This window comes from Gopherus flavomarginatus, chromosome 14 (assembly GCF_025201925.1).
Source record: "Gopherus flavomarginatus isolate rGopFla2 chromosome 14, rGopFla2.mat.asm, whole genome shotgun sequence".
Taxonomy (NCBI): domain Eukaryota; kingdom Metazoa; phylum Chordata; order Testudines; family Testudinidae; genus Gopherus; species Gopherus flavomarginatus.
In genome coordinates, this window is record NC_066630.1 from 8,321,486 (window position 1) to 8,390,597 (window position 69,112).

General features: G+C 43.1%; 1 protein-coding gene across 1 annotated transcript; it reads right to left on the reverse strand.

Annotated features, from left to right (window-relative positions):
* Positions 1–6,858: 6,858 nt before the first annotated feature.
* Positions 6,859–48,537, reverse strand: LOC127034425 (hepatocyte nuclear factor 4-beta-like). The gene is given in 10 exon segments (XM_050923270.1): positions 6,859–7,169; positions 10,420–10,533; positions 11,198–11,434; positions 14,922–15,074; positions 18,944–19,031; positions 19,666–19,797; positions 21,463–21,593; positions 36,546–36,640; positions 39,807–39,978; positions 48,423–48,537. Coding segments are annotated over 10 exon segments (1,374 nt in total). The 3' UTR covers positions 6,859–7,032.
* Between the last annotated feature and the right edge of the window lie 20,575 nt (positions 48,538–69,112).

The following is a 69,112-nucleotide window of genomic DNA, read 5'->3' on the forward strand; positions in this document are numbered from 1 at the left end:
CACAAAGTCAGATGATCCTCACTGAATTCTTCCATTCAAGAGATTTCATTTCCGTAAAACACTGCATCTGTTTGTATAGATGGTGTTTAGTCTGGAAAAAAGACTGAGAAGGGACGTAACAGTTTTCAAGTACATAAAAGGTTGTTAAAGGAGGAGGGAGAAAAAATATTGCTCTTAACTGCTGAGGATAGGACGAGAAGCAATGGGGTTAAATTGCAGCAAGGGAGGGTTAGGATGGACATTAGGAAAAACTCCCCAAGTGTCAGAATGGTTAAGCACTGGGATAAATTGTCTAGGGAGATTGTGGAATCCTCATCATTGGGGATTTTTAAGAGCAGGTTGGACAAACACCTGTTAGAGATGGTCTAGATCAGGGGTGGGAAAACTTTTTAGCCCAAGGGCCACATCTGGGTAGGGAAATTATATGGGGGTCCGTGAATGCTCTTGAAACAGGGGATTGGGATGCAGGAGGGGGTGAGGGCTCTGGGGTTGGGCCAGAAATAAGTTCAGGGTATGGGAAGGGGTTCCGGGATGGGGATTGGAGTGTGTGTATTGTCATCGGCTGAGGGTGCAGACTCTGGGGTGCGGAAGAGGGATTGGGGGTGCAGGAGGTTGCTCCAGGCTGGGACCGAGGGGTTTGGAGAGGGATCAGCTGGGACAGTGAGTTGAGGTGCGGGAGGGGGTCGGGGTGCAGTCTCTGGATGGCTCTTACCTCAAGCAGGTCCCGGAAACAGTGGCTTGTCTCCCATCCATTTCCTATGTGGAGGCGCAGCAGGCGGCTCTATGCACTGATCTGTCTGCAGCCCCCTCACCCCCGCAGCTCCCTTTGGCTGTGGTTCCCAGCCAATGGGAGCTGCAGGGGTGGTGCCTGTGGGCGGGGCTGTTTGCAGAGCCACCTGGTTGTGCCTCCACGTAGGAGATGGAGAGGGCACATGCCAGTGCTTTTGGGAGCTGCGCAGAACAGGACAAGCCCCCAACCCCGCTCCTTGGCTGGAGCACTGGAGCAGGGCAAGCCCCGGATTCCACTTCCTGGTGGGAGCTCGAGGGCCAGATTAAAACATCTGAAGGCCCCTGGGCTATAATTTGCCCACTCCTGGTCTAAATAATACTTAGTTCTGCCTTGAGTGCTAGGGAACTGGACTAGATGATGACCTCTCGAGGTCCCTTCCAGTTCTATGATCATATAGTTGTGGTAATCCGTATTTCTTGATAAAATGTATCCTTACCTCTTCCTAGCCATGCAATTCATACAATTAAAAATGTAAGGTAAGTGACAGGTGGAGGTGGGGGGGTGCAGGGTGCCTGGATAGCTTTAAATAGTGTGGGATACTTAGGGAATAATATTTTTCATTCTTGTAAATTGTAAATCTGAGTATAAATTGATGCATATTATCTCTTCTCACTTGAAAGTATACTGGGTTAGAAAAGGTGTGCACTAATGTCTGTTCACTAGTACTTTGTAACCTGTTTTAAAACCTCTTCTGGGATTAAAAAAATCCATTTTTGTTAATGACTTTGCACAAATTGGCATATTAAAATATTGCTCACCTTTGAGTACTTCCTTTCCACCAATCAGGATGGGAAAGTAAGGTACCAAACTGCAACTGACCCTCATACAGGCCAAAAATTAACTTGTCCTCTCAAGTGTTGCCAATTCATTTGACTTTTTTTCCCTAAATAGGGGGGTGTGGGGTAGATGTATTCTGGATCGGCAGCTGCCTTGGATTATCATTTCAGACAGTAGCTGTAATTCCACCATTCCCAAGAAGCTGTGTACAATGTGTTCCAGGTGACCGTCCCAAACACTAGCATCAGGAGTGGGAGGTTGACCAGCAAGAAGAAAAGTTTTCTCTCTTATAGAAGGAAAGGGTAGAAGAAGAGAGTGATGAGCCACTTGAAGAAGAGAAAGAGATGAGGGACCCATTTTGGTTGACAAGGGAGGAACCAAACCGTTCTCTACTGAGAGCACCAATACATCTGGGGTTGGCTCTTTCCATACATTAGAAGCATATTTCTACCTCTTTGAACTATTCTTTAAACTGCAAAGTACCTTTTCTGTTTATATTGAAGACCATATAAGATGGTCTTTAATATAGACTTAATGATAGGGGAGGAATAAAAGATGAGGCAGCAAAAGCTGTTGAGAGTGCAGAGGAGGGGAATCTTACCTTTGGGTAAGACAAACTACCATTTGATATTTTACCTGTGGCTTCCTGAAGAAGTCTTTAAAACTGGTACCACTTAATACTGTAACTGTCCCCTTGAAGCATCACAAAACAAGCTTTGAAGATCAAGTAGTGGCTTTTCTTTAACATGAATACTTCGATGATTGAGATATTTCAGTAAACTCTTGAAAACTGGGAGCTAAAGAAGACTCATTGCAAGACTCCTGCTTGGTGTATTTTTGTTCAGTTTTCAGATGTCTGCTAAAACGGCTTCTGAGCCTCAACTGAGGCAAAACCTACCCCCTGGTTTGCTAATCGATAATTAAAACCTTATCCAAACCAGTGCTGCCTCTTTCTGTACACTAGCTGACTCGAGTCTCTGGTTTATTTACAAAGCTGTCAAGGTTCCCATCATTCGATCCTTTCTTCATTCATGGCAGCTTGTATAGAAAACTACCTTAAATGCATTTATATAAACTTGTGCTAACAATTTTTAATTGTATTTTGTAGCATGTTTTAACAATTTCTGATTTTGAGAAGCTCATACATGAGTAGTTAAGCCGTACTGTAGTCACGTTTGTCTATAAAGGTATGCCTGTGTCTACAGTGCATCTGGGAACGAGTCTTCCAGCCCGTTTAGACAGGCTTGAGCTAGTACACACAAAATAGCAATGTGGATGTTCTAGCTGAGGCTTTCAAGCCTAGGAGGTTGGGTGGACTTCAGAGCCTGAACTTCTGGCTGAGCTGAAATGTCGACATTGCTATTTATAGTGCTCTACCTCAAGCCCTGTTAGCGTGTCTGTCGGGGTTAGAAGGCATGTTCCCAGCTGTTGTGTAGACATATCCTAAGAGGTCATGTGTCCTCCTTCAGCTGAAATAAAAACTCCAGAGCTGGAACTAGCCAATTTATCCTTTGCTTGTTTAATTTAGATCAGGGGTTCTCAAACGTCATTGTACTGCGACCCCCTTCTGACAACAAAAATTACTACATGACCCCAGCAGGGGGACTGAAGCCTAAGTGCACCCGCCCCGCCCCACCTGCAAGCTGCACTGCCCTGGGTGGGGTGGGGCCAAAGCCTGAGGCCCCTCCACCCTGGGTGGGGTGGGGGGACAAAGCCAAATCCCAAGTGGGGGCTGTAACCTGAAGCCCTCAGGTTTGTCCTGAGGCCCAGGCCCCACCAGCAAGGCTAGCGCCAGCCCTGGTAATCCCATTAAAACAGGGTTGTGACCCGCAGTTTGAGAACTGCTGATTTAGAAGTAATATGGTCTATTTCATACTCCTTTTCTGAAGTCTTGAACTGCAGCGGAGACTAGTGACAGTTTGTCCAAAAACATCTTTCCATATCCTAGAGGAAGCTGTCATGTATTCTTTTAAATATCTTCTCCATTAGGTTCTCGGTGCTGTCAAAATGCACAACTGTCTTCAAGGCTGATGCTTACTTCAGCAGAGCAAAACGTTCTAGAACTCTGCATTCTTAATATGTTACCTGACTGTGACTAATTAAGGTAGAAATTAAATACGGTAGATGGAGTCTCTTAAGAAGTGAGCACATGAACACACTGATGCTCACCTGTTCTGCAGTCACATTTTTTCATTCTGTATGTTGCCATGTGACTCAAGTTGCATTGCAAAGTAGTATAATTGCCAATAGAATATGATAGAAAAGGCTGGTGCTTTTTATTTTGAAATTCTCTTGGGCTGAAATGTCTATATTCAGGTATAGCTTTCTGCTTATGTTCTGAATTTCTTACAGAAATAGGTACTGCTAGTAGCAGTCCTTTCAGCATTTTCCAGCTGTCCCACAGTAGCAAATCAGAGTAACTTGTATTCCAACAGTATTTAGTACCAAAATAACAAAGTGGATGGTCACCACCACACATCACAGTTGCATAGTCTAGTAAGTGAAAACTTACTGTGTACTGAATATTTCAATAGTTTCCCTTGGGTCTATAATATAGGAAGAAGTTGAAGTATACATAAGACTGTACCTTAATATTTTCCACATGCTTTGATCTGTTATGTAAAACAGATATAAATAAAACATGAAAGAAAAGGTAACGCTGTGCTTTCTGGGATATCTGTTTGTTTCAGTAAAGCAATAGACATGCTGTGAAAGTATAGAAAGGTCTCAAAATTCATTCTTGCACCTTTATTTAAAAAAGAAAATCCAGAAATCTGGTACAGCACAAGCTATAACAACTTCCAAAGCATATTTGAATTACACCTTAATGAATACATTAGATTATTTTTTTTTAAAGGCCTGTGTTCTTGGGAGGTTGGGTGGGGGGTGTGGAAAGGCCAAAGAGGGTGGGTCCTTGTGAAAAATAATTCCAACCCTGAGCAGTTTTTTTTTTTAAACAGATAAGAGCACAGTGTTTTTAGTTATGAGATGCTAACAAAACCAATTTGCAAAGATTTAATGTGATACCTTCTTTAAATGTATTTACAAGATCAAATATCAGTATGTTGCCATAGCAAAATATTTCCCCCCATACCACTGAGCCATAAAGTGCTAACTACACAATGCTTACAAGTTATATCGTGGCTTTGTGGCTATGTCCAATTAAACAGGTTGGCCTATATTACTTGCATGCTTATCAATATCTGTTTGTTTTTCTAACCTTTATATGCTTTGGATGAAAATCTTTAGAGGAAGCATATGCCCAGGAAATTCAGTGCAGAAATTTGAGCAACTTGCTACTAAAATGATTTGCAAAAACAAAGTAAATCAGAATGTGGAGTCTTTCCATCTGAGCTTTGTTTATACCAGTAGTTTTCAAACTTTTGTACTGGTGACCCCTTTCACATAGCAAGCCTCTGTGTGCCCCTCCCCTTTAACAATTAAAAACACTTTTGTACATATTTAACACCATTATAAATGCTGGAGGCAAAGCAGGGTTTGGGGTGGAGGCTGACATCTCGCGATCCCTCCCCCCATGTAATAACCTCTTGACCCCCTGAGGGCTCCCGACGCCCCGTTTGAGAACCATTGGTTTATACATTACCATATCAACAATCTTCAAAGAATGGAATTTGCTCACTTGATAGATTTCTATTTAGCTACATTTCATTCATTACCAATACATGAGCTTTGTGTACATGGGGGAAGAAGGGGGGAATGGAAGTACATAGTTTGTACACAATGAATCTTTTATACTGAAAGGTTGGTTGTTGATGCACAACTAAAATCAAAATATTCTTTTAGCTTATTGGCATCGAAGGCAATTTCACAGAGTGCAAATTTGAGGAACAAAAAGTACATGTCCTGTTATATTACAAATTGGGTTCATAGCAGAAATTCAACCTTTGAGTATCTGTCTTTGTGTAGCACTGGAAAAGACTCACAAATCATTAAAGCGAGGGAACTAGCTGCTGTTGGAAGACAGCAGTATTAATAACAAGTTTTCATTCTTTCCAACTATGAGCCTATTCCTATTCCTCCAAAAGCATGTTAAAAGTTCAGTGAAGTCTTGGCTATGTAAAAAAACGGTTGTGGTTAGTTGTCTTTAATGTACTGTTGATCAATGTAGGCAGCCAACTAAGGTGGTGTTTGGCTGCTTTTTAAGAATACTTTTGTTGTATAAGTTTGTTATTTTGAAGTAGTTGGAGCCTGGCTAACTTAGGAATTACACATTAAGTACAGCAATACCCCATGATGTAAAAGCACAGAATAACATTTTTTCAAAATATATAGTTCAGTGACAGATCCTTGGGAGAGCTACTTTAAATAATAAGAAGTCTGCATAAAACAGGACTGTGAAGTTTTGTTGTGTTTTTTTTTTTTTTTTAAAAAGGATATTTGCACACTGTCTGCTCCATGAAGCTGCAGCAAAACTATATCTACATACTAGGGAAAGTATCTTCATGTTTTAAGACTGTCACTTTTTTTCAGTTATGGTATGAAGCCAAGATGTTTGTATGTGTATAGTACAAGCAAATATTTTGGCAAGCCTATTTTGTTGGTTCCTTACACTTAGTAGTGATTGCATTGTTCCCAAGTATTACCTACCGTGTTATCATCAGCTCTCCTATCAACACATTACATTTATAAAAGACCTAATGGAAGTATCGAAACGCAGTAGCTGGGTTCCAGATCTATAAACAAATACTGCCTCCTGCGTAGTACAGCAAGTTTGTTAGAATCAGAATAAAGAACACTCCTTCCTGGGATGTTTATCGCAGACCAAATATGGGCTTCAGCTATTAAAATATAACAGTTCTTGAGACCTGAACGGCCCTAAGAACACATTAATCTGAATTTAAGGTCCGTGACTCATAATCCACGGCACTATATGTTAGTAAATAACAGCATAAAAATCTTGTACAATACCAGGTCTGTGTGGAATAAGGAAGCCATAATCTCCTGTAGGTTATAAAGAGCATCTCTGATCTATGCTTCAGACAGGCTTTCTAGATTTAGCTTGAATGGCAGCAGGAGTGATAGGCATGTACTTCAACTTTTAATAGGCAGTGTGAGAAGGTCTGTTTCTATTTGAGGTATAGAATGCTCATTAGCAATCAACAATAGCTATATGAGATACTCAGTTATATTTCTGTAGTCGATCCCCCAGTGCTGTACAAACATGAAGTAAAAAGTCCCTGCTCCAACGAGCTTACAGTCTTGGTGGTTCTAAAATGAACAACGGCTTCAAGTCCAGGCTGTTCCAGTAAAGAGGGTGGTGACAGAGAACATTGGTGAGCCACAGTCTAATGACAGTGCCATTTTAATCACTGACAGGAAAGGGTGTCATCATCAGATCTCATTATAAGCAGGCAATTGCTGGGCATTGCCATGGCAGAAAGCAGGGATGGTTTAACTTTACAGAGGGACATTGGGAATTGCTGTTGGCTTCTTTTGCCTGTCCCTTATAAAATCTCTTGCTTGGGTACGATGGTCTGAGGCAGTATTTTCACAACTGCCTCTGGCCCTGGGGCTGGGCCTAGTTTGTAGTCTTCGCTTCCTGTGCTGGTAGACGGAGAAGGAAGGGATGTTTCTGGAGATGCTGCAAGGGAGAAGAATAAAAACGAAGAATTAAAACATATTGAGAGACAATGTTTTTAATAGCACGGTATCTGGTTCAAGACACCAAAGTAGAATCACAAGAATCAAGATGGGGAGGTAGATGCACATTCATGAATAGCACCAAATGTAGTACATGAGCATAGTTTCGTGGCTAGCTTGAGTTGTCTTTATGAAATAACTGAAGATGTGCTAAAGCAGCAAAGAATCCTGTGGCACCTTATAGACTAACAGACGTTTTGGAGCATGAGCTTTCGTGGGTGAATACCCACTTCTTCAGATGCATGTGGTGGAAATATCCAGGGGCAGGTATATATATGCTAGCAAGCAAGCTAGAGATAACGAGGTCAGTTCAATCAGGGAGGATGAGGCCCTGTTCTAGCAGTTGAGGTGTGAAAACCAAGAGAGGAGAAACTGGTTCTGTAGTTGGCAAGCCATTCACAGTCTTTGTTCAATCCTGAGCTGATGGTGTCAAATTTGCAGATGAACTGAAGCTCAGCAGTTTCTCTTTGAAGTCTGGTCCTGAAGTTTTTTTGCTGCAGGATGGCCACCTTAAGGTCTGCTATAGTGTGGCCAGGGAGGTTGAAGTGCTCTCCTACAGGTTTTTGTATATTGCCATTCCTAATGTCTGATTTGTGTCCATTTATCCTTTTCCTTAGAGACTGTCCAGTTTGGCCGATGTACATAGCAGAGGGGCATTGCTGGCATATGATGGCGTATATTACATTGATGGATGTGCAGGTGAATGAACCAGTGATGGTATGGCTGATCTGGTTAGGTCCTGTGATGGTGTCGCTGGTGTAGATATGTGGGCAGAGTTGGCATCGAGGTTTGTTGCATGGATTGGTTCCTGAGCTAGAGTTATTATGGTGCGGTGTGCAGTTACTAGTGAGAATATGTTTCAGGTTGGCACGTTGTCCGTGGGCAAGGACTGGCCTGCCACCCAAGGCCTGTGAAAGTGTGGGATCATTGTCCAGGATGGGTTGTAGATCCTTGATGATGCGTTGGAGGGGTTTTAGCTGGGGGCTGTATGTGATGGCCAGTGGAGTCCTGTTGGTTTCTTTCTTGGGTTTGTCTTGCAGTAGGAGGCTTCTGGGAACACGTCTGGCTCTGTTGATCTGTTTCCTTATTTCCTCGTGCGGGTATTGTAGTTTTGAGAATGCTTGGTGGAGATTTTGTAGGTGTTGGTCTCTGTCTGAGGGGTTAGAGCAGATGCGGTTGTACCTCAGTGCTTGGCTGTAGACAATGGATCGTGTGATGTGTCCGGGATGGAAGCTGGAGGCATGAAGGTAGGCATCGCGATCGGTAGGTTTTCGATATAGGGTGGTGTTAATGTGACCATCGCTTATTTGCACCGTGGTGTCAAGAAAGTGGACCTCCTGTGTAGATTGGTCCAGGCTGAGGTTGATGGTGGGGTGGAAGCTGTTGAAATCATGGTGGAATTTTTCCAGAGTCTCCTTCCCATGGGTCCAGATGATGAAGATGTCATCAATGTAGCGTAGGTAGAGATGAAGATGTGCTAGCTTTCAAAACAATCCTCAAAAGTTGATATGGGTAATACCTTTTTTCATTAAAAAAATTAATTTTTTTTAATTAATCATTTTATTTAGGAAATGACTCTTCGGTAGTGGGGACCATGTAAGTTCATAAGTGTCTGAGCCCCTCCATCTTTTAACACATTTATTCTCACAATACCTCTGCAAGGTAGGGAAGTGCTGAGAGCCTCATTTTAATAACCTGTTCTTGGTGTTCTTCAGCAACCACTCTCAACACGCTGCATAAGGAGGTAAGTATCATCATCCCCATTTCACAGGCTGAGGCATGGAGAGACTAAATGACTTGTCCAGGGTGCCACATGCGATCTGAGGAACTGAACCCAGCTCTTGACTTGCAGCAAAACACTTGGAGGACAGGTGGTACCAAAATGGGGTTGTAGCCTGTTGTGAATGCAGGTAGCCTCTTCCCCCTTTCACTATATGATCAGGGACTTGGTGGAGGGTGGGTTATTAGGAGTTTCACCAAGCAACGTACTGCCCTGTCTTTATAAATAGTACTTGGGAAACTGTGTTCCCACTGATCTCTAATTAGAGCAATGGCTCTTATATTGTGCTCTGTGAACCAGTGGTAGGCTGCAGAGTGCTGACTGATCACATGATGCTGGCTCTCCGTGTGCCTAGCTGTTAAATAGCATCGAAAATTGAGCTAAATTATCTTCAAGACATTATTGCTAATTACTTTTCTTTGCACACATTTGCTGTCGTTGCTACGAGACAGGAAATGTGAGTCTGAGCAGAAGAGGTGGTTTGTGGGAATGGAGAGAGTCAGTTCTCCACAGCGTTTCTATTAAGTTGCAGTCTGTGCTATGGAAAAAAGGTAAGAGGAGTAGAATTAGGGCCATCTGCCAATTCAGTGAATACCTTAAGCTACCATGAAAGGAATAATAAAATCAGTTGCCTAATAATGGGCTCTCTTAAAAAACCTCAACAAAAGATTCTACACCTAGGAACTAGCCTTTCACGCACTTTGAATGGTATAATTTCTATTTTGCTGACAATTTACTTTGCATATAATAAAATAGATCACACTGGCTGCTGTGTACCCTACTTTCTGATTTTTTACACTTCTATTTTTGCGCATATAAAATAGTGTTGGCCATGCTCCTCCTATTGATTGAGAGTCTCATGCTATTTGGTGATCTTAACTGAATCCAGGAACAGGGATTTTTTCAGGTATAAAAAGTAAGTTTCTTGCCCTCGTGGTTATGGAAGAAACCTGGGAAGTGTGTAACCTAAAGGTGCAAAAACTAGAAGACAAATAAAAAGTACCTGGAATGTATTTTTAAAATCTCATGATTTGGAGGGATAGAGTAGGGGGGTGACTCATGATTTTTGAGTGCTTGGGGTGTTGATTGTGAATATTAAATTATAAGTGGAATGATGACACTGTCATAATAGGGCATAGTGATATGTACGGCCCAGTGCATCTTGGACCTATGTCTGAAGTTCTCCCATTGCCTTCAGTGGCAGTTTTGCCTGGCTAAAAACTAAGGAAGGATCCTGAGGTTTGGACCCCTGTTTTGTCCCCTGCTGCTGGATCTAACACGACAGGTCCCATTTAGCCCCACAAAGTTGAAGCGTGATGCTTTAAATAAATCAAACTAAGCTTATAGGCCCACCAGCTTCCTACCCAATCTCCACACTATGCCTGCCACTAGCATGAAGATGGACACCTACGGTCTGGAGCTGTGTGAATCACAGAACTCATGCTTGGCAAAGCTGCGTGTCCTGGCAGAGATTCCAGGTTGAGGTTGGAAGGTCCTGATTGGTACTGTACATCAAGAGTGGTTCCTGCACAGGAGCATGGAAAAGAAGTCATTCTCCCTATCATTATTAAAACCAGCAGAAGCATTCCTATGACCTGAGGCATGTCACATTTTTACAGGGAATGGAAGAATTGCTTGTAGCGGGATGACCAGGAGAACTATATCCCCACTTTGGTCAGTCCCCTGTGTCCCCTCCTGCTCTCCTCTCTACTGGGGCACCCCACCATTTCCAACTATGCCACTGTCATCTTAGTTACCTAAAAGAACTTGATTCCTGCTGCTCCCAGCTCCAGCATTTTGGATACTCATCCGTGGCCATGGCTGACTACATTGTTTGCAGATGCCCCCAGTTCAGCCCTGAATATGATGTTCTCACAAGGTTACAATTTACTTTTTGTATTAATACAAAATGTTGTACCCTTGAAGGAGTGTGGGGGGGGGGGGTCAGTTCCATCCATGCACTAATGAAAAAAGCTGACATGAATCACCATAGCTCCTTCACCTTCAATACAGCTATGCCAGTTGATATCAACTGCTGATCTGGCTCCAAAGTCTCTTTAATTTGATCAATCTGAAAAGTTTCTGGGGCCTACCTAAATATGGCATTGGTGCTGGGACTATTGTTAAGGCCTTTGAAATACGGTTTTCAAGGCATGCAGGTAAGAAAGAGGGTCTCAGTGGGGTCATACCTCCCAGAAGCATTTCTTGCAGCAAGCTGTCAATCCTCGCCACGCCAAAGAGTTTCATGAATTGGACCTGCTCTATCATTTGCCAGGTGATGCTCTGGAGTGGCGGTAGGAGGAGGAGAATGTCGCTGAACCGCCCTCGAGAGTCGTACTGCCGGTCGTTGATATAATCCTCCAGGTTGACCTGCACCTGGAATCGCATGTTCTTCACCTTCCCAGGCTCGCTCAGGCCTTTACAATCTGAGGGGAGGGGAAGTAGAAAGATACAGACAATTTACACCTATCCACACACACAAGCTGGAACAGCTCTGTCAGTCATCCAGACTCTAGAAGAAAAGATTAAATACACCTATATGGCAAGTGACCTTTTTTTTTTAAGTATTTCTCCTTTAGCCTAGAAGTTGGAATGTGTCCAGAGTAACGTCGCTGCTCCATGTTAATCTGTCAATAGTTCACATCCCACAGAGAGCAGAGCAATGGCTAAAGGGAATGATAGGAAAAAAGGAGTTTGATTCCTGTGGGTAGGATGATTAACAAACATGGAGGGGGGGTAATCAGAGGCCAGGGGATGCTAAGCCTCCCCTAACCCAGACCTCTGGCCCCTCCCACACACTGTCCTGCCATCCCTCTCCCTCTCCCCTGAAGCTGGCAGGGTGGCCTGGAGCTCAGGGCTTGGGCCCACCAGCAGCTGGGGTGGCCAGGGGCAGCTCAGGCCGGAGCTGGCCAGCCAGTGGCTTGGGGTGGCTGGGGCAGGCCAGCTGGGGGCAGGAGCAGGGGCTCTGGGCTCCTCCAGCCATAGGGGTCGTGGCCTCGGGTGGAAGGGATGGGGCCGGCGGGCTAGCCTCCCTGAAGTGGGGGGGGTTCACCTGCCACCCATGGTAACAAGCAAAGGCAAAGACAGGAAAAATAGGAGCTTAAAATTATTTATGCCCTAAAAGAAGTGGGCGAAGTGCTGAGGACCCAGCCACTGCCATTGAATTTAGTGCATGTTTGGCCCTTCTGAAAAACCAAGCCACTTCCTTTGGGGCATAAATACGAATTTAGGGGCCTGTCTTTTATTTTTCAATATCATAGCCAGGATTTTTAGGCCAGAATAAAGGGTATTCCTCGGGGTGTAGAGGCCTGTGGGGAAATAGATTGTGAAGGTGGAGCTGAGAAACAGCTGTTGCATGAATGCCTCGTGTAAATGTGCAGATTTTCAATAGAGTCCCCATGGATTTTCTAGTTAAGTTCATAGTCTTGCCCCCTGTCTTCAGAGCACTCCACAGCCTGGGCACAGGAAATCTGAAAGATTGTTTTAAAGCCTGCAGTTGACAACTCCCCTCCTTTGGCGCAATGGAACTCTCAACAATAAGAGTAAAGCTCATCTGTGTGGGAGGAGACACAACTTTCTTGGGGGGCTGGTCTGAGACTGTGGCATGAACTCCCCCAGTAACTAATGCCCTTTCCACACTGCCATTTTCCAGTTCAGCTGCAAGGCACATTTCTTTGACCTGCCTTCTTTAACATCAAAACAAAGCAACAACTATATTTATAGTTAAAAAAAAAAAAAGACACTACCAAACTAAGACACATCCACTGTACAAGCTTCTCACCTCGGGAGAGGCTGAGAGAATAAACATCGTGTGACAGTTGTGTAATCACATTTCTCAATGCAATACTGGCAGGTGCTCAGATACTATAGTGATGAGCTCAGTATAAAAACCTATGTAGAATAGCAAAGCGAAATTGTGATAAAGAACTATCTATCCAACGTACTGAAAATAATCCTGAATGGATTTTGGAACCATCCAGTGCATGCTTTGTGAGACACCATCCTATCGTCCTACAGGACTTCAACTGTGCAAATATCTTTGTGGGAACGGCACAGTAACCCGAAAGGGCGAACTGCAGGATCACACAAGAAGAGATGATGCTCAGGGCACCTCAAACCACAGGCTGGGTCTGAAATACACTGCCCTGCTGGACCAGGAAAGAGGCTTTGTATACTATAATTAATGGAGATAGTACTTATGGTATCTGCCTTCGCTTTTGCAGCGTATAAGTCTAGATGTGATATGCAGCTCACTTCTATTATTTTAATTGGATTTTTCTCTGTATGTTCCTAACAAATCTTTTCTTACTCCAGTCCAGGTGGTTTTAGGCTGTTTGGAAATTTCACACATACTGTCCCAAAGGATTGAAGCAACTTTCAGTGTTTAAGGAGAGCAGGTAGGGCTGGGCCTGCAGTTTAGTCTGTTCAGGACAGTCATGAAGAGTATGCACGAAGGAGTCATCTCCCATAACGTATGTTGCTTCAAAGCTGCATCCCTCCAGATACACAGGAAACGGCTCAGGGCCATGATGAGAAATGAGTTGAAGACACACACACTGACAGGTAAGTGCCAGTAGAAGAATGTCGCATTTGGCGTTGGCCTAGGTTCGGTTCTCCAGCTGTAAAATGGGGGTAAAAGCATGTCTGTGACTCAGAGGAGTGTTGTGAAGGGCTCAGATATTACAGTAATGGGGGCCATGTGAGTAAAAGAGAGGTGTGGAGGGAGGGACAGGAGGATGGATGGATAGCACTCAGCAAGGGGTTATAGTAAAAATACAGCTGTTCAAGACCATGTGAGCTAGGAAAGCAGCAGGTCTTGAAAGTTCTCCTGCAGGCCATGCCTTTGATGTGCACTCCTCTCTTCTTGTATGTGAGGTGGCCCCATCCAATCCCCTGGATTCATGGTTTGCTCTTTATATTACTCCCCCTGCTGAATCTAGCCCAGCATTCAGCAACTTTTGGTCAAATGACTCAACTCTAACAAGTGATACGACACCAAAAGTGTGTTATTTTTAGAGCCTCAACCATTTGTAATGCTCTCACAAACCCTGGAATGTGTCTTCATTTGTCTCACTTGGAGCCTAATCCAAAGCCACTGAAGTCAGCGGAAAGACTCTCATTTGTTCTGACGGGCTTCAGATCAGGCCCTAATTTCCCGTTCTCTTGTCCCCAAATCTTCTCTTTATTCTGTCATTTTGTACTCTGAGCATGAGACTTTGCAGCGTCCTTCCTGATGTTGATGGAAACTGCAGCCAATCAACACTTCTCATGGCCTAACCATTTGTGAATTTTATGCTCCCTCCTGGTCCCTAATTTAATCCTCTGTTGCTTGGTTAATTCACAGAAAAATTAAATATAGGCATGCATGTCCTCATTTTCTATTGATATACATCTCTGAGTGAGGCCAAACTCTGGAAGCAACTCAGTTCCTGCAGGTTCTGTAAGGTTTAGCATGTCTCTCGGGCTGGAGCTAATGCTGTGCAAATAATAGAGATGTCTGCAAGAAAAGACCAGTTTTAGCTTGCCTGCTAATGCACTGCTAAGCATTAATCCTTTACAGCTGGCAACCAACTGAAAAGCATAACTAATGCCTGGGAGCTGTCATTAGTAGCCAAGATAGCATACAGATTCTGGGATTCCTAATCCTTGACCTAATAACAAAACCCATCATTTCTGCTTTAATACTTACAAACCTTGCAATTAGGCAATGAGGGAGTGGAGCACCACAAAATGGAGGAGGAGCAACAATACTGGCATTTTCAAGAAATGCCATAAATGATCCATTTTTTTCTCCCCAGACCAGACCCCTCACTCCACCCATTTATGTCCTGTTTTATTTCTACCAAGATTCTTCTCTTGGAATCCCATGATCTGCCACTGATGATAGTGGTTTGATAAATCTGAGAGACTTACCTGGGTCAAAGAATATGATCGCTTTGAGGCATGCATACTCATTGTCATCAATCTGGATGACACGTAAGGGCTTTACCAACTCATCCAGGATTCGAATGGCTACGCGAGCAATTTCCAGTTCTGGGCAGTGCATTGGAATGATGAAATCATTTCCTGAGGAGATGAAAAAACATCAGTATCAGCCATTTACACCAGTTCTTTGGACATGGTGCGTTACCAAATCACCCATTTCTTCAGACACCGACAGCCATATTTTCAGAATGCAGCACATGATTGTGTGTATAATTTGCACATGCAATTTCATGTTCAAATTCAGACTTGACATGGGCAAATAACTACTTAGATGCATTTGTGTGTTTAATTACCCAATTTGTGCATGCAGTTGCCGTAACTATTCATGCAAATCCTGTTATACCTGTCTGTGCATCTGGCCACAAGAATATTGTAACTCATGTATAAGGCTAAGATTTTGTCACAGATATTTTTAGTAAAGGTCACGGACAAAAAAGAAAAATTCACAGCAGCCGTGACCTGTCCATGACTTTTACTAAAAATATGGTGACAAAATAGGGATCTGTGAGTCCTCACACTGTCTGAAGCAGGGCAGCTGCGGAGGGACTAGGAGCTGCCTGGAGCAGCTGGGGGCTAAGGGGTACCACTGCTGTCTGCAGCTCTGGGATCCCCTCTGTCTATGGGGGTCGGGAGCTGTGGGGTGCCCCTGCCTCCCTTGGCAGCTGGGAGCTGCAGGGTACCCCTGCCGCCCAGAGTTCCAGGGGGCCCCCGGCAGCTGAGAGCTAGGGGATTCCACCTCCACCCTGGGCAGCTGGGAGCTCAGTGGTTCCCCCACCACCCCCAGTGGCCAGGAGCTCTTGGTTTCCCCCACCACCCCCAGCAGCCCAGACCTTGGGGAGATTCCGCCAACACTCCCGGTGCCCTGGAGCACAAGGGGTTCTCCCTCCGCTCTTGGTGGCCGGGAGCTGTGGCGGCAGCCAGAGGCAGCAGAGGTACCCCACAGCTCCCTGCCCCCGTGGGTGGTGGGAGACCCTGCAGCTCCTGACTAGCGCAGGCTAAAGTCACAGAGGTTGCTGGAAGTCATGACTAAATTGTAGCCTTACTCAGGTATAATTTTTTGTAGAACTATTTGACCCAAGTTTGGCCAGCATAATGTTGTTGAGACCAACTCCCCCCCCCCTCCCCATCTGCAGTGGATAATCTTAACTGTTTTTAGATGATAGAAGAAAACACCATCCGAAATTACAAGGAAATATCTATCTAATCTAAATTTGATCTAATCTCTCTTCAGTATTTCTAAGGGACGATCACTTTAATTTCTAGGCATCAGTGTCTAAGGGGATGTCTACATCACAAAGTGACAGGGTGATGGTAGCATGGTATGCATACCTGTGTCAGCTGTAATTTAGCTAGCACAGGTAAGAATAGCAGTATAGCACGTGTTAGCAAGCAAAGTACTTATCCAGGGACCTTAGGGGGCTTGGACTCTGGTTGCTAGCCTGTGTGGAAACTGGTACCACCACGTCTACACTGCTGTTGTTACTTGTGCTAGCTAGATTAAAGATGACATGGGTATGCCTACCCACGCTGCAATCACACCTTCCCTTGGCAGTGTGGACAGAGCCAAAATGCTGAGTAGAACTGTGGGCGTTCAGTATGCATTAGCAGAGGTAACATTTACATGCTGTCTCTAACTAAAGCATCATTTTAATTTTCTGAGTATTCCAACTGCAGCATAAATACCTTGAACCAATACTCAAGGACTCCAAGACCTATGTATGAATCTCCCCATCTGGTCTGGAGATAAGGAGTAATCTCTTGTCTCTGCAGTATTTCTCCCCTGGCTTTTTCCTTGAGCCAGTACCAAACTATCCGTGAGTCTGAGGATCTATGCAGTAGGAGTTCTATGGGGCCAAGAGGCCGCACATCATCTCTCCACTGGCTCTGTGGACTTTCCCCGGCAGGACAGTACAGCCCTGGGCAGTAATGATCTTCCTTAAAAAGGGCTCCTATGGAAACTAGTGACTGTGGAAGTCCTATCAGAGCAGCTCTCTTGGAGTACCAGTGCTGTTAGGCAACGTAAGGTAGCTGGTCTCCTGCTGATCCTTCAGTATCTCTGCAGATCCTGGTAATACATGGGGTCTGGGAACCAGCCTCATGAGCTGTTTGTCAGCCCATCAATGGATCATGGGGAAGAAAGCACCTCACAGAGAACCTCATGGAGATTTTCTCACCCTTAGTCCCTTGGGTTTTTCCTTGGGATGCAAAGATGAGACCCTGAATTTAAGGGGTGACAATTACAGTCTTTAAGTACCTATTTGGGGAACAAATATTTAATAATGTGCTCTTCAATCTATGAGAGGAAGGTATATCAGGATCCAATGGCTGGAAGTTGAAGTTAGACAAATTCAGACTGAAAATAAGGCATACCTTTTGAGCAGTGACAGTAATTAATCATTGGAACAATTTACCAAGGATCATAGTGGATTCTCCATCATGGACAATTTTTAAATCAAGATTGGATGTGTTTCTAAAAGCTTGGCTATAGGAATTATTTTGGGAAAGTTCTATGGCCTGTGTTATACAGGAGCTCAGACTAGATGGTCACAATGGTCCCTTCTGGCTACGGAATCTATGAATTAGATACTCAGGGTATGTCTACATCTACAATTTTGCAGCGCTGGTTGTTACAGCTGTATTAGTACAGCTGTATAGGGCCAGCGCTGCAGAGTGGCCACACTTACAGCAACCAGCGCTGCAAGTGGTGTTAGATGTGGCCACACTGCAGCGCTGTTGGGAGGCTTCAAGGGGGGTTCGGGGAACGCGAGAGCAAACCGCGGGGAAGCAGGTCTCCTTCCCCGGTTTGCTCCAGTGTTCCCCGAACCCCCCTGCAAGCAGATCTCCTTCCCCGCGGTTTGCTCTCGCGTTCCCCGAACCCCCGTGCAAGCAGGTCTCCTTCCCCGCGGTTTGCTCTCGCTTTCCCCGAACCCCCTCCCCGCAAGCAGGTCTCCTTCCCCGCGGTTTGCTCTCGCGTTCCCCGAACCCCCTTGCAAACCGCGGGGAAGGAGATCTGTTTGCACGGTGGTTCGGGGAACGCGAGAGCAAACCGGGGAAGGAGACCAGCTTGATTACCAGAGGCTTCCTCAGGTATGCTGGGATACCTGCTTATTCCACGGAGGTCAAGAAAAGTGCTGGTAAGTGTCTACACTTGATTACCAGCGCTGGATCACCAGCGCTGGATCCTCTACACCCGAGACAAAATGGGAGTACGGCCAGCGCTGCAAACAGGGAGTTGCAGAGCTTGTGATGCCCTGCAGATGTGTACACCTCCTAAGTTGCAGCACTGTAACCCCCTCACCAAAGCTGCAACTTTGTGATGTAGACAAGCCCTCAGAGGCATAAACCTAACAGAGAGCAAAGCATGCAGGTTTCTTCCTCCAAACTCATTGTAAGTCTGCCCTCCAGTGTCCCAAAGCTGGGTTGTGCCTAAATTTAAACCTGGAGGGAAGCAAAATCTAGTAGTTTTATATCCACGTACTAGCAGTGCTATGGAAGCAGAGGGGTGGAAGGTGCATGTCTGCGTGTAATCTGCTGTCGTGTAACTGAAGTTATCAGGTCAATGGGCCACAGTTTGGTTTGTATTTATTTTTTTTCTTAGTCATAACAAAAAAATGTCATTCTAGCAGCCTAAACTATCAGTACAGTTTGTTGGCTAAAATACAGTGATGATCTTGCCTATTTATATATTGTCTGACATCCAGAAAGTTCCCCAACCTCTTTAGTCTACAAACAGATGTACAGGCTCTATGGAGAGAGGACTTTATCCACTATAGCAGTGCGGCCACCTCTGGAGAAAAGTAGCAACAATTTAACAGCATAAAGCATAACAGGTGAAATATATCTTAGCTACCTGAATGCAAGGGGAATTGCAGATGAGTAGGATACATAATAATTATCCAGCATGTAAATCTGTGCAAACTTCAAAGCAAGAATAAACTATATTATTTTACCTAATAATAGAAAATCTGTATATGGTATTGACCGTTTAGCAACTCCCAGAAGTAGGTGCTCTCCTGCGTGGGCTCTTAGCAAGACAACCTTCAGAGTACAGGGAAGAAACAGAGCGTGTTACACTTCAACAGCAGACAGAGGAACAGTCAGGTGATTGATGTGTAGAGAATGGGGGAAATTCTGCTTTCATTTAAATCAGTGCAAATCTGGAATAGCTCCACTGTAGTCAATGGAATTGCTCCTGGGATAATTGAGAGCAAAATCTGACACTAACTTGACTATCCTTTGACTCTTTACCTGTTAGAAGCATTACATTTACAGAACATTAAAGCAAAACTCATTTTCAAAGCAAGAACAAAGGAGAACATGTTTTATTTGATAGTGCCCTGGAAACAGTGACTATTGTACCCTTCTACCAGCAGATGATGGTAGAAAAAATACAACCTCCCTTTTGACGCATCATTCCCAGTGCTGGCTCAGCTGATCACATGCAATATTTTTCTTGTCTTCAGTGGGTGGCAATCATTTCTAATTCATTAGTAATAACAAAAGTCCCTTTAAAATTCCACCTTTCCTGCAAGGAACTTCTTGCTCTACATGGTGAATTCTATTGAATATCACTCAGTTTGATGTTAACGGGCAGGGACTATATGTTTATATTAAATAAATACATTAAATATAAATGGACTGAGGGAGTGACAGACACAGAGCCCTATTTCACCTGGTCATCCAGTGGAAGTTCACAGAATGCTGGGATATACTTCGCCCACTCCACAAGGGCTAAAAGCTGCTGTTTCATGGACTCACACACATCATTGATGGTGGCAACCTTCTTCATGGCAATATCAGCACTGTGCACTGGACTCAGAGCTGAGTACTGAAAGAAAAACAAGCAGAATTTGTATGTAAAACAGGCTTAAGTGCTGCTTTGTTGAACAAAATGCCCAGTCAAGTAGAGTGTAATAAGTGTTTCCTACATATCATGGGATTTATGGTTAACACGGGGTTTCTATTAAGCCATTAATTTTGTCCTATCTCAAATATAACGTTTGACATTCACAATGATTTGCAGAGAACTGTATGTTTGATCCAATGTTGAACATTAATGACGCAAGAATATTTACTGTCTCCACCGGGTGGTGCTGTGTCACAACAGAGGCTTAGTGACTTGAGCAGCTAATTGTCAGTGTGTTTTACAACCGACTCGTCTGACTTGACAAAGGGATTTTCTTTCTTTTATTCAAAAGCACAGGATCTGAGCCCCCTGCCAATTATTTAATATGGCAGATCCAAAGAAGCAGCCCAGTTAGCTCACCCAACTTTCCTAATCAGCAGTTTGTTATAAAATACATACATCCCCATGCATCAATCTCCCTGTCTCTTTTCAAAGGTCAGTGGCAACAAATGGGCCCAGCAGTGTTAACTGAGGACTTGTTCAGGCCTCGCAAGCCAGGGTGTGAATTTACAATGTGCCAGCTTGCCACCCAGTAATGTTTCTTGTGGGCACTGCTGCAGCCTACTAAACGTTCCACGGTGCCCTTTGAGTACGTTATCACACTTCAGATTCACGCCCGGCCCTAACATCGCCTGTAGACAAGCCCTGAAAGGCGACGCTTTCTAGTGCATGTTGTGAATGCAGCAATACTTGAAGAAGTAAAAATATTTTTATGCGTAAAGAAAATCTGCACCATATGTCTGGAAGAAAAGGACTATTTGTATTGGAAATTAAAAGGAGGCCCTTAATTGTTGTTGTTTTCTTAAATCAAACTGCACCTTGGAACATGTGGTAAGGGACGAGGAAAGGAGGGAGGAGAAGATGATAGGAGCGTTGAGTTTAAATCCCAGTTTATTAACTCTTTGCTCTTCTACGATTGTTACCCTAATAATGCTCTTACATTTGCAGATCTTGCATTTATACTGAGGGAAGCCTAGGTTCCTAACCGGTTATATACTGCACCTACAGGAATTCATGCAGCATTGAAAAGCAGCCACCTCTGGGATGAAACAAAGCAAATGAAGTGGAGAGCAAGACAATGCAGCAATTTAGGCTAAGGAGCGCAGAAGACTACCGTATCCTGCTGGACCGCCAGGGGGAATTGGTAGGTAGAATGTAGCTGCTCAGACCTTTAGCCAGGACATAGATGCTAGGGTCCAGAACCTCAAAGCAATTTAGGCTTCCTGATTTCAGTGGAAGTTAGGACCCTAACTACCTTTGTGGATCTGACCTAGTTGCCCAACTCTTGCAATAGTTGCAATGGGATCGTTAATGTCTTCAAGTTGGCAGGAATTTAGTTTTGTGTCTCATCTGAAATATGGCACCTCCAGTAGCACAACACCGCCTATAATGGTGCTTGGGCACTGGTTCAGCAATGACCCAGAGTGAACATGAGAAAATCATTAATATTTGCTTCCTGTTGCAATATTTGCTCCATCTAAGTGCCATCCAAGGACTGAGTAGACTCATTCTTGCTTAGTTGGACAAGTTCACAGTCCGAAGTGGCCATAAAACACTTCTAATAATGATTGTCAATGTGTTTCATACCTGCTGTGCCATAGCCTCAGCCTGGGTCAGTACAGTGATTGACAGGGATCCATTGTCCTCATAGCTACTCCTGCGAATGCTAATCCTGTCCCGTTCATTCTGTACAGCTTCAAAGAGAGAAAGAACGACAGTCATGTGATGAGTTAGAGATTGCCGTTTCCTGTCATCACTGGGGACGGCTATTTACTATCATCGAGAACTCTGCAATTTGCTAGTTGTTTTATGAATCAATAAAGACACACTATTCAAACTGTCAAGAGTTTAAGTAGAGAGACAAGGTGGGTGATAAAATATCTTTTATTGGACCACTTTCGCACCAACAAACAGTATTACATCACTAACCTTTTCTCTCTATTATCCTGGGATCAGCACGGCTACCACAACACTGCATACAGCAATTTAAATAGTTATTTTAACGTTTGTAACAATTTTATGAGTATGTTGCATAGGGGGAAAAAACATCACCAGATGCAATGGTTTCTCCAATGAGTGTTCCAGCATGTCCTACCTGTAGGAGAGCACATGTGTAACAATGCCCTTCAGTTTTAGGGCCTACTTCTGCTACTAAATCCATATGGACAGACCCTTGCACCCACATGGAGTAGTTCCAGTGGTATTTATTATTTGTATTATGGTAGAACCTAGAGTCTCCCACTGAGATTGGAGCCCCATTGAGTTAGGTGCCGTATAGACCCGCAGTAAGAGACAACCCCCCGCCTTAAAGAGCTCTCAATCTAAATAGATAATAGAAAATAGCCAAGGGTGGAAGGGAAAATAGGAGTATAGAGAGATGACACGACTTCCCCAAGATCACCCTGCAGGTCAGTGGAAGAGCCAGGAATAGAAACTTGTGTACCTGGGTTCCATTGTCCCCAAACTATCTCCAAAGTGTTTCACAGAGTCAACCGTTTGTCTCTCTCACCCGCAGAAGCTGGTCCAATAAAAGATATTGCCTCTCTCACCTTGTCTCATACAAATCGGAGTAGAAGTGGGTGGGAAATCAGAGGCAGGGAGAAAAGATAAGGCCAAGAGTTGACAATATGAAGAAATACAGGCAGGCGGGTCCAGATGCCAAGAGCTGCAGAGGAGGCAGCTCATGAAGAGTGGCGAGCAAGAGTAAGAAAGGATGGTGCCAGATGAGCAGAGCAAGCTGGCAAGAGTGCAGAGAGAGAGATGAAGAGCCTCATACAAAGGCCTAATAAGTCAATGGGAATCTTTTCACTGATTTCAATGGCCTGTAGATCAGGCTATAAGCCCATGCGATTTGATGCAGAAATGCCATGGAACATTTGAAAATCTGGGAAGAGACTTCTGAATGGGACCCTGAAATAAATAGGAAGTTGTTTAAGGTTTGTGTGAGGTGGTCACATTTCTCAGTGGTTTGTATCCCCATCACCCTATTGCCATACTCACACCACTGTGAGAAATGTTGTGTGATGTGCCTATGGAGGGTTTCTTTATTTCTATCCTGTTCTATACACAGTCTTATCCACACTCATCACTGTAGTATCTGAGTTCCTTCCAGCAGTGCATTAAGAAATGTGGCTACATCTCTGCCACATGTTGTTTGTTTTCTCATCCTCTCCCCAGAGTGAGAAGCGTGTGCAGTGGAGTATCTTGTTTTGGTAGGTAGTTTTTGTTGTTGTTTTAATACAAAGATGTGGTGCTCTGTGTTTGGTAGAGAAGGCAAGATCAAAGAAGTGTGCCTTGCACTTGGAGCAGAAAGCAGTGAGGTCTGTGATGGTCCTTAAAGGGTAAGAACTTGGCCATGTTCCTCTAGCTGCACATGTGACAATTGAAAATCCAGTCTGGGCCTCTGCATCAGGAGAACCCAGCAACAATTGTACTGTATTTCCTGGTACTGGGACTTGGTCTCCAGGATGATTTCCCAGTGATGGGCTTGGGGTTGAGGAAGAGCAGCAATCACCTCTACGATCACTGCATTAAAGAAACCCATTGATTCTCTAACCCACTCTGTAAAAGACCAACAAATTGTTCGTGGTGATGATCATTCATTCTGTAGCAGAGATCTCTCCTACTCAATGGGCTATCTACCAAAAGAGGATGCTGGTGCCTAACTAAGGAAGTAAATAAAGAAAAGATTTATTTCAAATTCTGGTTAAAGGACACACACACATGATCGCTGCAAGAACATTTCAAAGCATCCCATTAATAACAGCAATATAACTCCCTTTTGGAAACATTCTTCCCTTCGTACACAAGGGGAAACAATTCCCAGGTCATAAATTATCAGACATTCAGCAACTTGTTCAGACACTTGCGAAAGTTTCTCAGTTGAGAAAGTATCACACTATCTGCCAGGATTTTCTTTCTAGACAGACAGACAAACCCACTCTCAGCTGCTGGATGAAATTGCACTGACCTTTCAGCTCTGGACTCTACCATTCAGTGTGCTGCAAAAGAAAATGAATAGACTGATACCTGGCTTTACAACTGAAAGCAGTAAGAAAATCACAACTGGCCTTGGACGGGGTTCTTTGATTCACAGAGTGTTCTGCTAGCACTGGGTTTATCACAGCCTCACAGCTTTGGGTCTGCACTGTTTAATAGTGGCAGAACAAGGAGCAATGGTCTCAAGTTGCAGTGGGGGAGGTTTAGCTTGGATATCAGGAAAACTTTTTCACTAGGAGGGTGGTGAAGCACTGGAATGGGTTACCTAGGGAGGTGGTGGAATCTCCATCCTTAGAAATTTTTAAGGTCAAGCTTGACAAAGCCCTTTGTCAAGGGATGATTTAGTTGGGGATTGGTCCTGCTTTGAACAGGGGGTTGGACTAGATGATCTCCTGAGGTCCCTTCCAACCCTGATATTCTATGATTCTAAGCATCAAATCTCCAATGGGAAGAGCTACTGCCTTCAATGACAGCAGCCAAACACCACAGAGGAATCCTGTTTATAATGCTGAGCGTCATACTCTGCTCACACAGAGAAACCCAAGTGCTTGCTTGGCTGACATTTTATCATCCCAGGTGCGTGCTCAAGCTGCCGGGCTAGAGTCAGTATCTTTTGCTCTGGCCTACTGAATATTTAATTATTTATGCAAAGAGAAAGAACTCCAATGGGAGCACTTGAGAAAGCCTGAGGCTATAGCCCAATGGGTAGGGTGCTCCTCTGGAATGTGGGAGACCTGAGTGAAAGTCTCTGCAGATGAGACATTTGTGTTTAGATCTTCCACTCGCCAGGTGAGTTGGCTCTTCTGGAAGGGTCTCATATTTTGTAATGAAAAATTTCAGATGGGCTCGATTCCTTCCAATGAGGGAGGAAATCAAATTCTGAAACTTCAACATTTTTCATATAATGGAATTTTTCTGGCCAGCCCTAGATTTCAGTTGAAAATTGCCATTCTTGTTTTCAAAATGGAATTTTCACCCTCTGGCGGTTGGTTCATAAGGCTCATTTGCCAAACCGGTGGTAACTTATTTGAAATAATTTATTTGCAAATACATTTTTTTCCCACTGCTCAGCCAGACATAGCAACTCTTGAACCTTGACCTTTGCTAAGCACATTGGGATACAATTTGTTTGCAGGATGCTCTGCAAAATAAAATGCTCTAACTGTATGGGATTTGACTATTAAATAAAAGCTCAGCCAATGAAAAAAACAAACTCCCCTTTCTTTGCAAACGGAAACTAGCTGTGAAAAAAGTCTGTTCTGCTCTGAGCACAGAAAGCAGTTAAAGTAATAACAGAGTAACAAGTGGCTTTGCTGAGAATTACAGCTCCCTTTAATTTCTGCATCATTTTAGCCTGCTGAACTCTGCTCACACGCTATGGACTTTCTGCAGCAACGAATGGTCAGTGCAATAAGCATATGCGAGGAAAGATGCTGAGCAAAGACTCAACAGTATCCTGACAGTTCATACATTTTGGCACAGAACGGCTCAGAAATTCAATCCATGGTTTCTTAAAGCTCAGGAAGCAGCAAGGTTTAGCACATAACAATAGTACAGTACAGCTCTACCTACTCCTATGTACATGTTTGAAATCAAAACTCCCTTTGGTTACATACCAGGATGACTAAGATGGGCAGACTAGGTTTAACTCTAGTAAGCAAGGGTTCTGCTGCAGTTCTTAATATAATATATTAACTGCCTTGGATGTTGCAAATTTATATTATATAACTATATGTTGTAAACTCCCTGGGACAGGCTCTTTTTTGTTGTATGTATGGACAGTGGCTAGCACAATAGAATATTAGGGTTGGAAGGGACCTCAAGAGATCATCTAGTCCAACCCCCTGCTCGAAGCAGGGCCTATCCCCAAATGGCCCCCCTCAAGGATTGAGCTCACAACCCTGGGTTTAAGCAGGTCAATGCTCAAACCACTGAGCTATCCCTCCCCCTGCAAAAAATGTTCTTTAGGACTCCCAGGAGCTGCTGCAATGCAAATATTAAATAATATTGTACCCAACCATGTTCTCCTAATTATCTCTTTAACCATCCATTTAAAAGATACCAGTATTCTAAGGATTAGCTAGATGGCACTTGAATAAAATGGCAGAACCCATGAAGATTTTTCATTAGTCTATGGAAAGAGTTGTGCTTTCCTATTTATCTTATTTACTTCGTTGTCTTTTTCTTTTTGGGGGGGGGAGAGGGGCTGGAGGGGGCGGCATTTCACAAGGTTTTGCTTAAAAGCCACTCAAGTCCTTAAAATACCAGACCGTTTAGGAGCAGCTTGGTGTAGACTAAGATGCTATCAGAGTGGGTGAGTGGCAATGACTGACAAGCCTTTGAAATGTATTTAGGTGCCTAATTCCCATTGGCACCGTTGAGGATCTGGGCCATAGTGACCAAATGTTTCCCTCCATTCGGCAGCCTGAGTAAAACGAGTGTGGGGATTTCTTCCTTTTAGGAAAAAAAATGACTGGTGCTCTTATGGGGGGTCTCAATGTAGAGACCGAAGACCAGGACCGGCCTTTGAGGTGGGCGATACGGGTGCCCGCCCAAGTGGGTGCCGTGTGCAGGGTTTCCCAACTGGGCTGATGGAGGCGGCAGGGCAGGCAGGCAAGCAGCAGCGTAGGGGAGCGGGGGAGACGACCAGCCTTGGCGCCAGGTGACTCCTCCGAAGCAGGGGTTCCCCTCTTCTGCTCTGCTCCACATGTACAGCCGCTACTGTTCCTGCGTTCCCCCACTCCCCCACCTAGCCTTCTTCCTGGAGTCGCCCCTGGCCACTCTGGACTGGGAGCATCTCCTGGCTGCTCTGCGGAGGGGGGCTGATGGTGGGGTGTCCCTCTCCCCTGCACCCATGTATCCAATTTCCGGTAAGCTGGAGTGACAGGACAGGGGAATCTGTGTGTGCTGCTGCCTCTCTGGGTGTCTGAATAAGCCTAGTTCAGGCTCCTGGCTCTCAGTGCTTTCTTAAAGACACAGTGCACTCACCCACTCAGGCACACACACACACTCCCCTCAACACAACACACTCCTTCACACAGTCCCCCCAACACACACACCAGGGCTCCCTGTATCCAGGTCATTTCTCACCTGGGCTGTTCTGAAGCATCAGGAGCTGCTGCTCTCCTGCCACAGGGAAAGTGACCTGGATACAGGAAGCCCTGACATCTGCTCCTTGCTAACCCTCTCTCACAGCCCCCTAGGGCTGCACGGGGTGGAGGGGCAGCAGTCCAGTCTGGGAGCGAGCAGCAATGTCAGCTGCTCTGTGCATCCAGGTCAGGTTCCCCATGTGGGTGCAGGAGGGGGATGCAAGGTTTAGGGGAACAGGGTTCACAGTACAGGGGTTAGGGGCTCAGGGGGTGAGGTGCAGGGGTAGGAGTGAAAGGGGCACAGTGCAGGGGGTAGGAGCTCAGGGGTGAGGTGCTGGGGGATAGGAGTGAAGGGGGCACAGTGCAGGGGTTAGGGGCTCAGGCTGAAGTGCAAGGTGTAGGAGTGAATGGAGCACAGTACAGGGTTTAGGGGCTCAGGGGTGAGGTGCTGGGGGGTAGGAGTGAAGGGGGCACAGTGCAGGGGTTAGGGGCTCAGTGGTGAGGTGCAGGGAGTAGGACTGAAGGGGTGTAGAGATTAGGGGTGCGGAAGGGGGAGCAGGCATTGGGGCAAAGGGGGAACATGCAGGGGATAGGGAGGAAGGCAGAGTGGGGCATGTGGGAAGCCCTTGGGGGCCAGGGGCAATGGGGGGGTGCCATGTCCATGGAGGCCAGGGGCACCAAAATGCAAGTATGCCCAGGGTGCCATTTTACCTAAGGCCGGCCCTGCCAAAGACTGAGTAGATATGGAGACCAAACTCCCTTGGAGGTGGCTAAAGCACTATGGTGGAAAGGAAGTGCAGGCTGCCCAAGATGTACCTGGGCTGTAGAGAAGTCTTCAGGCTCCAGGGCACATTTCACAGACAGAAAATTCATGTTAAGGAAACTATTATACTATGAAAAGAAACAGTATCTCCCTCCAGACCCTCCTCGATGTGGAATAAAGCTGCTGTCACTGGTTGTTTTCCAGCCTTGTCATGAGACTGGAGATTCCAGAACTCACACCAGTTTCTTACTGCCAAGTGGAAACTGGGTACATCTTGAAGGCCTTGCATCAGGGCTTAAATTCAGCTGGAGCCATCCGGAGCAGAGCTCCAGTAAATATTGTCAAACTTGTGGGAGCCCTGCTGTGCCCCATGGGCTAAAATCCCAAATCCCATTGCACCCCGCAGGGTGAAAGCCCTGAGGCTCCGGGAGGTACTGGAGGAGAATTTGTGCCCTTGCAGCATTTGTCAGTACAGAGAGAAGAAGGGGTACTTGATAGAGCCACTTGCCTGTCCTCCTGACCCAACTATATTAAGAGCCAAGAAAGTGAAAGGCGCCAATAAGTGACAGGATAAATATTTTCTGTTGTCTACCCTGTTCAGAAATAAAATATTTGGTTCTAGAGCATTTGAATTTGCTGTGCAGGTCTTCCCCTTTTTGGGGGGCAGGGGATAACAGCATACACTGCATGATTCCCATGCAAAAGAGTCACTGGAATATTGCGTAATGCTTAGGTACTGTGTGTACATATCTCTTCTAAGACCTGGACCTCTCAACAAAATGGGGAGCACTTTCTCTTTTTAAAAAAATGATAATACCTATTTCTTAGATGGGACTTTTCGTCAGTTGATCTTTGCAATCTTTAACATATTTCTCCTCACAACCCCCTTGGGAGGGAGGGAAGCATTATTATCCCCATTGTACAGATAAGGGACTGAGGTCCAGAAAGGCTAAGTGTCCCAAGCTCACACAGAACATCCATGGGAGAGCAGCGGATTGAGCCCAAGTCCCCTCACACCCCAAACCCGTGCCCAACCACTGGGCCATCCTTTCCCCTTAAAAGACTACCGTATTCTACCATAGGGAGTTGGCACCATTTCTGTCCAACCCTGGGCTGTTCTTATCTAAAGGCAGATGTCAGAAGATCAGATGCTCCAAAGCCTGCCTTTTATAATTGTATTGCAGGTGTAGGATACCTACACTTGAGTTACACCTAAACGTTATTGCCCATTCACAGGCGTATCAGGAAATGTCAGCACTGATAGCAGCATGCAGAAGAAATCTCACTGTCCACCGTCTTTGCACGCCAGTCATGAAATCAGCTGGAAACAAGCTTTGCTGAATTTTACACTACAATCGGTAAGGAACTTTTTGCAGCCGTCAAACCTGGGGCTTGATCCTGGAAATCCGACTCACCCATGTAGCCCTGTTGTGTTGAATGGACCTTCTTATGTGAGTAATGATTATACATGTGAGGAAGGTTGGAGGATTGGGCTATATAACCAAACCCCGCCATTTATTTTATAGAGGTCCCATAAAGCTAAATAAACCCATTAATATTCCCATAATGATCAGCTCCCTTTAAAAGAACTTGTTTATCTCACACAAGTTTCCAATATAGCTTTTATGGCACATATTTCAGTACTTCCCGCACACACTGATAAGGTCTATCTTCTAGCGTAAGTGGATGCTACAGAATGACTTTCTCAAGGTGATTTTGTTGTTATCACTAAAAGTACCTAAGAAGCCATGGCATAACACATCTAACGTAGTTAATATTTTACATACCATGAAATCAAGTTATTGCTACATGATAACTGCATTGCGATATTTATTATGCTTGTAAAACTAGGGGAGAGGTCAATCTGAAAGGCTGCATGTGGCTGTGATGGCTGAAAGGCCGGTGTGCTGAAAAATGGATGGCCCCAGCAACCCAAACATCATGCTTGGAATTTGCATTGGAGTGGGCAGACTTGTACAAAGGGCCATATCCAATGCACTATCCCACAGCCACCTGTAGCCTACTGTTCCCAGGAGATGTTTGTTCAACAGTTAGGGCAAGACTCAGATACTCCAAGACCACAAATTTACTTGCCCCTTGAATAGTTGCTCAAGACACATTTCAAATATTGGCAAAACCTGAGATTGCATCAAATTGTCCTCTCTGGGGTGAGTTCCTAAGGGCTTGCCTACAGGGCAGTTGAATGTGTGGCAAGCCAGAGTGTGACTCCACAGCACACTAGCCTGCTGGGCATGAAGGGTACATCTACACAGCAAAAAACAGCCTGTGGCAGCCAGTTGCAGAGCCCAGGTCACCTGATTGCAGTGTGGACGTTTGGGCTTGGATTTGAGCCCAGGCTCTGAAAGTTGGCGAGGGGGAGGGTCTCCAGCCTGAGTCCGAACATCTACACTGTTAGTTTTAGCCCCGTACCACAAGGCAGAGTCCGTTGACCTAGCCTCAGACTTATTGCCCCAGGTTTTATTTTGCTGTATTGATCTACCGGAAGCCACTGTGTGGAGCCTGCTACAGCCCATACAGCCCTAGCACGCGCTGACATCCATCTATAGCAGCATCCACACTGTAACTAAAACATGACAAGCTCTTGTGCTGTGAATTCACACCCTGGCATGCTGTGCACTAAGTCACTGTGTAGACAAGCCCATAGTCACAGGATTAGGGCCATGAGGGGATGTTACTGGTCCACGTGCACTGAGATTTTCCTGGTAGCTGTCAGTGTTGATAGCGTGGAGGAACATCCTTTACCTGTAGGGATCTATGCATGGCTTTATTTACAGAGGGCAGCAGAATACCTGAGGCTCAGAATACCTGAGGCAGGAGATCTGGGTTCCATTTCTAGATCTGCCACTAATGTGCTGAATAGCCTTTGTCGAGTAGCTTTTGTTGCCATTGAAATGCCACCTTTCCACTAAAAAGCCTTTCGTCAAAATAACTCTGACCGGCTGTAATCATTTCCCAACCGGCTAGAGGAATGGAAAAAGCATAAGAGCAGAGCAGACGTGAAAAGAGACCTCAGCTGAGTCATAGACAGACCTCCTGACCTAAATGAGAAATGCAATTCCCTCAAGGCCCCCGAGGGGAATTCCACAGCTCAGGCCCGGTGGTTGAACAATGCCTGCCCCAGACCGTTCCTGATTAATATAATGACTGACACTCCAGCAGACCAACCTGTGCTGACTCTAACAGCCAAGCAGGAATATGGGGTCAGGTCTCTATATTGTGGGTTGTTAGTGTCTGAACCCATGTTGTCACACTCATCCCATGAAAGCTTCACTTCCCGTCAGACTTTACTTGACTCTCTCATTAATCCCGGTCTATCACCCTGCAATTACAATATCAACTAACCCACAGGCTAAGTGATAGGGTGGAATAGACAACTCTTGTTTTACAGCCAAAGAACAAAGGAATAGTTCATTGGGGAATGGGCAAAGCTGTAGTCTCATTTGGGTTTCCTTCAGCCCACTACTCATCCAAAAGAGCTCTGCCACCTATGCTTGCCCCTGTTAGAGTCCATCAGTGCACACAGTGCTGCCTGGAATGGAAGTCACTGCTGCAGACACAGCATAAAGAGAAGCCAACCTTCTGATGTCCGCAGCTGCTGGGTGATGAAAGAAAGGGTATGTCCAGAACTTTTCTATAATGAGGAGAGAGGGAAGGAACCTTGCCTTGGGTCCCTGATTACTGCTTAAGCCTATATCCCTGCAGAGACAAACGGGGAATTTGTTATAGCTACAACCAACCTGGCATGTTTGAACTGTCCTGACTGAGGAAAGCACAAATCAAACTAAATACGTTCTCCATCTGACACAGAAGAGAGAGCTTAAATCGTTAGAGCCGGCCTGGACCTTTCTTCCATCAGGAGCACATTGAACATGCTGGCCAATCAGAGTCCAGGCAGATTGCAAAGCACTGCACCTATTGGATCCTGAATAAATAGTGCTGTGTTCATCATCCATGTAGTGGAATTACAGTAAACAGACTTTATTTACCAAACCTTTCTGTCCTTGCTCCATTGCCACACAGACTAGAACGGGGAACAGAATACATGAATCATGTGTGTGCACCAACCTGAAATCCAATAAATAAAAGTGTCAACATTGATTCCACCTCAGCAGCAGCAAACCCATCACTTTCCATAGAAGTTTAGGCAAAACTTCCCGTTTAATAACCATCCGTCCAAGTTAATTGTTCTATAACAGTCAGTGTCCTCGTTTAGCATTACCATTCTTGAAATGATCTCAATAAGCCAACTGGAGGTCCTGAAGCAAGTGCGTGTGCGTGTGTGTGCAGATTGACAATTATGAGTTACACAATAATTAATCTGGCAAGGAGATCTGGTGACATCTGGTGAGCACAGTGCTTTCACAATCTTCTGATCCACAGTAACAAATTGACCCTTTCTGTTGCCTAGGCTGAGGAGAAGAGTCTGATTTTTCAAAAGGCCTGAACCCAACTTCTGATGCTGTACGTGTAATTTTGCACCTGCAACTAAACTGCACTATCCATGTAACTGCCTGCTTTCTGAGTGCAGTGGGGTATAGAAGACACATGAACGCATTTGGCTGTGTCTGCAATTACCTGTGGGAGCCAAATTATGGCCATAGAATCTGAACTTGTTTCAAAATCAGGCAGAAAAGATTTGAAAACTACAGCTAAGTTATGAATGTTTTGAACCACTAAGCAAAAAAGCCCTAGATACCTGCCTAGAAAAAGAAATTGAAGTGAATATTAATAAAATAATAATAATAATATATATTCATTTGGTCTCAACACCTAATCACATCCCATTCTCCTGTGTAAATTCCACCAGTGACCTAAGAACTCTTTCCCTCTATCAGCAACCTCAGAGCAATTCTCCACTACGAACATTCAACTAGTGTCCTGAGAACCTCTAAGCACGCTCTATTCTCCTCTCTGTCACTTGGATCTGCAGCCTGAAAACTTCTAATCACATTCTGTTATCTCCAGCCTATTCTACCAATGAGCTAAGAATATTGAATGCCTTTCAACTAACCATCCCTTTCAACTAACCAACCTATGTATCTTGCTGCATTCTCCTAAACCAGTTGATCCAGCAACCTGAGAATGTCTGGTCACCTTCTAGACTCTCACATCAGTTCCTTGAATGATTTGAAACTTGTAATCTCTCCCAAACCGCTCAGTAACACATTCACAGCCCCAGCTCTCAGGAACCAAAATTAACAGAAGAGGTAGACTCTTCTTCAGGATTAAAGGCCCGATAAATAAAAAGTGAACAATTAGGAAACAACAAAAGGACAGCTAAAGGTAAGGAAAAATGGTTATAGCCCAGTGCCTTTGCCCCACAATTTCAGATGCTGCTTACCCTATGGTCATTAAAGTGTGTTAATAAAATGTACTTAATATTATACAGGTTTTTAAAATAGTGCTCTATTGTCAGAGATTCTACAGTAGGATTTTCAGAAGTGCTCGATTTTGGCCTAATTTTTCTCTGTTTGATGTCAATGAGACTTTTACCATTTACTAATTCTTTAAGCCAAATTCTTTCATTTGAAGTATACACTCATTTTGGGCGTCTTTCAGGTGAGATGTAAACACAAGATCAGAAATCCAATAACACTTTTCACAAAAACAGGTGGCAGCCTTAGGCTCTGGCAAATGCCAGTTTGGATAACAACATCCTGGTTCCCTAAATCCTGAATTCCAGTTTGTCAAAACCAGATCTGCCTGGGAAATAAGATTGGGTTTGATGAATTTCTCAACTTGCTAAAATGTCAAGAAATACCATTCTGAAATTTTCAGAATCTTCCACGTTGACATTTTAAAAATGTCAAATTCCAGTTTTTGTGGTTTGCAATGACTTTTAAATTAAAAATTTAATCTAATTAGTCCAGAAAAAGTTGAAACCAAACACTCATTACATTTTACATGTAGCGGGGTAGTTACCCCGCTCCTGCCCTGAGGGAGTTAAAGCAGCCTTGGAGAGGGCTGTGGCAGAGAAATGCTAGGCTGGTTGGGGGAAACAGCCACAGGTGAGGCCACACCCCAGTCAGGCCACAGCTGGCCCTATAAGAGGGCTGAGGTCCAGAGACTGAAAAAGGCATTCTCTGTAGCTTTGTGAGAGAGATGGACCTGGCTGCCTGGGAAGCTGAGGAGGGTACCTAGGGTGGAGCAGTGCTGGGAAAGGGCAGAGGGAGCTGGGGAGCTCCAGCCTAGCAAAGGCCCAGGCTGCAGGCCTAGTGAAGGGCCCACAAAGGAGTAGCGGGGCTGCAGAGAGGCAGCCCAGAGATAGGCAGAGGCAGCTGGTCCAAGCCCCCTTGCTGATAATGAGTGATTTATAGACTGAAGTCCACCCCAGAGAGTAGGGGCTAGATGGTGACTGGCAGTAGCCACTGAGGCAAGGTGGTGGGGGTTCTCTTGGGTGGGGAGACCCAGAGTGTGGGTTACTGCCAGGGCAGAACCCTGACATAGAGGGGCACTGGGGTCAGCGGCAGGTGAGACACTGGCCTGCAGAGGGCACTCAGCACTGGAAGAGCTAATTCCCTGGATGACCAGCAAGAGGCGCCACAGAGGTGAGTCGTCCCCTCACCACCTTACAGATAAACAAAAAACATCTTGAAATTATTAAAACTAAACATTTCAGTTGACCCAAACCAAAGAAAATAGATGTATGTGTTGGTTCGTGAATATTTTTGAGATTTTGACTTTTATGTCTGATTTTAGACAGGGGAAAGAAATCTGAACTCAAAAATGTTTTGCAGGATGGAAAAAACAGTTCCCACCCAGTTCTATTGTTGTACTCCAGACCCAACATGCCAGGTTATTGATGAGTTTGGTCAAGATGAATCAGGCAAGTATTTTTTGTCAGAAAATGCAGATTCATTGAAAGCAAAACTCTTCATGAAACAGTGTCAGGTTTGACGAAACACCAGACTCAAGACTATTTTGGTTAAAATGGTTTCATAATTGTTGAAACATCCCAGTTTGGACAATCTTCAACCAGAGAGACAAGATGGGTGAGGTAATATCTTCTATTGAAACAACTTCTGTGGGTGAAAGAGATGAGCTTTCAAGCTATTCAGAGCTCTTTTCCACTTCTGAGAAGGTCACAGATAAAGCCAGGATGGAACAGATTATCTAGCATAAGTAGTTAACACATATTGCAGGAGACCATTCAAGGTGAAGTGGCCAATTAATGCCTCTGCAGTCATAGGACAAAAAGGGGGATTTGAGGGGTACTAAGCTATAAATCTAGTAAAAAGAACAGGAGCACTTGTGGCACCTTAGAGACTAATACATTTATTTGGGCATAAGCTTTTGTGGGCTTCATCGGATGAAGTGGGTTTTTTTAGCCCACGAAAACTTATGCCCAAATAAATATGTTAGCCTCTAAGGTGCCACAAGTACTCCTGTTTTTTTTTGCTGATACAGACTAACACGGCTACCACTCTGAAACATATAAATCTAATGTCTTTATGAAGACCGTGAATTTGAATGTCTAGCAAAGCTGTGAATTTTAACTCCCAGACTCATCTTTTGAAGGTGTTGTGCAGGTTTCCTTTGAGCAGGACAGAGATCGTAAATAGGGTGATTGTCTTTTGAAAAGTGTTTGTCCTCTGGTGGTCTGATGTCATGCACCCTGTCTGTCTAATAGCCTAGGACCAAAAACAGCTAATGCAGTCAACAATATTGAACCAGGAATTTTCTATTCTTTTTTTTTCTTTTTTTCTTTTTTTTTTTTTTTTTTTTGAGTCAAAATAGCTTTTTGTTTCTAAACTTTTTGGAAATTAATCTTAAAAAAAATTTAAAGGAAAAACGTTTGAAATCAAAATGAAATGTTTCAAAATAATTATCTGAAATGAAACATTTTGATTGACCCAAAGCATTTTTTTTTAATTTTATTTTTCAAATTTTTGGTTCATGAGCATTTTCAAGATTTTTATTCTTTATCCTGATTTGGAATGTGAAAATTTTTGAAATGTCAGCAATTCTCTTGGGATAGGAAAACTGTTTCCTACCCAGTCCTAAAGAAAGCCACATTGTGGTAGATGTAGAGGAAGAGAATCCCTGCCCTGAGGAGACTTTAGTCTTGATAGATAAGACAAAAGGTGGGATGGGAAATAGAGGCTCAAGTGTGGAAATGCCTTGCTCAAAGTCACACAGTACAACCAGGGATAGAATCCAAGTACTCTGTGCTTCGCAAGAACTTTCCTTGACCATAGGACTACACTTCCACTGTAGTATGTTATGGCGGATGCCCTACAAAGTTCACATGTACAGTTAATTCATTGTACTGTACAGTGAATTAACTGGAAAGAAGCAAAGGGTCTAAACATGCATTTAGAAAAATAAATACTAAAAGGACTTTCTGCTTCAAGAGAAGGATCATGGCTCTACATTGAATTCTTTTTTTAAAATGGAAATATACCTATCTCATAGAACTAGAAGGGATGGTCCATGAGTCCAGTCCTCTGCCTTCCAACAGGACCAAGAACTGTCCCTGACTGATTTTTGCCCCAGATCTCTAAATGGCCCCCTCAAGGATTGAACTCACAACCCCAGCTGGGTTTAGCAGGTCAATGCTCAAACCACTCAGCTATCACTCTGCCCAGCTGCAAAAAAAAATAATGGGCTTTCTGCAGCGAGAGAGCAATAAAGTGCTCACTGATTCATGGGGAACCATCTGCTTCTGCTCTGTAAATGGAAACACGATTGTGACATTTACTGCTGCGGGAATAGGGTGGGAGACAGCACATAGCTTTGAAATGAAAGAGGACACAAAACCTTACAGCACCTACCTTCTTTCTTCATCCCGGCCCTGAAACACTTCTTCAGCCGGCAGTACCTGCACTGGTTTCTCTTGTCTTTGTCTATCACGCACTGTCTGCTGAACCTGAAGAGAGCAGGGCAAACATTGAGGAAAGTCCTGTAAATTATTATTAGGTGTATTACAGTAGCACTTAGAAGCCCCAGACAAGATCAGAATCTCATTGTGCTTCAAGCTGCAGTGAAATACAGCCCCTGTCCTGAAGAGTTTACAATCTAAGGGCGAGGCTACACTACAGTGCTACCTCGATGCAGCTGCACCAATGCATCTGTGTCACTGTAGCATGCCTGGAGAAGACACTATGCTGATGGGAGAGTGCTTTCCTTTTGGCATAATTACTCCACCTCAGCGAGAAGCAGAAGCTACTCGGCGGGAGACATAGTGCTGGCCTGAACAGCACAAAACTTGCATCGTTTTGGGCGGAGGGGGAAATGGGACATTTTTACACCCCTGAGCAACATAAATTATATTGACTTAGGCTGTAGTGTAGACTTGCCCTAAGTAGACAAGGCAGACAGACAATGAGTGAGAGAGGAAGCAGTGACCTCCAGCAAGCTACTTCCCCTCTAGCAGACTCCTAGGCTACTGTCCTAGCTACTGGACCATAAGTAAAAAGGGCAGCGGGTTGAAAATTTGAGTTATTGAGCTACAATCAGTATAGAAGGAGAAGGCAGCCACTCTCTCTACCACAGAATTATAGCCTGAAATTAAAGCACAACAGTAACGCCATCATTCCTACATGGAACGTGACTTCTATTGTAGGTAATGCTGGTCAGAAATTTTATGACCGCACGGTATTTGGGGGAGGCAGAGGGCTTGGAAAATGCTGAAAGTGCATCGAAATGCATCGAAAGTGAAAAGTTTAGTGAAAATGTGATGATTTTGACAAAATTTCATTGGGGGGGGAAATGGAATTAAGCTTTCTCATAAGGTTGAGATGTTCCGTTTTGACTTTTTTGGAATGGAATGTTTCAAGTTTTCCTTTTAGAAACAACTCTGTGTGTCAAAGTTTTCTTTTATATGATATAATAGAACAGGTTTTTCTTCTGCTGAAAATTTTGGCAAAAATAAAAGCTCTGCAGGCTGGGGACTGTCTTTTACCATGTCCCTTGTTCTGTCTTGTCTATAGGTGGTCTTGGTAACGGGGAAGAAGTGTGTGCTAGGAGTTCCTTCCCATAGTGCACCAAGGGAGATATAGTCTCACCAGGGAGCCCTGCCCATATGGGAGAATGGGAATCAGGGAGTCATGGAGTTTAAGGCCAGAAGGGACCATCAGATCATCTAGTCTATAAAATACAGAAAATTCAGGCCTCCAACACCTGCCACTAAACCCAACAATTGAAATTAGACCACAGAATTATAGCCCTCAGGAGACACAGACAATATTAAGTGCCACAGGCAAGAATAGGAGGGACCGAGGTGCACCTAATGCCTGAGGCCCACAATGGCAGGGAAATGATTATGTGAGATATGTCCAAATAATCCTAGCAAGTGACCCACACCCACAGGCCTCAGACAAAGGGTAAAACCACTCCAGTGACAACTCTCATGTGGCACTGTGGTGCCTTTAAGAATAGAAATACTGGGGTTTGGTCAAAATGTGTGGTTGGTTTTTGTTTATTTTTTTTTTACTGGAAACCAAAAGCTTTTCATTTTTCAGGCATTTAGTTTGTCATCAAAAATTTTTAGTTAGTGGAAAACCCAATTTCCTGTCAAAAAAGTAGTTTTGATGAAAAATTTTCAACCAGGCCTGGTTTATACTTGACACACATTGACAGGGCATTGTGAATCCAGGCCACCTCTGCTGTACCTGTTCTGTGGCTAGATAAAGCATTTTCAGCCTCCAGAAACCACAACCTGGTACATTTCATGAGCAATAAGTACACATGACAATTTTTAAAAAGTGAGAACAATGGAGCATGAATCTACCACTGGAAAAAGCTGTTAAAGTTTTTCTGTATGGTCAGAAAACATCCATTGTAAAATCTGGGGTGGTTTTGCAGAATGGCACAGAGCCTGATTAACAACCTAAGAACTCTCTGAGGAACTGACATCTGTGATAAACAATGTTGCTCTGAGCTCAGCTAAGGACAGAATGGCCCAAATAACAATTCAGAGGATGCTTGGAGAATGCTTGTTGTCATTGAGTTGGATTTGAATCAGAAGCTCTTCCCTAAGATGCTAAGTATCACACTGTGATTCATGGATTCTAAAGGGATAGATAATACAGCGAAATAACTACTTTGCTCTTGGGAAGACGGGAGCAGCAGCTCTGAGAAATCTGAAGAGATTTCCATTTTCCTGCTGGTATTAAATATATTTGTTGGGGGGAAAGTGCAATCCATCAAACCCATTGTCTTCTGTGGATGGAGTATTCTGGAGTGATAAGTGCCTTATATGCAGGTTCATCTAAAACAAACAGGGAGGCAAGTGTTTTACAAGTTTGGAACTTCTTTAACTGAGGAATATCGCTGCAGCAGAGTGAAACTTCTCAAGTTCCAGTTCTATATGAATAATCTTCTATACGTTTTTCCCCTTCTTTTAAGTAAACATCATCTTTCTAAGGTCAACCAAGGTAAACTGCTGTATAATTTATGGCCCATTCCTGGCAAATAATCCTTCTGAGTATACTTCTGCATGCCAGAATGTAGAAATCATAACTGCCCCATTTTTGTAAAATAACCGATGTATGGCAATATGCAAGCCTTTATGTGTTTTTAAAAAACAAAATGAAAAAAGAGAGGAAGGCAGGCTTTGGAGACCTGCAGATTTAAATTGTAATTAACACAGAGAAAATGCAATAATTCCCCTGTTTGGAAACCAGGCTGTGGAACTTTGGCTTGACATTTGCTAAGATCGTTGGGTCACCCAGTGAGAACCTGATAATAGTACTTAGTTCTTTACATGCATTAACCAATCCTCACAAGTTCTCTGGGGATATAATTGTCCCCTATTTTACAGGTGGGGAAAGTGAGAAACAGAAACATCAAGTGGATTATTTCAGATAACATAAGGAATCAAGGTCAGAGATGGAATTAGAATTTAGGAATTCCCGGCTCCCAATCCTGTCCTCAGAAAACCAGATTTCATTATTATTATGCACATTACAGTACTGCCTGTGGCCCAGACTGAGATAGAGGCCCCATTGTGCCAGACACTGCACAGAGACATAGTAAGAGATGGTCTGTGCCCCAAAGAGCTTACAATGTCAAAGCCCAGAAGTGTTTAATACCTGCACGAATAGACATGATTCTTGCGGACACTTCTTCTGAAGAACCCTTTGCAGCCATCGCAGCTGGAAGCCCCATAATGTTTCCCAGTGGCACGATCCCCGCAGATGGAGCACAAGGAGCTGATGCCATTGGCAAGCAGGCTGGCATTTGTCGACTCTGCTGGTATGGCTTCTGCAGACCAGACACAGAATCAGTTAGGCCTTTTCAGCAGGAACCAGGGTGAAATGAAAGCATTGAACTATGCACATAATTGTATACCCTTGCCCTCTGCCCTAAACATGTGTACACACGCCATTCCTATGCCATTGCTTCTAGGCAGATGGGGAACCCTTACTATTTTCAGGACCCTCGAAGTACTAATAAGGATGTGCACAGGGCCATTTTGTTGATAACAACTTCTAAATTTCTTCCAACAAGCCCAGAAGCCACATCTACCCTTGCCTTATAATAATAATACATGGAGATATACCTAGCTCATGGAACTGGAAGGGACCCTGAAAGGTCATTGAGTCCAGCCCTCTGTCTTCATTAGCAGGGCCAAGTACTGATTTTGCCCCAGATCCCTAAGTGGCCACCGAAAGAATTGGGCTCACAATCATGGGTTTAACAGCCAATGCTCAAACCACTGAGCTATCCTTCCCCCTCCTCAAGGTTATTGAATGTCTTTCCATGGACTTTAATGGGAGCTGTTTGGGTGTGTAAGTTAGGCAGTTAGATACCTAACATTAAGAATCCACATCTCGTGCACTCCCAAAACTTGCAGGCATAAGTTTTAGAGGATGAAATTGACACCACTGTGAAAATTTGGCCCTTACAAGTTACACATTTTTGAAAATTCTGCCCTGACTTTAACCACAAGACCAGACTTCCTCTTAATCCTTATAATTATGGGTGCAGTTTGGAAATGAGACACTTTTGGAAAGAGCCAAATGATGCAGATCGCTTCTTCAGGGGTGCCCTGGTGGAAGGTTTGTGTTAGTATTAGTCAGGGCCAAGCTTTTCAGTATATAGGGCTGACTCTGTGATGTCGAGAGATCATCACCAAAGTCAATAGGATAGGAAGGCATTCAGCACTTCTCAGGATCAAACCGATAGTGGAGAAACCTCCATTCAGATCATGTTGAGAGGGAGAAAACCCAAGAGAGAATAGCAAGCCCAAACAGGAAGAGGTAACACAGAACACCGAAGGATACTCAGAATTAAAACTCTGAGACTGTTCTTCCCAGTTAGAATGGGTGGCCATCAGAGGCGGTCAGAAAATGCCAATTGTTTTATAAGGGAAATTTCAAAAAGAAATTTGCTTCATTTCATTTTCATCAAAATTTCACATGAAAAAAAAAAGGTTTTTCCCATAAAAACCTAAGTCTTTGGTTTTCAAAAACCAAATATTTTTACCCAAAAAGTGACATTTATTTTGATGAAATGCAATATTTTTGCTGAAGATACTTTTTCCACCAACAATTGTGTACTAGCTTTAGTGACTTCTTCGTTAATGATTAATTAATTATTCTTATTAATATTATTGTGGTAGTGCCTAGTGAGCAAGCCGGTCAGGGTTCCAATGTGCTAGGCATTGTACAAACATAAAAAGTGACAGCCCTGGCCCCCAAATGCTCGTAAACTAAATGACAAGGTGTAATAGGTGGATGAGGCAAACAAGTAAACCGTACATATGGGATAGGGGACAAAAGGTAGCATAATAAAATAAATAAATAACAATTAATAAAAAGTGCAGAATTCTTAGCCAACAGTATGTGCAGGATTCACAATTTGCTACTTCTCAAATTCTGTGAGGTGCAGTGCCCCCAGCTTTCCCCAATGTCAATGAGTGGTGAGTGGTCAGCCCTTTGGAACTGGTGCTCAATATCTCACTAGTTAAAGCCCATAGGCAGCAGATAACCCAAGTTTACACTGATCTTGCCAGCCTTACATTGGTGAGGGTTAAGCACAGGATGAACTCACTCTGAACAATATCTCCAGTGTACTGTATTGTGTCAATATCAGCTGCAGTTTCTTCTCTGAGCAAACATATGGTTATCCAGACCACAATGAACAAAGTCTCATTGGTTATTTGATTTTAAGTTCCAGTGAAAAAAAGTTGCACTACAAAAATGATAAATAAGGAGCTCAATTCTCTCAGTTACACCTATGCAAGCCACGTTGACTTCAGTGGCAATGGGCCAAGGCAACTCGGGACAGAATTTGGCTCCAGTGGGCTCTTCATTTTTCAATAGAGCCCAGTTCTTATGGGCAAATATCTCAGCAAAGGGCCAGACTGTGAAACCCTGGAGAGCTCTTACGCACAAGAGTCATTGTGTTGAAGTTGCTCGGTGAGTAACTGCTCACAACATCAGTGTGGGCTTCCCTACCTGGTCCTAAGTCAATGGGACTTTTGCTTGAGCAACGGCTGCAGGCTTCAGTTCCAGACTTTTGGGACCTAGTTCTACTAGCCTTTCTCTCACCAAGTAGTAGCTCACCTCAGCAGCAGTCCCATTGATTTTCAGTGAGCAAGGCATTACTCAGTGAGTAGGTGGGGCATAATCTGGCCCTTTATTAACACACTGGTAGCTCATTGTATCTAAGTACACTCACAATGTTCAAGATCATTAGAGCCGGTCGAAAACCTTTGAATGAAACATTTTCTCATCAGAAGAGGTTTCATCAAAGTTTTCTGTGAGGAAAGATCAGTTGGGAGAAAGTTCCACTAGGAAACTGAAAACTGAACATTTCATTTTGTTTCAAGTTGGCATTAATCTCTGTATCTGCCTAGTGGGAGTTATAGTTTTGGGTTCTCCATCCTCCTCTATGGACCCAGTTCTGGCCAGAGTACACCTCTCATGATGCACCACAGTCTCTCCCTGTGGCTGAGACACCATAGTGCATCATAGGAGTTTCATGATCTCTTTGAAGTTAAGGACCAAATTCTGCCCTAATTTACACCCATGAAAATGTCACTGACTTCAATGGAATTGTATAGCTGTAAAATTAGGCCAGGATTCATTAACCCAATGCAGCGTAAATCAGTCCAAAGTCCAGGCCACTGTGTGCAATGACGTGTCCTTTTCAGAAGATGATAGTGATACGGTTGGCAGTAGTTAGCAGCTCAGCCAGTGTGCGTACAAATGTCAAATCACTATTTATACCCCTGTCACAAACTACTGACTGACTCCAAATAAGGAAGAGCAAATGAATAACAAAAATCCTGTTTTCATGAAAATGTCACTAGACACGTGTTGAAGTTGCAAACGTTGGGTCTGGATTTCCAACTACACAAAATTTGGGGGTAGACTGAGCTGTACTAAGAAAGACAGAGATACATAGTCACTAGAGGACATATACTTAGTCCAACATAAAAACACAGCATTGTGTAACAGTTACAGTTGCTTGTCTCCATAATATAACAGAACTGTCTTTAAACAAAATCTTTCCTAAAACTTTTCTTGTGAGAAGTCTGTTGGTCTTTAGCTAGAAGGATGCATCTGATGGCATTCTTTCCAACAGAGACCAGTCATTAGATATAGTCTCAAAAGTTGATCTTAGTCCTGGATGGTTTCTGGACAGAATAGAATTGTCATTTCTGTGAAAATATCAGTCTACTCCCTGGGAGTATCACTGAGGCGTATTTGCTGCCAAAATTCTCTGGCAGAAAAATGACTTTCAAAATCCAAGACTTGCCTGAGTTTCAGAAGTGATGTATCATCAACATAAAATCTGGGAATTTATAGCCTAGCCTGATAGCTAAAAATTATATGAAAACCTCTGTCAAACTGAGGAAAGTTCAGGTCTAGACAGGAGACCAGAAATTATCTGTGGTATATACTGTGTATAAGCATAGCATAGCATGGCTGAAATGAAATTATGCAATTACAGCAAATGAGAGAAAGGGTGGTCTTGTGGCTGAGACTGAAGAGCAAAGTCGGTCTTATATGGCTCACCATGTCTGTTTCCGCAGCCAACAGTACACAACAGACTGATGCAGCTACCATCATGTCTAACTACCTTTAACTTCCCTAACCTTATGGAACAGGTGCCCATTCTGCAGCTGTGTGAGCAGGCAGTAACCTTTCAGTGTGAGACTGAGCAAGACGAATCCATGACTGCTGTGATTGCAGTCAAGTGCCTTAACCACTCAGCTACCACTCCTTGTAAAATTTATGCTACCTGGGTTTAATTCTCAGCTTAGCTATTGAACTGCTCTTGCCTTTGGACAGCCACCTCTTTCTCCTCCAACCTTTTTGTTTTGTTTATTTAGATTGGGGCCCTGATCTTGGTGGAGTCCACTAGATACTACTGCAATACAAACAATAAATAAGAATAGAAAATGGGCCTTAATCAACACCCAAGATTTGAATGCCTCAAAATTTGGACTAGGGCTAAGAATTCACTTCAGATCTGAATTTTGCTTTTCAGATCTACTTCCAGTAATGATAAAGTCTTTAGTGGCTATCTGTAGAGGTTTGATAGAGCCTTCCATCCATGCCCCAGATTGACCTATTATATCTTTGCAGTAATCTAGGTCCTCATTTTTAAAAACTGTTTATGCACCTAAAGTGATATAGCAAAAGGGGCATATGGGGTGCATATAGTGTTTAGTTACCAATTTTGAATGCACTAAAACTGGATTTAAATGTGCCAGATTTTCAGTTTTTGCTTGTAAATCTAAATTTGGGGAGGACACAAAAATGTGAGTGGCACTGCCAGCTCCAAAATGGCAGCATGCAAATTCAGAGGTAGGATTGGAGTCTACTTTGAAACGTCACTCTGATACAATTCAAATACATTATAAATCAGTTTGGCAACCCCCACCAATCTGAGGTATTTTAAAGATCAAAATCAAAACCAGCCTAGATTAACTGTTCCTAAACTCACACAGTAACTGACCTATCAGAGAGCTATCAGCATGCTTGATAACTTGTGGAATATTCAGGCATTCACACCCTCTGACTGGTAGAACATTTCTTATTGCTTTAGAATTATCTTCATTAGCTGGACTTGTCCTTAACTATGACTGTACAAGGGTCAGATTGCAGCTTGGCCGAGAGTGAGTTTTTAAAAGGGTCACGTTAAACTCTTCAGACTCAGTTTGGTGGTTGAATGCGATGGTAGGTAAAGGAATCACCAAAGACAGGAGCTTTATTTATACTGCAATTGGCCAAGTGATTAATGTAAATTTACAGGAAAAATTATATCTGTGATGAAATATGTGATGAGCACCACATAAAGGACTAAGTAACAAGATAGATGCAATTGTAGCCAAGTTAAAATAAAACAGGATTGGACCAATCAGGAATATTTCTCCAGTTAATAACAGGGTATAAAGGAAAGAAAAGACTAACATTGATTTTCCATCTTTTTTTTTTTTTTTGGTCACTCTTTCTATCTGAAATAGACAAAATTTTAATGCCCTCTTTCACTCCCACAATGGATTCTTTTATTCATTTCTGAATTAACCATTGCTACGTTAACCACATTTGCCAATTGTATATAACGTACTAAGAAGCTTGAAGATTCAGAATTAATTCATAGGCTTCCCTCATGTAAAAAGAAAATTATAATAGCTAAAAAAAAGTAAGGTTAACTTAAGAGTTGGTTGAAATTGTTCAATCAATGGCAAATTTTGATGACAAATGGTATTTCAAAGAAAGCAAAAATGTTTTACAAAACAACACTAGTTTCTTTGAAATTTCCCTTTTTTTACAAAAGTTTTAATTTCCATTGGGAAAAATACTTTCTCTTGCTTTTTTACTTCTCCTCTCAATTTCCGAAGGAGAATAGAAGAAAAGCAAGAGAAAATTATTTTTTTCCCTCATGAAAAATACAATTATTGAAAAAATTCCAAATATTTCATTTTGAAATTGTCATTAAAAATCATGTAAATCTTTGAAATAAATGACAAATGCTCATTTCCTTTGAAATTTTTCATTACATATACTCACCTTTCGGCTAGCTAGCTCCACTTAACTTATTGCCCATTTATTATTAGTTTGTGGGTGCAACTTATCGTTAATAAGTTGTATAAAGCAAATACTGATTTTATGGGAAAGTCAAATTTCAAGAGGTGCTTCTGATATTGCCACAGTATTTTACAAGTGTCCAATTTCACTAGCTTCACCCAGAAGAACTGACAATTTCACTGAGCTTCTTTGAACATAATATTTTATCCTTAACATCCGTACTTATACAAACACAAAACTATGATGATTTAAAATGTTAAGGAAACATTTCGACTAACACCCTCTACCACTGCCATACTGGAACAGACCAATCTTCCTGTTAGCCTGGTATCCTGTCTATTAGAATCACTAGTGTTATATATTTCAAAGGAAAGTGTACGCCATCCAAATATAGTGCATTAATAGACTCCACAAAGGAAATAAGTTCCTGTTCTCAGCTCATGATCATTTTATGCCTTGAAATTTGAGGAGTGAGAGCCCTTAGCTAGATTTAAAAAAAAAAAAAAAAAAAGTAAGTATAATTACACATTCCATTTTTAAATATAGCTTTATATCTTACTTATATTTTAAAATAAACCCGTAATCACTATTGGCTTCTATAATATCTTGCAGTAGTGAGTTCCACAGGTTAATTATAAATCACAAAAAGACCCAGAATTTCCTTTTCTCTATTTTATATTTGCTGCCATTTAATTTCATTAAGTGATTTACAGATTTTAGAAAGAGGCTTAAGGGCCTGATTCTGCTCTCATTGGGGTAAATTAGGAGTAACTCCACTGAAGTCACTGGATTTATATCAGTGTAAAGATGATCAGAATTTTGTAAATGCAGAATAAGGCCCTAAATTCATTAGAATATATATGTTGAAGACCTGCTCCTGCTCCTACTAAAGTCTAGAGCCAAATTTCCATTGGTTTCAGTGAGGCAAACTAGGGTCCTAAAAAATGTATATTGATTTAATATGAACTAATTCTCAGTTTTTTATACACACTCTCTAAAGTGAGAATATTTCTCTATTTTAATACTTTGTAAAAATATTGCTAAAACAGATTGGGAAGTCATGCATCCTGAATGCTGTTGGTTTAGAAAACATTTTCATGCATAGAGATTTCACCTCTCTTTTTAAAACTATTCTTACAAGCAGTAGAAGAGGCTACTTACCAAAGACAAACAAGCTAATTTCAAAACAGCTAGTTCCCGAGAGAGCCAGTTACTTATTAACAATAAGGCAAATAGCCCAATACCAACCTAGATAGCCTTCGCCTTTAGAAAAAACTGAGCCTGTAATTTTCACCTAATGAAACACCACAACAATATAGGGTTTTATGCCACGGTTACATTGGATTTGGGGACAATTTGTGCAATGGATAAAAAATGTATCTTGTTGTTCAAGAAGTGAGTGCCAGGGCAAAACATGTTTACTGAAGACATAGTATTACATGAAAACCGTTCAGTGAAAATAACGTGAAATCTGATATACTCAATTTTGAGCTGCCAAATTTTTCAAAAATCCTTTTCCAAAGGATGAACTTTTCTTGAGACCAGTTTACAATTCTAATTTTCTTTGGGCCTTTTCATTTTCTTTTGAACATAAGCTCTGAAATCCTTTGTGTCCCACATAAGCATGCATAATAATTTTGAGTTGCTGGCAAAACACATTTTGAAAGCTGTTGTTCCTGATTTCCTTTTGATGAAACCACTAATGTGCAAGTATAAGTGATGCAGTAAGAAATTAATCGTAACTAGACTAAACCTCTTGACATTTCACTCACTTAGACTATCCAGGCAGGCTGGACTATTCCCAATTTTATTTATGATGTTGGCCTTACACTGCATAATTTACAATGTCCTTCACCTCACATTTCAGGCGATGGACGACTAGTGTTTCTAGAAGAGCGTTTACTATTTAAAATGACATCAAACAAACTTCTGAATGCTCCAGTCCCAAATGCCGCTTTGCAACTTTCCTGGAGTTCTCTGGACAAGGCAGATATTTGCTAGGGTCAAGCACACATTACAGCCATGTTCCTTGTGTGTTGAAAAGACTTGGGTCAAGCTTAGTAAATGAGCTGTAATTCCCAGGTAGGTGATCAGAACATTTGGATATTTACTTTACTAGCTAAAACCCTTTGAATAAGTGACCCTAGCTCACAAAGTATTTTATGAGTAACAACATAGATGGTGCTTATAAGGATTAAATTGCTCAAACCAAGTTAATATACACTTGTCTTTTTTCCCAGAAGTATCGCCATACATTTGTGTCTATGTCATTTTAGGAGAACAATTTTTTCTTTGTGTGCGAAGTAATTTCACTGCTCCTTAGATATAAAACAGAATGCATATTACAGAGCACCAGTGATATTGAAACTGTTCGCAAGAGACTGCAAGCTCTTCTGGCAGGGTCTTTATTTGCATCATACCTAGCACACTAGGGGGCTGAATAAATGAAGAAAAAACAACCCTATGCATTTCAGTTTTGAAGGGAACGATCGTACTCTGGCCTGAACACAACCACAGCCACAACAAAGGTGGATAGTTACTTGCCTTAAATATTACACCTTCCACCCTTTTCCCTGCACCTCCTATCTATCTTTTCTAGGCGTTCGACTTTTTCGGAAAGGTAACCGGGGTTATTTAAGAGGAATTGAGCAGAAATCTCACCCGTGCTAGTTGGCAGCACCCGCAGGTTTTCAAACTCCAGCATGGTGTAAGAGGAGTCCAGGGATTCAACATAATCTGGCATATCCATATCCATTATGGCTTGACAAAGCTTCATTATTACTTGTCAACAGCAACGGAACAGGCCAAAACAGCCCTGCTGTCAATCATGGCCAAGGTTTCCTTTGCAAAAAGAGAGACAACCCCAAGGCCTTGGAGTGACAAATCATTACCTAGCTCCCCCACAGTCCCCTCCCAGTGCCAAGAGAAGGCTGGAGGGGAAGAGGGCGAGCCTTTACCTCTCTCTCTCTCTCTCTCTACCTGTGTGTCTGTGTCCTGTATCATGATTATATGACGCAGATAAGGCCTGGGCTAAATCAGCTTGGATTGCATCCTCAGTTCAACACCATGTGGTTTATGGCAAGCCCTGTGTAAACATTTTGAAAAGTGTAGCAGTGAGGCATTCACACACTGAACTGTTCTTTCAGGACAAAGCTCTGGGTCATGTCACTTAGCACTCGGGTCACTTCAATGACACTTGTCTCTGCCATTTGCCATCTGCCCTTGTAAAAATGCCAGGTGGAGTCACTTGTGCCAGGGGAGAGGGGGTGGGAATCAGTCTCAAAGATGGCCAGAACACATAAGGCTTCACATGTGTGTAGTACTTGCTGCCTAATCCAAAACTCAATGAAGCTAATGAAAAGGCTTCCATTGACTTCAATGAGCTTTCAAACCTCTCTAGACAGGTGAGTACTGCAAAATAAATAAAAACAAATGGGACTATCAGACTTTCCTTCAAACCGCCCCCACCACACACACACACATACCCCCACAAAGTCACGTCTGTGATATTCACAACCTGTTTTAGCTGTTTGCCACAAACATTCTAGTTAAGGTGTTTAGATAGCCCCCATTACCACAGTATCAGAGCAGTGCCATACAGTCTTTCATGTATTTATACTCACATCACCCCTCTGAGATAGGAAGGAACCTTTTATAGATGCTACAGTTGACAGATGGGGAACTGAGACAGAGAGACTAAGGCCCAGATCCTCAAAAGGTAGTTAGTTGCCAAATTCCCATTGATTTCAATGCAAGTTAGATATTTAAATACCTTTGAGGATTTGCACCTTTGTGACTTGCCCAAGGTCACACAGGAAATCCACAGCAGCAGCAATTTGACCGTGGGTCTTCCAAGTCCCAGGCCAGTGCCCAAACCATTGAGCCATCCTTCCTTCCCATTCATCAATATTCATGGCGGTGATTTATTCTTCTTTAAAAGGATTTTTTCCAAAAATGTAGTCTTGCAAATACTCATGCATATATGTGTTTGCATGAAGAGTCACACCAGAAGTCATCTTGAAATCACCTTAATTTCCCCCTTCCTTTTTAATAAAAGTTTCATTTATCCAATTAGGTATTACAAACAATGCTATGCGAGATTTAGCTGACCAATCACACACCAGGAATAACGAAACGCAAGCCATGACTAGGTGTCGTGGATGCAAATAGTTTACAAACAAACCTAAGACTGGGAGAGCTGTTCACATAAAACATTTGAGCAATGAGCAAATTCATAATAATCTAAGTCTGTTCATGGATAACTTGCAAACAGAAGAAGAGATTAAGTTCATTGACTATATTAGGCATTTTGTCCATTTCTAATTGCAACTTGCATCCAAATGCTTACCTGCTGTCCCACAAATTATAGCCCTAAGCCTGACATCAGCGATAGAAATGTTGCCAGTATAAAAAGAGCAGGATGAGGAGATGTTGTGTACAATTGCATATATGGAACTTGACCCACCACTGAAGTACTGCCAGCTCTGAGGTAACCATGGCAACTATTTAACAGTAGACAGCTCAGTTTAGAGTGGGAGTGAAGATGAGCCCGGCTCCCAGTTGAATCTACAGAGGAGTCCAAGTATCAGAGGGGTCGCCATGTTAGTCTGGATCTGTAAAAAGCGACAAAGAGTCCTGTGGCACCTTATAGACTACCAGACGTATTGGAGCATAAGCTTTCATGGGTGAATACCCACTTCGTCAGTGAATACCCACTTCGTCAGATGCAAGTGGGTATTCACTCACGAAAGCTCATGCTCCAATATGTCTGTTAGTCTCTAAGGTGCCACAGGACTCTTTGTCACTTTTTACAGAGGACTTGTAAGTTAGGCAGAAGTAATTAACCAATCCAGAATTTGGGCAGGATGCTGGAGTTGATATCACTAGTCTTGTGCCAGGGGATAATGAATGTCCACAAGCGCATCGATAAATGAAACCAATGATAGAAAAATGAACAACATTGACAGTAGTCAAGACCTTAGTTTTAATTCTCATCCAATACTTCTGTCATCATATTGCCCCTAACAACATGGAGGCATTGGTTCAGTACTGACCCAGTGGGAGATGGTTACATGTCCTGAATCACCAACATCTGATACCTACAGCATCTCTGTTCTTCTCTCATCTATTGTCCAAGCTCAATCTTTCAGTGTTCATGAGACCATGGTCTAAGTTGTTGTTGATAAAGGCCCATATGGCAGAAGGTACCAGTCAAAGTGAAGTGTTGAAGCTATTAAAATAGTTGGAAGTGGCATGCCAGTGTTCTGCACAGTCTTTTGATATTGCATTTGTCATTTGGTTATGGACAGTTCAAAATCATGCCAATATAAACATTTGTTTCTCAATAACAGTCTGTGTTTTGAAGTCTCAGGCAATATTCCAGTTTCTCTTGTCGAGTTCCAAGTGCCTCATAATTTCTTTTCTTTTTATTTCAGAGTTTTGCATAGAATCTCAAGATTTTTCATTATGAAGATTGAGGAGTTGGGAGCAAGACGACTGGAAATGAAACTCTCATGTGCAATGGCATCTGTTACTAATGCAGTATATACCTTTATATGTTTGAAATGCAGAAGCTATCACCATCCAGGTGCCTTGGCGTCTTCCCTCATTTTACAACTCCATCCTCAAGGACTTTGCTTGTGTTTCAGAGACTCCTTCCTATATAAGAATTCTACAGGATCCAGTTTGACATCCTGTTCAATTTGGAGGAGAGAAGGGTCTTGAGGAACAGGCAGAGGCTTTTCCACAAGGAAGACTCATGGCCAAGATTAGAGGGTTGCCAAATAGTCTGACCTTTGAATGAACCCATAGTTAGTGGAGTGCAATGTAATCTAGCAAACCCTGTAATACAACTGACAAGAAAGGTGCCAAAATCAGGTTTTGAAAAATCTTCGATTCACTCTCTTTGACCTCATTTACTCAAGTCAAGTTTACTTTTCAGGCAGCAAGGATTTTCCTCATGCAACAGGGAGGTATCATAGGCCTGGTTTACACTACGCATTTAAACCGATTTTAGCAGCGTTAAACCGATTTAACGCTGTACCCGTCCACACAACAAGGTCCTTTATATCGATATAAATGGCTCTTTAAATCGGTTTCTGTACTCCTTCCCTACAAGAGGAGTAGCGCTAAAATCGGTTTTACCATATCGGATTAGGGTTAGTGTAGCCGCAAATCGACGGTATTGACCTCCGGGCAGTATCCCACAATGCACCATTGTGACCGCTCTGGACAGCAATCTCAACTCTGATTCACTGGCCAGGTAGACAGGAAAAGCCCCGCGAACTTTTGAATTTCATTTCCTGTTTGGCCAGCGTGGAGCTCTGATCAGCACAGGTGACCACGCAGAGCTCATCAGCACAGGTAGCAATGCAGTCTCCTGAGAATCGAAAAAGAGCTCCAGCATGGACCGCACGGGAGGTACTGGATCTGATCGCTATATGGGGAGAGGATTCTGTGCTAACAGAACTCTGTTCCAAAAGACGAAATGAAAAAATATTTGAAAAAATTTCCAAGGCTGTGATGGAGAAAGGTCACACCAGGGACTCAGTGCAGTGCAGAGTGAAAGTTAAGGAGCTCAGACAAGCCTACCAGAAAACCAAAGAAGCAAACAGAAGGTCCAGGGCAGGACCAAAAACATGCCACTTCTACGCTGAGCTGCATGCAATTCTAGAGGAGTCCGCCACCACTACCCCACCTCTGTCTGTGGATTCCGAGGTGGGGTTGGTAATCTCAGCCAAGCCTGAGGATTCTGTGGACGGGGAAGATGAGGAGGAGGAAGAGGAGGACGAGCTTGCAGAGAGCACACAGCACTCCGTTAGCCCCAACAGCCAGGAGCTTTTTCTCATCCAGACGGAATTACCCTCCCCGCCCTCCCAAGCCACTAGCTCAGACAGTGAAGCCATGGAAGCGACCTCTGGTGAGTGTACCTTTGTAAATATAAAACATGGTTTAAAAGCAAGCGTTTTTAAATGATTGATTTGCCCTGAGGACTTGGGATGCATTCGCGGCCAGTACAGTTATTGGAAAAGTTTGTTAACATTTCTGGGGATGGAGCGGAAATCCTCAGGGACATCTCCATGAAGTGCTCCTGAAGGTACTCCGAAAGCCTTTGCAGATGGTTTCTGGGCAAGGCAGCCTTATTCCATCCACCATGGTAGGTCACTTTACCACGCCATGCATGTAGCAAGTAATCAGGTATCATTGCATGACAAAGCATAGCTGCGTATGGTCCCGGCGATTGTTGGCATTCAAGAAACATCCGTTCTTTATCTCACTGTGTTATCCTCAGGAGAGTGATATCGTTCATGGTAACCTGGTTAAAATTCAGGAATTTAAGTAAGGGGACAGAGATGGCCATTCCTGTTTGCCTGTTGCTTAAAAGAAATCCTTCCTTGCATGTAGCCAAGGGGGGGAGGGGAATAGCTCTGAGCTTTTTCGCGTTTGGCTATCAGGCATCTTCCCTGCTACCACCCACGCGGTGGGGGGAGAGGGGGGTGATCAGCTGTGATCTTCCATGATACCAGCCATGGGGTGTGGGGAGGGGTAAAGCGATCATCCCACAGAATTGGAGGTGGGGGTGGCTTCTGCTGCTGCATGTTAACAGGAAAGAAGCATCACTGAATGGGATTTGCTTGGTATTTGGGAAAGGAGGGCACTGTGTATATGAAGGCTGCAGAAGCCGAAAGACAATGGCTTACCATGGCCACATGCAAGCTGAATTCTGATGCCCGGACCTGCATCTGTGAGATCTGTAACACTAGAGCCGCAGGCACTCAATATTAAGATGCAAAATGTGACCTTGTAGTGAAATCACATGTGCTATGTAACGTGAATAGTGTTGTTCACTGTGAAAGAGTATAACCATTATTCTGTAAAATGTATCTTTTTAAATACTTCTCTCCCTTTTTTCCCTCCCTCATGCAGCTGCAAATTTTTCAAGTCTCCCTACTCTATCCCGAAGGCTATCTCAGATAAGGCAGAGGAAAAAGAAGACGCGAGACGAAATGTTCTCAGAAATCATGGAAGTGACCCGCAATGAAAAAGCTCATCTGAATGAGTGGAAGGACGTGGTATCAAGTTACAGGAAAGTTGCCAGTGAACGTGAGGACAGGAGGGACCAACGTGAGGATAGGAGAGACGCTCGAGATGAGAGGTGGCGGCAGGAAGATCAGAGATGTAGGCAGGAAGATCAGCGGTGGCGGGATGCAACGCTGGGGCTGCTGCGTGATCAAACTGACATCCTCCGACGTCTGGTGGAGCTTCAGGAAGAGCAGCAGGGTCACAGAGTGCTGCTGCAGCCCCTGTGTAACCACCCTCACCACTCACCATGTTCCATGTCTTCCTCACCCAGACGTGTAAGAACGCGTGGGGGAAGGCTTCGTGCACCCGACCACTCCACCCCCGTGGACAGCCCAACCAAAAGGCTGTCATTACATTGAAATGTTTTTAGTAGCCTTTTCATTCCCTCCTATCCTCCTCCCAAACCACACCTGGGGTAACTTGTCATTTCTCTCCCTCTTTTTATAAGGTCTTTTTATAATGTCTTTGTAATAACTTTTAAAACGATAGTGACTTTATTTCCTTACGCAAGCTGTAATCGAAGGGGGAGGGTGGGTTGCTTACAGGGAATGAATCAATCGGGGGGGTGTGGTTCATCAAGGGGGAAACAAACACAACAGTTACATCATACCCTGGCCCGTGATGAAACTCGTTTTCAAAGCTTCTCCGATGCGCACTGCTTCCTGGTGTGCTCTTCTAATCGCCCTGGTGTCTGGCTGCGCGTAATCAGCAGCCAGGTGATTTGCCTCCGCCTCCCACCCCGCCATAAAGGTCTCCCCCTTACTCTCACAGAGATTGTGGAGCACACAGCAAGTGGCAATAACAATAGGGACATTGGTTTGGCTGAGGTCTGACCGAGTCAGTAATGTGTGCCAGCGCACCTTTAAATGGCCAAATGCACATTCTACCACCATTCTGTACTTGCTCAGCCTGTAGTTGAACAGCTCCTGACCACTGTCCAGGCTGCCTGTGTATGGCTTCATAAGCCATGGCATCAAGGGGTAGGCTGGGTCCCCCAGGATAACTACAGGCATTTCAACATCCCCGACTGTTATTTTCTGGTCTGGGAAGTAATTCCCTTGCTGCAGCCGTTTAAACAGAGTAGTGTTCCTGAAGACGTGAGTGTCATGAACCCTTCCTGGCCATCCCACGTGGATGTTGGTGAAACGTCCCTTGTGATCCACCAGTGCTTGCAGCACCATTGAAAAGTACCCCTTGCGGTTTACGTACTGGGTGCCCTGGTGCTCCAGTGCCAACATAGGGATATGGGTTCCATCTATCGCCCCCCCACAGTTAGGGAATCCCATTGCAGCAAAGCCATCCACTATGACCTGCACGTTTCCCAGAGTCACAACCTTTCGTAGCAGCAGCTCAATGATTGCTTTGGCTACTTGCATCACAGCAGCCCCCAGAGTAGATTTTCCCACTCCAAATTGATTCCCGACTGACCGGTAGCTGTCTGGTGTTGCAAGCTTCCAGAGGGCTATTGCCACTCGCTTCTCAACTGTGAGGGCTGCTCTCATCTTGGTATTATGGCGTTTCAGGGCAGGGGAAAGCAAGTCACAAAGTTCCATGACAGTGCTCTTATGCGTGCGAAAGTTTTGCAGCCACTGCGAATCGTCCCACACTTGCAAAACTATGCGGTCCCACCAGTCTGTGCTTGTTTCCCGGGCCCAAAATCGGCATTCAATGGCTAGAACCTGCCCCATTACCAGCAGGATCTCCAAAGTGCAGGGGTCCATGGTTTGAGAGAATTCTGTGTCCATGTCCTCATCACTCTCGTCGCCGCGCTGCCGTAGCCACCTCCTCCTCCTCGCCTGGCTTTGCAGGTCCCGGTTCAGCATAGACTGCACGAGAATGCGCGAGGTGTTTACAATGTCCACGATTGCGGTATTGATCTGAGCAGGGTCCATGTTTGCCATGCTATGGTGTCTGCACAGTTCACCCAGGAAAAAAGGGCGCGAAACGGTTGTCTGCTGCTTTCAAGGAGGAAGGAATGAGTGACGACATTTACCCAGAATCACCCGCGACACTGTTTTTGCACCATCATGCATTGGGGTCTCAACCCAGAATTCCAATGGGCGAGGAAGACTGCGGGAACTATGGGATAGCTACGGGATAGCTACCCACAGTGCAACGCTCCAGAAATTGACGCTAGCCTCGGACAATGGACGCACACCGCCGAATGAATGTGCCTAGTGTGGCCACGTGCACTCGACTTTATACAATCTGTTTTACAAAACCGGTTTATGTAAAATCAGAATAATCCCGTAGTGTAGACGTACCCATAGACTTTGCAAAGTGTTAACTGTAGATGGGATTTTCCTAGATTTCTAACTCTTTCTCTAGCTCTCTCTCGCTCTCTCTCTCTCTCTTTTTTTTTTTAAGAATACGTTGTAACTAATCCCACACAAATGACTCCCCGCTTAGATAAGATTTATTTTTTTATCCTTGGACTGTGCCCCAAGGCACAAAGTAATGCCAACATCAGCTAAATTAGCATCTGATTAGTCATTCTTGCATCTTACTCAAAACCAGCCTTGACTAGATCTATTAATCTGGCACATCTTTCCAAGATGCAGGATGGACCCAATCCTGCAAGGTTCTGATTACCCCTTTCAAGGAGATCCAAGCTTACACAGCATCTCTCTGGGACCCCTCAGCACCTTGCAGGATCAGGCTATATTAGAAGGTCGATAACAGAAGATTAGCCTGGCTCCGCAAACATTCAGGGAAGGAAATAGAACTTACTAATCTCATTTTATTTGCTTCATAAAAGCAAAACTCACAGATATGGGAGGGGACTATGGGGCTGTTATGTTGATGACCCCTTTTTTTATATGATTTTATGAGAAAATATTTGTTGTAGACATGCAAGTTCTCAGAGCAGAAACAAGCTTCGCCCACCCCCTCCACCTCCCAGGACATCACTGTTTTATTTTTTTTACACGAGTTCAGTCTTTAAAACAAGACTGGCTCAAATTAGTAACCATGGCAGAAAACTCCTAGTGTGTGCTGGCTGTTTGGTAGCCCACAGGAGACAAGTGAGGGAGGTCAGCCTGATTTCTACTGCCCAGCGTTCCACCCCACTGAAAAGCACCATGAGAGTCGCCACCCTTGTTGATAGTTATGACGGAGATAGAAGAGCATGGAGAGTGGACCCTGGCAGCCCTAAGTCAGGGCTGAGGCTCATTCACAAGGGGAAACGGGAAGTAACGGGCATGCTCTCACATTTACTATTCTGAGAAATGAAGAGAGATTCAGGGTCAGTTTGTCACTTTTCACCAACACTCTTGACTTGAACAGCCAATGGCTCAGGCCCAACCTGTCAACACCTTTTCCATGCTGGTGAGCAGCTATTCACTGGAAACATCCCACTGATTTGTCATTGTTTTCCCACCTTCTCTCTACTGCACTGTTACTGCCCCTTGTTATGTCACAGTTGTAATTAGATTTTTAAGTTCTTCAGAGTGGGCAACAAGTTTTCTTATCGGCACTGGACGTGGCCTGCCTCACTTTTAGGCACCATAATGCATAATAAATACTGTCATAGTAGTAAAGCAAAAGTCTGTTGTAGTAGAGATCAGGAGGATCTGTAACTGCTTTCCCAGTTACATTCTCAAGGATTCCACCTGAAGAAGCAGACTAGAAAGATTGGACAGAAATCTGAGGGAGATTTATAAAGGCATTAATGCCAGAAGAGGCATTTAACTGCCATTTACTTTGAACAGGAGTTAGATGGCAATTAGACACCTTTGCCCTTGAATGAGAGCAAAGGACAGGCTGTTTGGCTAAGTCCTGAAAGCTATTCACTTCCTACTATGGCCAGCATCTCCCACTGCTTTCTATACCCCAAGTACCTGCCCTGGTGACCATCAGTTGAAAACACAGGTAGGAAAAGCCAGCCGCATGAAAGCATAGCCATATGAACTCTAGGAAAAGGTGAACCCTCAAGGCATTTATGCTGAGGGACAGTGGTGAGGAAGGAATCTGGAAGTAGAAAGGGCTGGGTAATATTTGGATCTCTTCCCTTCCATTATCTCAGAGAGTTTACTTTGTGTACAGAGGATGTACAGGAAAAGTAACTCTAGGGTGGGCCTAGTGATTTGAACTCTGGCCTGTGAGGCTTACAGAGTTATCAGAAACCATCTGGGAAAGTGTTGCTAGCCTCTCTCTTCCATTAAAAGAAACAGAACCCCTGGCCTGCTGTTGGTCCTGAAGTACACTGACCAAAGATGAGTAAAGCACAGTTGGCACCTCCCTCAGCCCCTATATACACTGTGATCTTCTCTAAAGAAAGGCCCTTTTGTATCAGCTGTTTTAAAATCCCTAAACACAATGGCAAGTGTCCATAGGGTGAAATTTACCCCACTGCAGGGGACTAACTCAAGGCCTCTCCACCACTTAAATTCTACCTGAGCCTTACTTTTAAAGACTTATGTGAGCCTTATTGGCCCTCTGCGCAAGGTGACTTTCACCCTTAAAAAAAAAAGCTAAGAAACAGAAATAACCCATCAGAGCAGGCCTCGCTGTGAGAGCAAGCGGCCTACTCCATGATGACACTGCATCTCTTGCCATGGCTGTCACACTGTAGCTGCACAACCTGTGGCTGAGTGCACCAGGGCCCAGTATCTCAGGAGCTCCGATTCCAGCCTCTCTCGTTGGGTGGAAGGCCAGTACCAGATCCCCTCCAGTTACCTTGAGTCGGCTGCCTTGGTGACGTTATCCCCATGCTTCTTCTTTAGCTCTGGATTTGAAACAGACTGTGAAGGAATGAAATGTTTTCATTGTACTGCAGCAAAACTATTTCCAGTGTCATGAGCCACCAACATAGGGCGGCAGGCGGGTTTCTTTAAGCTCCAGCCAAAGTCAAGTGTCAGAGAAAGGGAGCCAAACGTTTCAAGTGGACCGATGCATGAAATCAGGCTGCATCAAGTGGATATTATCACTCCCTGCTGGTATGTAAATACCATAAATCTTTTCTTGACACCTATTATAAAGATGAATTGTTAAAAGATACTAGGGTGGGAGACAGCATGTCCAAAGAGGAAAACACTCTTAATCCAACTTTTATTTTTTTGTTTCATTGTAATTGTTCCCTGAAACAGTAGAGTCCACCCATTCGAGTTCTTCCTTTCCCATGTTTACTGCGGAGTGAACGATTTTCCCAGAGGATTTCTGATTTATCTTGCCATGGAAAATCCATTTGGGTGGAATGTGCATCATCCCTTGTCTCATTAGCTGTGGGAAGGCAACACCCAGGCATGGTTTTTGTGTAATCAGTTCAATGGAGTCATTAAATATAGAGGGGGGGGGAAATAATTAATTATAGACCTCAATCATTCCATCTCATGCATCATAGAGGATGTGCCTCAACAGATTCATGCAAGGGGTCAGACTAGATTGTTGCAATGGTCCTTCTGGCCACAGATTTATAGGCCAAAAGGGATCATTGTGATCACCTAATCTGACTTCTTGCATAACTTTGACCATAGAATTTCACCCAATATTTCCTGCACCACATCTTGTGGCTGGGCTAGAGTATATTTTTTCAGAAAGACATGCAATCCTGATTTGAGTGAATCCACCCCGCATCCCTGGGTAAGCTGTGAACTGGATGATTGTCAAGCCTGACCTCCTACATATCACAGGCCAGAGAATTTCAACAAGGGATTCCTGCATCAGGTCCATATTTTCTGGCTGAGCAGCAGCATATATTTTAGAAAAACATCTGATCTTGATTTAAAGATTTCAAATGATGAAGAATACACAAGATCCCTTAAGCAAATTTTTACAGTCCTTAATTACCCTCATTGTTAAACATTTGAATCTTATTTATAGTTTGAATTTTTCTAGCTTCAGCTTCCAGCCATTGGATCATATTATGTCCTTATGTGCTAGCTTAAAGACCCTCTATTATCAGAAATTTTCTCTCCATCTAGGTACCTATAGACTGTGAACAAGTCACATCTTAACCTTCTGTTGAATGCACTAAATAGATTGACCTTCCTTAGCCTTTCATGGCAAGGCAGGTTTTGCAGACCTCAAATCATTCTTGTAGATTTTTTACCCTTTTTTTAAAGTGTGGCCACCAGAAATGTAAAATGTCATATACAGTGGTTCTAACACCTCCCGTGCTCAATAGTACCCTGATTATATGTCCTAGGATTGCATCTGCTCTCTTAAGCAAACTACAGAACAGTAACTTTCTTATAGCACCATCTTCCTTCTGACAAATGCAGCTTTCTACAGTACATGTTTAAAGACAGAACAAGTATTTTATTAGCTATCTGTTGATAGGTCTGGTAGTAATATAGACAGTTCTCATCTGTGCTGGTCACGGGGAAGTCATTTTATCCTGTCCAAACAATCACATTTAAATCTTTTTTTTTTTTTGGTTGTTCCCTGTTCTTCTGACTTATTTGTGCAATAGATGAAAAGGGAAAGGAAAAAGCATCTACTGCTATCCAAAGTTTTCTGTGTCACCGTGTTGTTGCGGCTCTGAGAAGGCAGCAGCTCAGCTGTTGAACATACGAAAATCTCCTTTAGGGACAAGAGCAAATCTTTTCCATTGTGTAAATATGTCATTTGGGCAAGAAAAACTGCTATGGCCTAAACTTTATCCAGGTGCCAATACTGCGTGTCTACTGGAGTCTTGAGATTTGAACTGTGAATGCTGTGCTCTGCCTCTCCCAACACATATAAATGTGTTACCTGCCTTCTGGGAAGGATGAAGAAACTGCCTTACAAGGGAGAGGGGCATGAAGGATTAAAAGTACCTGCTCAGGGGTGCAGCAGTTAATGCAATGCCTTTATTTTTCACCCCTGGATCTGATGTGGGAAACTTAATTTTCTGCAATGAGGATTGGCCTGTTTTCAGAGTGGGCTGGCTGCATAGTGTATGGCATCCTGTGGTGTATTTGGGGCTCAGAGAACTTGGTGTCTAAGCAGCTAGTGTATGGATGTAGGTGTTTTGTGCAGTAGCCATACGTGAAATTGGATGGCATAATATAGGCACATAAATTTCCAAATTGATGTCAGGCCTCTTGAATATGAAGATAAATAAAAACATTCCAGAATAGAATTATTTTCTTAATACTGCCCATTTGCAGCATTGGAGGATTGGGGAGAAGGTGTTGAAGAACCAGAATTTTCAAAGCAGTGCTCTTGTAATAGATTAATCTGGTTTCTTATATAACTGAAGAGAACTCAGAATGAGAACAATGAGGAGCACATGGTTTCAATGAGAGGACACACTTATGCCTAGAAACTAAGAGGATAGTTTTGGACAAAGAAAAGATAATAAATCTTTGATGAATTAAGACAGGTTACTGATGTCAGAGAGATCTTAGTTTGATTCAAAACTCAAATTGTTTCTTCTAGGCAACTGCCTGGAGAAGACGATGTTTTCAGACTTCAGTGTTTCTATATTGATCAGTGCGATCTATTTTTAAATACAAATGAGGCTGTACTGTATGCAGAGGTAAAGCACTGAGACGGTTATTGATTCACACATTTAAATAATTAGTGGAAAAAGCAAAATGTTGCTAAAAATATTAAAATTTGATATAGAGATGATACTGTAAATTTTCCATCACTCATAAACCACAATGCATATCTGTATACACTTAAGAGAGTTTAATAGTATCACAGAACATGAGATAATGAAGGAAATTCAGAGATAAAGCCAGAATTCCATCCTGAGCTAGAACTGTGTATAAAGAATAGGGCAGAATCAGGCTTCAATTTAAATTATCCTCCATTCATCAGCTAATATGCCAGGGTAACCACAAACCTCCTGGATGTGATGTTCTGTCCCATCTAGTGGCACCGAGACCACTTAGAGATTAATGAGTCTGCTCTACAGCCTTAGCTAAGGGCCACGTGGCTTTTAGCTCATTCAGTAGAGGCCTCATACATTTAGATCCAGAAGTTCGATCCTGCCTGCCAATAATTGGGGTCCGTTGGTGTTACACCAGTATCACCATATTATTTAATAATAATAATATCTAATACTTTGTAATATTTTGTATCTCTAGATCTCCACATGCTTCCAAAAAATGTGGAGATTTAACCCCATTTTACAGATGGGAAAACTGAGGCTCAGAAAGGTTAAGTGCCATGACCAAGCATTTTGATTTCAGTGGAGGTTAGAAGCCTAAGTAGCTTAGATCTGGGCCTTAGTATCTGTGCCTCATCTCCCCATCTGTAAAATGAGGGTAATAGCACTGCCCTTCCCCACAGAGATGTTGAGAGGATAAATACATTAAAGATTGTGAGGTGCTCGGATACTGTGGTGACAGGGGCCATATAAGAGCCTAAAATAGATAGATAAAGTTAGGCTCCTAAACCTATATTAAGATAACTAAGTATAGCGTTTTTTTTGTTTCTTAAATAGAGAATTAAAAGCCTAACTTTAGGTATGTAGGATTGAATATTTTGGCCAGAATGTCAGTTCCAGTATGCCCCAGCTCTCCAGCTGCAAAGTGGGAATAATAATCTTTCCCTGCCTAACAAGGGTTTTGTGAGGATAAAATTATTGTGTGTGAGGATAAAATTATTGTGCATAAGGTCCTCAGACACCACAAGTGATGAGGGCCATATAATTACCTACTTAGCGACGTGGTCTCTGGGTATGCTCCATAGTCAAAACACAGAGACCAGCAAACCATTTCTTTTGGGGGAATGTACAATTAAGAACAGCGCACTGCTAAAATAATAAGCAGTGTGAAATCAAATCATTAGTGGATAATTTTGTGGCTGCAGACATGCATTTACCAAGACCAGATGGCTATAAAATCAGTCCCCTTGTTTCAACAGTGTAATTTTTTACTGCTTGTGTTGTACTTAATGTTGAATAGATTCCTAGGGTGTATTTAGCAGCCAAACTCTGTTGCTCTTTTAAGTAATTTTCCTTGACTACAAATGCTGCTATTCCACTTGAACAGTGCTGTGCCATTTATTGTGTAGTAAGTGGTCACTTGATTTTTTGATATCTATTGATAAGTACGCTGTCTGTCTCTGTTTGGCAGAATTATTAAAACATAACAAAAAAGTATTAAACCACCCCTAAGGCTAATGGTATTCTGCCATCTTAAAAGGTACAAAGATTGTATCTGTATTATAAGATATCATATTTGAATTTGAATTTAGGGTATATGATGCAACCCTTAAGTAGTCACGTAGAAGATTTCATTAGCGATATGCACCAAAGATCATTATTGTTAATTTTTTTAATAGACAGGGAAGAATTAGTCTTTATTATATACTGTATCTATGGTATAACAATTGCATAATATTCTGTATCCCAGCCAGTTTCACCATTAAGTCAAGGTGAGCAGTCTTGCACTTCCTATTGGTACACGCTCAGTTCCTGGCGTATATGTTTCTTTCTACCTACAGGTTAAATTATTGAGCTAATCCCTGCTGAATGTAGGGAAAGAAGATTCATACGTTCTGTCCTCTGAGATCTCTGGGGCAGACACTATATTTATTTTTTATTTCTGGATCATGCTGAGTAGATAGTCAGTGCTAACAGAATAAATCATCATCAACAACTGATATTTTTGTAGGAACAAACTGTTCTACAGCGTATGCTCCCACTCCTCTGAGCGTATTAAAGAGGTAATTTTGAGAAACATTCAAAGTGAAGAGTATGAGCTGAAACTTTAAAACTACAGTATTTATTTTATGTCCATATATGCTGGCTGATAACAGAGGCATTCAGCTTAGGCATATACTAATCTAATTTATAAATTAATTGAGATGTTTTGACGTATTTAAACAAACATGAATTCACAAAATGTTTCAATGTCACAAAATCTGGACTTTTTTCACCACTCCACCCACAAAAAAGTTTTGGATGAAATTTTTTTGCCCAGCTGTATCCAAATCCCATCAGCAGCTTTTGAAAATCTCAGCCCAAAGTTCAACCCTGCAGCATTCTATGAGCACTGTCAGAAATGAGGCTAAGAGCAGAAATGTTACTGTTTGGCAGATATTTCTTTCTCCAGGGCTTTAGCCTGCTTTCATTGAAGTCAATGTCAAATTTCCCGTTGATTTCAATGGGAACAGGTCTCTGTTCTTCTGCTAGCTATCAATGATTTGCTGTAACTGGCATTAAAAAGGCCAGACATAGCAGAAGCATGGGGCAAAATTCCAGATCATTATTGTTACTTTTGTTTTTAACAGACAGGGAAAGTTATTCAAGATGAAATACATATCTTTACACAGTATATCTGTGATGGCAATAATTGCGCAGTAAACTGTCCCCAAGTCAGAATCCATTATTTTCAAAGTCATAAAGTCCTTATCTACACTGATCTGATGTAGCTTTTAAGGTCAGCAGATACTAATGATGGGTGAATTTCAAATAGTTGTTTGGATAACTATCCAGAATATTAATTGAATACCCACGCTTCTCTGACTTCTCTGGTATTAAAGCTAAGCTGGAAATCTTGTGAGATCATTTTTTTTCTGCACTTCCTGATTGCATCTAAGCCAATAAGGAGAGAGCATATCCTGTTGTTTCCTAGTATCACTGCTCCCGGTCCTGGCCAGAACTAGTACATTCTATGAAGAGGACATACAAACAAAGGGTTCTAATACAGCAAAACTCCCATTGACTTCAATGGCAGGCTTGCTCAGCTGAAGACTGAAGAATTTCATCCAAATAGAGGACAAAATCCAGCAGCTTTTACTCAGTCCCCATTCAGCAGTTGATTGTGCCATTTGAGCACAGTTCAGAGTAAAGAACAGCACATATCCAGAGGAAGTCCTGGGAGGCATTCTGTCTCAAAAGGTTAAAATGCCTTTTCGAGCTCCTAACTGCATGTAAATGGCCTCCTGTGTGGGGTGTGGTTGATCTGCTTAGCAGGCCAGAGCATAGCATAGCAGAGTCATGTTCTTTCTTTTCTTTTTCCTCTTTGTGACACCAGATACCTCTGGGAAGAAGGGGAAAAGCAGCTATTCCCAAGCACAGGGGCTGTGATTCCACTTTTCTTTTTGTTGGGCTACTAACATGAGGGTATCCCATTTGCCCTTCACACTGTGGATAACGGACAGCAAGAATTTCGATATTATTACGATAATAACATTCACATTGAAGGCAGTGGACATTTTGACTAACTAAAGACTTGGCCTAAGGAAGAGCTAGCCACATCTTTTTCCAAACCTCAAATAAATCTTGGGTTTGGTTTGGTGAGAGTTTTGGGTTGCCTCTTGTTTCATATCCCATAAGAAACTCAGAGCAGAAACAGTGGCTCCTCACTTTCCAAACATCCCCCTGCAGATGGGAGATCCTAGAGCCTAAATCCACCAGCTATAGGGCTCCTTACAGGGGGTCAACATGTCTGGAGCACAGCCCACAATTAGGGCCAGGGAGTCACAATCTGAGTGAGAGGCCAAATAAAATCTAAGAACCTCAGGATTTGGTCTAATAGCACTACCTGTTGATTCCTTACCAAAAAGTGGCACCACAAAGGTCAGATACAGACAACATACCACACAGGCCATCTCATTGCTACAACTGCCACCAAGGGTTTCCTCTGTGACCTACGGCACATTTACAGTGGTGATGGTATTAAACATGCACCTTTTTTCACATCCCAATTATTGTTATATCTTAGTCTCACCTATTCTCAATATAGGAAGATACCTTGTTTGCTGGAAATACAAGGGGCAATGAAGGTGGTGTATTTAATGATATTTGTTCTACGGAGGTGTGGAAAACCCAATAACCTAGGAATGCTATTTAAATTCACAGAGAAAACTTCAATTCACAAAGGAAGATAACTCAAGGGCATTTCTTGTCTTCTTCTGATATTGAGTTCGTGAACCTTTCATCTGTGTCCAGAATAGACTAAGCCAACACATTCCTTTCTAGTGAAACCTCTTTCAAAGCTTGAAGTGCTCATGATTGGGGCACTACTACTGAATGCAACTATGTTCCAATATTCTATGCTTGTGTCATTTTGATGCACTAAGTCAGTCATATGAGGGTATCTTTTTGGTTTAACTGATTTCTTTTGCTGAACACATTTGGAAGTTTGTACCAGAAAGATTATTATTAGGGGTGAAATTCACCCTTGTGCAGAGGAAACACACAGGGATTAGGCATTCTCTAAAGACTGCTTAAATGGGAATTAAAGGTGCAAAGTCATTATCCTCTGCACTGAGGTGAATTTTGTCCAGAATGACCTGTTTGCAGCCAACCACAACTCACAACAAATTAATTTAATATTACTGCTAGAGTCAGGCATTACTAAGTAATAATTCATTTGCCCCTAACAAATCCTGTTCACACACAAAAAAAATTTAACTCAAGTGTGGTAATCTTTTCAAATCAAATTGGCTGGCCTACTGGGGCTAAAGGCTACTGCTAGCTTGAGCACAACTCCTCAGCTGCTAACTCCATCACTCTGTCATGTGGATGCAGACTAACTTCACAGCCAGTCCTTCTGTGTCTTCCCACAGCTCCTCCCCTGGGCCCAGAAAGCACAGACAAATCTTTCCAGAATTCACTGGGACACAGATCCTAGAACAGCTCCATTTACTGCAGAGTAAAGAACCATGGGCTGTGACCCAGAAGTTTTAGGGCCACATTGAGTGAATCCAGCACCAGGGTGGACACAAGAGTGCGAGTGTTACTTCACGGTGTGGCTGCTCTCACTTGACCTAGGCTAGCTCATGTTTAGACAATGAGAGTTAACTCTGCAGTGAGGACGTACCCTCAGAAACTGAGCCTCCAGGATTTTTGAGGCTACATAGGAAAACCAAAGTATGTGACTAATAGGTTACTTCCTTCATTTTTCTATTTTAAAAGCCTCTTTTGCTTTGTTGCTGTCAGACAAATTCAGCGAATTAATTGTTTTGCTTTAAATCAGTTCAAAGTTGAAGCTTCAATTCTAGCACCCAGGGGAAAATAGAAACAGCAAGGCAAGCTCTGGCCATGCTGATGAGCAAATTCCATTAGTGTGAAAACTATTTTTCTAACTTCTTTTTGCCTTTGAGTGCTTAAATGATGGATTCTAGTACTTTCAAGTAGCCAAGCACAGATCACACAAGGACCCTGGTGTCAGCCAAGATTTAAAATTAATGAATTCAGCATTCAAATTCCCAGTACATTTCAGCACTGTTCTAATTGTTCAGCTGAAGAGAAACATGGATTGTATTTTGGGAATGAAACAAAGAGGTTCTGCATTCCTGCAGTGACCTGCTGTTCACCTGAAGATTTGCCCTTTGTGAATTCTTTTAACTTACATTCCCTGACTCTGGTGCTATAATTACAATGTATTGTTTCAGGGCCAGATTCCCAAAGGAGCTCAGCTCCCATTTAGGCATCTGAATAGAACGGCCTGATTTTCAAAATGCTGAGAACCCTGGAGAACACTGGGAACGTGGGGCAGGTTTTTCAAAAGGGTCCCATATTTTGAAAATATGTCCTCTAAAACCCTGCAACCCGACCCAAACCCGATGAGACCCGACTTCAAGTGTCAAGTTCCGGCATGAGAACAACCCAACCTGCTTGGAACAGGTCGACTCTGATGACGTTTTCTTGCTCAAACGTCAGCACATCAGCGGCTGTGTGTCCCGCTCCTGCTGACCACTGCCACCTCACCGCGCTGTGTGTGCTGGAGAGTTGCAGCAACTCTGGCTCCGCAATACACGCACGGTGCAGCAGGGGGCCATGGCCAGCTGGCAATGGGCATTCAGTTGCCCCCACACTAACTCCTCAGGCAGAAAGCAGCCTTGGTGACAGTGTGGACTCAGGTTTGGGAGGAAGCATTGGGACTGGGTCCAAAAATGACTTAACCTGCTTAAATCAGGTTGGGCGGGCGTGGGTCCGACTGGGCTTAAAAATTAGGCCAAGCAAACCTCTAATATCTGCTACTTTTAGGTGCCTCAATGGGACTTGAGCTCTTTTGCAAATCCTGCCTCTTATTTAGGGGCCTATATGGAGGCTCCTGGGTTCTTAGCTCTTTAGAAAATTTGGCTGAGTGTCAGCTTTTAGCTAGAGCTGAGTGACTTCTGAAAAAAATTATTCCCAGACGGTGCTTTGGATGAAAGCAAAGTATTTGCTTCAATAGCACATTCATCACAAGCTCTTTTATTTGCTCTCTATAAACAACGTTTTGTTAGTAAGAATAAGAGTTCAGCAGGAGGAAGTATCACAAATTATCTTACCACCATGTGTCATGTCCACACCAGAACCACCGTGAATATTTCTGTTAATTCAAGCTGGCTGAGGAGTTGTCATCTCATCATTTTTTCCACCAAAAAATGCTGATTATTCAAAATGGAAACTGTTCATGAAACAAAGTCAGTTTTGAGGAAGCTTCTGGCTTGAATTTTAAAAAAATAAAATAAAAAAAAAGGTTCAACATTGTAAAAAGAATGACCCATTTTGAAAAATCAAAAACATGTTTTTTTTTCTTTTCAAAAGACATCTTTTCATTTAGAAATTGTAATTAATTCACACTAGAAAAGGATTTAAAAGGAGAGCAAAAAGTCAAAACCAGAACAAAGCATTTCAAAATTATTGAAATGGAACATCTGAGTTGATCTGCTCCAAACAAATTTTCAGGTTTTTGGTTTGTGAAAATTTTTGAGATATCAACTTTTTGTCCCAGGACACTAAAAGTTTTTAATATCTCAAAAAATAACAAACCAAAAAAACCCCAGGAAACCTGTTTCCTTGCCTGGGCTACTGTTTATGTACATTCCCACCAAAAGTGATTTGTTCAAGCCTTCTTCCTGTTTATAAAACTTCTCATTAGAGGATCTGATGGTAAATAATAGTGCAAATAGTGACCTATGAAGACAGAATTGAAAAGGCACAGTCAGCTCCCTTTCAAACCCATCTGACTAGGCATAGCGAAGAATAAAGCCCAATTTATCTGCCACAAATGGCTAAAAAAAAAAAAAAAAGAGTCCCTGGATTTCCAGCTGGAGATTCAAGGATTCTAGGATAGTCTAAATCTGAGTCTGGGTTCCTGACATGGGTTTCATAACCAGCCTGCCTTTCCTCTTCTGCTAAATGGGATCCTGGCTAGCTCCCTGCTAGATGGGAGGGGAATTCTCAGCAGAAAACTCTGTGCAACGGCAAAGTGATTTTCAGGGAAATAGGTGGGGATATAATTTAGAAGTCAATGAGATCTCTGCATGGTGCCCTGTGAGGAACGTGAAGTGACGGTCAGTATACAAGAGGACTGTGAAGTCAGTGAGGCTCCTATAATGCAGTGAGATAGGAAAATGACTGAAGGGATACACTGCGGCTGCAAATCAGCGAC